Here is a 72089-nt window from a genome sequence, read left to right on the forward strand (position 1 = left end):
GGAGTTCTATCAACTGATGATGTAAATCGATTATCCGTTGATGAACTATGATCAACGGATGCTTCATTTTGTACTTCAACGGATGATGCACTGCCTCTATCAACGGATGCAGTATTTTGTGCATTATCCAAGGGCATGTTTTGAATCCCTTTTGAAGTGTCATCTCCATCAGTCTCCTCTTCACTATCATCACAATATATCTCAATGTTGTCAAATTTGAGTCTCTCATTATGTCCCTCATCTGTTAGTCCATCAATCTTTTTATCATCAAACACAACATGCACAGATTCCATAACAATGTTGGTTCTTAGATTGTAGACCCTATAAGATTTTCCAGCTGAGTAACCAACAAATATCCCTTCATCAGCCTTTGCATCAAACTTCCCTTTATGGTCAGATTGATTCCTCAGTATAAAGCATTTACATCCAAAGACATGAAGAAAGTTTAGAGTTGGTTTTCTTCTCTTGAACAACTGATAAGGAGTCATGCCTTTAGCTTGATTGATCAAAGAAATATTCTGAGTGAAGCAGGCACAATTAACAGCTTCAGCCCAGAAATATGTTGGTAACTTTGATTCTTCAAGCATTGTTCTGGCAGCTTCAATTAAAGATCTGTTCTTTCTTTCAACAACCCCATTTTGCTGAGGTGTTCTTGGAGCTGAGAATTCATGCATGATTCCATTTTCTTCACAGAACAGCCTTAATGTCAAATTCTTGAATTCAGTTCCATTGTCACTCCTGATATTTCTAACCTTCAAGTCAGGATGATTGTTGACTTTCCTGATGTGATTGATAATGATTTCACTTGCTTCATCCTTTGATCCAAGAAAATAGACCCATGAGAACTTTGAGAAATCATCTACAATCACTAAGCAATATCTTTTTCTTGCAATAGACAATACATTGACTGGTCCAAACAAATCCATATGTAGCAGCTGTGATGGTTCATCAATTGTTGTTTCAAGCTTCTTTTTGAATGATGCTTTCCTTTGTTTGCCTTTCTGACAAGCATCACACAAACCATCCCTTGAGAATTCAACTAGAGGGATTCCTCTAACTAAGTCCTTTTTGACTAGATCATTCATTGTCTTGAAATTCAAGTGAGATAGCTTCTTGTGCCATAGCCAACTTTCAACTGTGCTTGCTTTGCTGAAGAGACAAGTAATGGATTCTGCATCTGTAGAGTTGAAGTCAGCTATGTACACATTTCCTTTTCTAACTCCAGTTAGAACCACTTTGTTGTCTTTCTTACTAGTGACAACACAGGCTTCAGAGTTGAAGGAAACTGTATTCCCTCTATCACATAGTTGACTGATGCTCAGTAAATTGTGCTTGAGACCATCAACTAATGCAACTTCATTAATGATGACATTCCTTGTTGAAATCAAGCCATATCCCATAGTAAACCCTTTGCTGTCATCTCCAAAGGTTATGCTAGGGCCAGCTCTCTTCTTGAACTCTGTGAGCAGGGAGAAATCTCCTGTCATGTGTCTTGAACAACCACTGTCCAAGTACCATAGATTTCTTCCATTTCCCTGCACACCATAAAATCAATCAATTTGATTTTGGTACCCAAGTTTCCTTGGGTCCATTCTTGTTAGCCTTTCTCCTAGACTTCATTCCTCCTGCATCTTTAGACTTAGGTAAGTTTAAGTCAACCTTGGTCTTAGATGTAGTTGGTTGAGGTGTAGGGTTAGTCACAGAATCATTTAGCACATTTGTAAAATTATTAGGCATTGATTGTGCAAACATGTTATTCCATATGGGCATATTGTATGGCATTTGAGGCATACTAAATGCAGCAAGATAAGGATTGTTAAGATATGGCATGTTTACAAAATGTGCATAAGGATTGTGTTGAGACATAACAGGCATAGCATGCAGAGGTGATGCAGACATATTAGGCATAGAAGAGGGTACATTTATGGGAGTCTTCTTAATGGTTTTACAACTAGCAGATAGATGATTAACACTACTACAATGCACACAGCTTTTCCTAGGAGCATACCTATCAGGTGTGTAATTGTTGTGTTTATTAACTCCTACCTTCCCATTTCTGTTGGATTTTCTTTTAGATTCCTTTTTATCCTCAACCATCTTGAGCCTATTATTTAACTGTTCCAAGGTCATGTGCCCTACATTCACCTTACTGACATCTTTGGATGTGCTTGCTTCTTCTTTGACAAAGTTCTTTGAAGTTGAACCAAACTTTTTGTTGAGTTTCATTAGATTCTCTCTTTTAGAAACATCTGCCTGTTTTGATTGAGGAACCTTCAACGGATGCTCCTTTTCTTCCTTCAACGGATAACTTTCATCATCCGTTGATTCCACATCCGTTGACAGCCCATCAATTAATTCCAGTTTCTTTTTATTTTTATCCCAGGCAGTTTCACAGAATGATTCAATTCCTTGGACCTTAGCAATTTGAGCACTTACATCCCTAGATGTCTTCCAGGCTTTAATCACCTCTTGCTCTTTCTCTAATTGATTGGAAAGTATTTCTACTTTCTTCACAGATTCAGCTAGTTCATTTTCAACAGATATACAATGCAACTTTGTTTTCTCTAGGTCAATCATCTTATCTTCTAACAAAGCATTTCTATTACTTAAAAACAGATTGTTCTCTCTAATCCTACTATTTTCTTTAGCAAGAGATTTAAGAGACACACGCAAATGATACAATTCGGTAGACATGTCATTAAAAGCATCATTGCACTCTTCTTTAGTAAGCTGTGTTAAGTCAGTAGTGATTACCTGATTGCTTGATGAACTAACTTCATTTTCTTCAGAATCAGCCATGAGAGCAAGGTTGACATACTCCACATCTTCATCCTCTTCATCTCCATTAGCTGCCCAGTCCCTTTCTTGAGTAATGAAAGCCCTCTCCTTTTGCTTGAGTAGATCAAAATATTTCTTTTTGTAATCTACTTGTTCAAATTTCTTCGTTTCAGAAGTTGGCTTTCTGCACTCACTTGCAAAGTGTCCACTTATACCACAATTGAAACACTTGAACTTGGATTTGTCCACAGTGTTTTTGTGAGGTTTAGTGGCTCTAGTGTTTTTCTTGAATTTCATCTTTGCAAATCTTCTGGACAGAAATGCAAGATGCTCATCAATACCATCTGAGTCATCTTGGCTGGAGTTGTCTTCATTTTCAGCAACTTGCTCTTTCCCCTTGCTTGATTCCTGATTTCTTATACCATCTTTGGAGTTTGATGTAGATCTCGCAGTTTCTTGTCTGCATTTCCTCTCATCTTCAGCTACCAATGCAACTGAACTTCCTTTCTTTCTCCCCTTCTCCAATACCTCATCCTGTTCCAGCTCTAGTTCATAAGTCTTCAAGATTCCATACAATCTTTCAAGAGTGAAGTCCTTATAATCTTGAGAGTTTCTTAAGGAGACAGTCATGGGTTTCCATTCCTTTGGCAAGGATCTTAAAAATTTAAGATTTGAATCCTTCACCTGGTACACTCTTCCATACAGCTTCAGTCCATTCAACAGCTTTTGGAACCTATTGAATGTTTCATTTAAAGATTCATTTTCTTCAAAATGAAAGTATTCATACTGTTGAATGAGAAGCTGCATTTTGTTTTCTTTCACTTGTTCTGTACCTTCACACAGTAGTTGAACTGTGTCCCAAACCTCTTTGGCAGTTGTGCAATTTATCACATTATCAAACATATCCATGTTAAGACCATTAAACAAAATGTTCATAGCCTTCTTATCCTTGTGGACTTCTTCTGTGTCTTCCATTGTCCATTCTGCTCTAGGTTTTGGAATGGATTGACCAACAGCAACTGTAGCTGTAGCAACTGTTGCTACTTTGTGGGGAATGTGAGGACCATTCTCAATGCAGTTTACATAACCTTCATCTTGGGAGAGTAGATGAAGGTGCATTTTCACCTTCCAATGGTGATAACTGTCTTTGTCAAGAACTGGGATCTTTACTCCAATATCCTTCTTACTCATCTTTGTTAGATTCCAAGATCTTTAAACTCTTTGTATGTCAAGAGCCTGCTCTGATACCAATTGTTATTCCTAGTGGACTAACAATGAGATTTACAGAAGGGGGGTTGAATGTAAATCTCAAAACTTTTTCAAGTTTTGAGCAGTTTATGAAAGTTGTGTGTTCAAGAAGAACAAGTGTGTGAATTGCTTTAAGCTAATGCAGACAGATATATATTCAAGCACAAATGTAAAGAACACAACAGACCTTAAAAACTTTTCTGGTGGATTTGTTGTTCCACCAGAGATGGTATATTAGAAAATCTGTGATTAAACAATGTTGATCACAGCTGCATCCTAGTACAAACTAGATGAATTTTCTCTCAATGTTTTTCTAAACAGCTCTGGAAAATCTCTCATCTGATTACTAGCTTCTACTTGGTTTATATATTACCAAGTGTACAAGTGAAGAACAATATAAAATACAGTAATAAAATAAGATCTTCACTTGCTTCTTTTCCTGTTCACTCCAGTACTTTGTTGACTATTGCATCTTTGTACCAGAGAAGAACGGCTGCTTTTTCTGTTGTTCCTGAAATTCGGCTACCACATCTCAGTTGTCTCTATCAACCCATGTGCCTCTGTCTGTAGGTACAACTACCTCTTATCAACGGCTAATCATCAGAACATCCGTTGAAACTTTCATCCGTTGATGCACTCATCCGTTGAAGGATGTTATCCGTTGATGACTTTATCCGTTGAAGCTTTAGAGACATCCGTTGAAGCTTAGCTTCTCATCCGTTGAAGGTCTTTAAGTCATCCGTTGATACCACTTCACTTATACAAAATTACAAGGCATGAAGTATTTACAATTGGCCTTCCTATCTGCATATCATCTAGTAGTCAACATGACTCATAGTTTCTCTCAACTTCCAAGAATTACATTTTAAATACAGAGACTGAAATATGCTACAACACTAGACTTATTTCTAAGTAAAGCTACACCATCAACGGATAGCCAAAGTGGTCTTATCCGTTGAGGCTACAGACACTAAATTTCTACTTAAGTATTTTGTTAAACATATCATCAAACTAATGCACATACATTCCTAACAATGAGAATCATATTAGATACGGATTCTGAATTGGCTGCTGCAGATTTGCTGAAATCTGGGTCTGGTGTCCGATTTATGCAAACGATTACCTTATTTCATAAGTAAACGAGCTTCTGAACAAAACTGATAGCTAAAGCTATCAACGACTCGTATGTAAGGCGTTTGACGTCGTTTACTGCCCGTAAACAGTGATTCTTGTTTTTATGATTTGATTCTGATTTTTCTGATTTTTGTCATATTTTTTTTATGATTAGATCATGGATAATATGATATGTTAAGATCAGATTTTGTGTTTTAACATGATTTTATGTGTTGTATGAGCATAGTGGATGGTTATGGCCTTTCGACCTTAGTGTAATGGTTTTGGTTTTAGTTTTAAATACGACTTGCACGTCGTCAATCTTTGTAATCATAAATCTCGAATGTAACTCGAGTTATTCTTGTAAGTTCATTAGATTAGTTTTACTTTTAATCTATGTAATGTAATTGAAGACTCAAGAAGGCTATCTAATGGAGGTGATACAGAGAAGAAGACGAGGCATACATGAAGTCTAAACAAAGAAGAAGACTTATGTAATAAGTAGTTGTATTTATTTCCATCACCATATTAGATTGACCTTGATCTTTATCATGAGCTTGATAAAGATCACATAGGATGGGGCCATAACCAAACATATTTACTTTATTGCACTTTACATTTACTTGTTTATTTAATTTTATATATGCGATATATGCCTATGTTTACCATGCGATGATAGATTTAGGTGAACTTAAATCAATATAAGGCGTGCTCTAGAAAATCTAGAATATGAATCGTTTATTGCCTTAACAATAATATTTTGAATACAATCATGAGATTCTTGTGTTTATGAAACACGTAATTAAATATGAATTTTCAATATTGAGAGAAAGGATGATTCTGTCAAAAGCAGATTTCTATCTGTAAGAAAGGGGTATTAAGTGATGCCTCTTGACAATGCTCCCCCCGATCTGGGAATCATCTGATTATCGATTATTGATTTGAAATATTTAATTTAAAAGGAAGAATCTCTTTATAATATGATTATGATTGTAACATAATATAATCCCTCTAAAATTAAATAATATCAAGTAGTAATTGGCTAATGACACAACGGGCTTGTGTCGGTCATAACCTTCCAACATGGTAGAAAGTGGTTCTTATTTTTAAATCATTGTCGTTTCGTGCTATACCTGAGGGCTTTGATTTCGAAATAAGAAATAATTGTCTATTACATAGAGTTGTGTACATTGAATTAGAATCTAAAGGTCGTTACGTGCTACAGCCGTGGGCCGTTGGAGACTGATTCAATTATACGAAATGTTGGGTTAGACTTGACTTAGAATATTGAGTTTGTTGTGCTACAGCCGTGACTCAATTATTCAAGAGGCTAAAGTTTTATTAGGGAATAACATAAGATGTAATTGACAAGAGTTGTCTGCCTATTGAACATCACATGACGTTTCGTGCTACAGCCGAGGTTGTGTGATGGAATGTAGGATCCCTATTCCCACTAGCATTATGAATGCTTAATTTTCACTTAGGGGTTGTATAAATTAGATAAACTAGTGGGAGTCACTTATGAGTAAAGACCCGATTCATATAGTGTCTTGAAATGAAATTGAATATTTGCTAAGTGTTGTTATGTGTTCATCATTTACAAATTTACTATATTCGTTATGTCTTCTGTACTATCACTCCGGAGTATACTAGATGCTCACAAGTTGATTGAACCTAAATTTTGCTGACTGGCTTCGAAACTTGAGAATTGTTCTCAGGGTTGAGAAGATGGAATATGTGCTTAACTCACCTAAGCCTACTGAACCTGCTAGCGATGCACATAATGATGAACATGTTATGTATCGTAAGTGGATAAATGATGCAAATGTTGCTCAATGCATCATGCTAGTTTCCATTAACATTGAGCTACAGAAGCAAGATGAGCATATGGATGCTCACACTATCCTTATGCATCTACTAGAGTTGTATGATGTGGCAGAGGACAGCTCGATATGAGATATCGAAGGAGTTGTTCGGTTGTAGGATGTCTGAGGGACATCTATGAATGAACATGTACTTAAGATGATCAATTTGATTGAATGTCTTGGATAACTTGGTTTTGCCATGGATGGGGAGCTGAGCCAAGACTTGGTCTTGCAATCACTTCCGAGTTTGTTCTCGCAATTTGTTGTGAACTTTCACATGAATAAGCTGGATATCAGCCTGCCTGAACTCCACAACATGTTGAAGACTGCGGAATCGAATTCCCCCCTAAGAAGAGTTCCGTTCTTCTAATTGGTGAAGGTTCCAATCCTAAGAGAAGGAAGAAGAACCCTTCCAAGAAGAAGAAAGTAGGTGAGAAAAAGCCGGTTCCACCAAAAGCTGAAGATCCCAAGAGCAAAGTTGTTTGCTTTTACTGTAACAAGGTGGGGCACTGGAAGAGGAACTGCAAGGTTTACCTTGCAGAATTGAAGAAGAAGAAGGGTAGTGAGACTACCGCTTCTGATTCAGGTATGTTCATGATCGAAGTTAATATGTCACTAAGTCAAATTTCTACTTGGGTATTAGATACCGCCTGTGGTTCTCATATTTGCAATTCATTGTAGGGACTAAGGAGAAGTAGGACTCTTGAAGAAGAGGAAGTGATTCTACGGATGGGAAATGGAGCAAGAGTTGCTGCTGAAGCTGTAGGATCATTTCATTTACATATGCCTACGGGCAAGGCTATTGTTCTAAATAATTGTTATTTTGTTCCCTCGATTGTGAGGAATATTATTTCTATTCCATGTTAGACTTGGCTGTATTTTCGTTTGTTATTGAGAATAATAAATGTTCAATTCCTAGAGATAACGTTCTTTATGGAAGTGGTATTTTAAAATAATGGTCTGTATGTATGTGACGTAGAGTATAATTTACTATAAATTGAACATACTAATAAAAAAAAAGAGATGATGAAAATCTCACTTTCTTGTGGCACTGCGGACTTGGTCATATTAGTGAAAATAGACTGCAGACATTGCATAAGGAAGGGTTACTTGACCCCTTTGATTTTGAATCATATCCTACATGCGAGTCTTGTCTATTGGGTAAAATGACCAAATCTCCATTTAGTGGACATGGAGAGAGGGCTGCAGATATGCTAGGATTGGTACACACAGATGTATGTGGACCAATGTCTACGCAAGCCATGGGTGGATTTTCATACTTCATTGCTTTCATAGATGATCGATCTAGATTCAGATATCTAGATTCAGCTGAAAATTTTGCCTATAAATATACTATTATAAACCCTATTTGCCTCAACCCAAATAATTAACCCTAATTCTAAAGTAGAACAAGAGGGAGGCAACTAATTCTCTCAACCTCTTCCTCCTCCATTACATTGATCTCTTGGTGGATACCGGTGGAGTGCTTCACACTTGAGGAGCAGCTGCTAGGGATTTCCGTTCATCGTTCTTGGATCGCTATTAAAGACCTCCATCTTTCCATTAACGTAAAGCTTCTTAAGGTAAACATACTGAACTACGAATTAAATATTATTTTTCGCATGGATCCTGCGGAGGGTTTCGGTTTTTTTTAAGATTTAAATTTACATTTTCGTTGCGTTTATGTGCTAAAAACCCTTCAATTTACATAGTTCTCAGGCCTAGTACTGCACAGAGTTGAACTAAAAGCTGAAAATAGTATTTAAATCTGATGGTAAAACACATACAATTTAACATGAATTATAGTGTTTTCAGCTAATAATATGATGAACATAAGCAATAAAAGATAATTACCAGATATTATAAAGTGAGTATTTGCATATAACTTCACAATCAAATCAAATTAAAAAGAGAAGTAATCTACGGGATGATCGAATGAGATATAAAATCGACAAATTGAAGATAAAAAACCTGCTAGGAGAAGTGCATCGAATACGAATAATAGCGCCTGGCAACAAAACTTTGTTCGTGAAAGGTAGAATACCGAGTCGACTCGAAAGCTCCACCGATTCACCCATCCTATTTATGCGTGTGTATTGCATGTAATTAGAATATATCAATATTGGTAGATAGATATTGTGTGTATCATAACCATACTTTGAAGTTGTATACCTTGATTTAATTAGAAGCCTTCGTCTGTCGCAATGTATACTAAAGCAGCCGCAATTTCAAACAAAATATCAAACACTTAGAGTGCGTAAAATTGAAATTATAAATTATATAAAGTATGTAAAAAGAACTTACCCATCCTGTTCAGTAGATTCAAAAATAAAGAATATATCACCAGCAATAAAAATCACCCATTGTCTATCTTCCTCAAACATAAAAAAAATTGATTAAATCAAGATTGAGATAAATCCGAGTAACATACTAATTAAATGAGTAATGCTAATGATTTAAGAAAATACATGGCTTCTATACATATACATATACATATAATAATGAGAAGAAGATTAGAATAAAATTATGAATTCAATTTTGAAATAAATTTCAGATATTCAATAACAAAGAAATACAAAATTATTCAAGATTAATTCTGATTTTTGAATTTGATTCTGACTGATATGGCATGTAAAAAGAAAGAAGAAGAAGAAGGTAATGATTATTAGGAAAGTAGTAATGTTTTTTGAATTTGAATTGCTGATGACATGAATTGTGGATCTGTAATTAATTTGTTATAGTGACAAATCTATTAGGTATATATTTGGTTTTTACCCATGTATAGTCCATAACCCGATCCGTTAACCCATTTTAGATGCTTCATTTACATATATGCCCATATTTTTAAAAACGTTAAGTATGAGATTTTAATTTTTTTGGGTACAAAGGTAATTTCATGGAATTCTTCACTAGAAGGAATTAAGAATAGTAGATGACATGCTTTTTTTTATCCCTCTGACATATTCATATTTTGATATTAAAAAAAAATTATATAATGATTTTTACACAGAAATGAGAGGAAGAGTTGGTGTGCTTGAGTGGTTTATGTTCAAGATCTTGGCCAGTTTTATGTTTAGAAGATTTTAGTGTTATAGTGTTATAGCGGATGTTGAAGATTTTGTTCTATATAATATTTTTGGTTGATTTGTATTTGTATGGTATGATTTTATATGTAATATCTAGTTCTATTATGGCATTTTCACGTTTTTTTCTTAATCTTTTTTATACATATTCGTATGGCAGAGTTTTCTATATGTGACGACAATTTCTATTAAATTATATTTATGAATATGTTTTATATTAGAACTATGATATATACAATTATTTATTTACATTTCAAAATATTTATATAGTTTTAGAATTAAAATTATTAGTTATAATTTATTTTGGATTAAGAAATGAAATCATAAACATGCAAGGAGAAGATATCCCATCAATAATCACATTTATGACTGAGAATTGGTATTGGGTCACTTAGAGTCATGGAATGCTATATTCGGCCTCGATCCCCGAATCCAAACTCAATCCCCATCCTCAGCCCGATCCCCATCGGTGATTATTTTTCGTTCCCCGTACCCAGCCCGATCGGGATTCAGGGAGACCCGCGGTGATTCAGGAATTTTTATTTTAAACCAAAATTTATATTTAAATAATTCATAGTTAGGCTTAATTTTTTATTTTGCAAAAATACCCACTAGCGCTGTATGAAATAGTATAAATGTCTAGTAATATCAATAGGTGCACACCGATGACTAAAATTGCCTACATCACGTAAAATTGTAATAAATATATTAATAAATAATTATATTATATATTAAAATACATATAATATATTAATCAGGTCGAGGATCGGGCCAGGGAATGTGAGAAACCGTACCTGATCTGATCCCCCATTTTTTTCAAGATCATCCCCGTTCTCTGAACCGTACTCGAGAAGACCCCCGAATCCCCGCACCATTCGGTGCCGAGATCAGATCGGGATTGGGCAGGTCAGAGTTAATGATCATCACTACTTCTGAACACATTCTGTTTGCGGAGTTTTTTCTAGACCAATATTCTTCTATTTTTTCCTGCTTATTCAGGTTAGACCTTTTTCCGTATGTGTCGGTCAAGTAATAATTTCTTTCTATCAAATTTGAATATGTCTTGAATTTTTTGATCAAAATAATTTCATATTATTAATTATTTATTATTTTCAATTTTTAATTAAAATAAGTTGATAATGTTAACTATATATTATATTATATGGGGACTAAATTCGGGCTTATTAATTTTAATATTGTGCATAATATTATTTTTGTTTAGTATATTTTTTAAGAAAATATATTAGGTAAAAATAATTTGTAACGGTGCGTTTTATATGCTTCTAGAATTAAAATTGATAGTTAATATTTGTTTTGAATAAAAAAATCAAAAACATGTAAAAGGATTGTTTTGGATTAAGAAAAATAATTATAAATTTGTCACCAAATAAAGACGACAGGATACCAATGAGGCAGCCACCCCACCCACATCACAAAGTAATAAAATTCATTGGGGGGGGGGGCTCTGAAGTGTGTGGATTGACATACTCGCAAGCCACAAGAGCGGCCAGGGAAACAAACATACGGGTTGCACAAACAAGAGTTGACAGTGACAGTCTACCAGCCTTGATGTTTGATGAATCAGATAAAAGAAATATCGAGAACCACAACAGGACGGTCTCGTCATTTCACTCCCAGTCAGAAATTGCTTGATTAAAAGGATTTTTGTGGACAACGAGAGTGCTGCCAATATCATGATATTAAGTACATTGAAGCAAATGGGTTTGGCGGAAAGTGACATAATAAAAAAGATGACAACCTTAATGGGATTTAGTGGAGAGACTAAACGCACGATGGGTGAAATCACGTTGTCTATATATGCACAATGAGTTAATCTCTTGGAAAAGTTATGCATAGTTGATGTCGACTCTACTTACAACATAATCATGGAGATACCATGGATTCACAACATGAAAGCAGTCATGTCAACATATCATCAAGTACTGATATTCCCAACACTATGGGAAGCACAAGAAATTCGAGAAGACCAAGACACGGAACATGAATGTTATAAGACATGTTTGAAGCCAACTATCCAACATAGGGATGGCAATCGGGTCGGGTCGGATCGGGTATTGCAGAATCCATATCCAAACCCGAAAATTTTATCCATACCCGAACCCGACCCGAACTCGAAAAATACCCGAAAATGAATACCTGAACCCGATCCATCAGATTTCGGATCAGATTCGGGTATACCCGAAATCCAAAATTTTTTGAATTGGATATTCATACCCGAACCCGAATCCGAAATCTGAAAATTTGTATAATTATTGATACTGCAAGTGCTTGGGATCGAACATGCGATTTGTAGAGAAAGAGTTTTAACGTGTCATCTTCAACCACTACACCACATCATTAATTGTGTTATTATATGTATAGCTAATATATAAAAAATCAACTCAATCGATACCCGGTTTTTTAGATTTATTACTAAAAGATGCTTTGTTAACCTAATAAACCTTATCACCCGTTTAAATGATGGAATAATTATATTTATTTAAACTCTATAATTAGTTAATTTTTAACATAAATATAAAAATATATGTTCTAAAAATTATATAATAATATGTATAATGTATATTATTAATATATATATGTTATATTATAATATTATAATATTATAATGTGTAATATATAAAATTCTAATATTATATATATAATTAATATATATAATAATTCGGGTTTTTTTCGGATTTCGAGTTTGGATCGGGTTCGGATAGAGTTTCAGATTTCGGATCGGGTTTCGGATCGGTTTACCTAATATCTAAATCCAAATCCAAAAATTTTCGGGTTCAAAAATTAAATCCATATCCAAACCCAAAAAATCGGGTTCGGTAAATCCAAAATTTCGGATCGGGTATCCGTTGGATCGGATTATTTTGCCATCCCTAATCCAACATCATGGGAATAAAATTCCTGTAGACACAATTACAGGACCTGATGTCACGACCCCAAATTTAATACAACAAAAGCTAATATTAAAGACATACATTACAAAGGGGACATGTTACAGAAATTATCCAAGATCGCTAGGTTTAGTGTATGAACAACCCAATTACTAATATTACAAACCAAAAGTTTCTTTATTACAACGCATCTCCCACTGCTGGATCACTTAACTACCTGAGCTCGCATACGGTACATGGATTGGTTCGATGATTCTCCTCCGGTGGACTTACGATCTGTCTGCTTCACCCTAACCATTATCTCCTAGCTGAAAGATATACAGGGAAACAAGCAGTGAGCCAAATGCTCAGCAAGTTCTACTAGAAAAAGATAAACATAGGGTATAACCGTTCATAATAGCATGGGAATGGCATAATCATTTTGTATTTGAAAAAAATCTTGTAATAAAAATCTCATTTTATGACGCTATGGATTACAGCAGGTGATCAGCCGGTGATAAGCCGCGAAGTAATCCCGAACCTTGCTGGGTTCTAAACAATTTTGGTGGGATCCCGAGGAAGCTTTTAAGCCTCAAATAATAAGTGTGGAAATGACATGTGTCGTAGTCCAGATCCACTATTCTCAAGAAAATTTTTTGTCTCTTTGAAAATTCAACTTTAAAACTTTTCATTTTATAAAAATTAGATGCCAAAGGATAACACTTCAAAAGCTCTTAAAGCATGAAAGGATCATAAGGTATTTAAGGGATTCTAGGTCAACTTCAAAAATAATTGTACTAGGACAAGATTTATTGCCAAATGAATTGAATCATCAAGGCAAAGAAATCATTCTGAGGTTCTATTGCAAGGGAATGATTCACTGGTTATGAAATAATCAAGTGAAAAGGGTTGATGTCGTAAGTATATGACAAGATCAAATATACGGGCATCTAAGGTTTTAATTAGCAAAGATATAAGTATTCAATCTAAAAAGGTTTAAGAGCAAATCAATAGGTAACCAATCAAAAAGGGTTCAAGAGTAAAGCAATGAGTTCAGGGAAAGGTACATTGTAAAATGACAAGTTCGGGATTATGAATTGGTAACATTACGGTATAAGCAATTGGGTATATTAAAGGTTGCTACTTTAATTAAGGTACGATCAAGGAAATGGAATCAATCTGGATTGTATAAACATGGTGTAAATAGGTAGGGATCACTCTGGATAGATCATGAACATGGTAAGACATTATACTCCTCAATTTAAATTATAAAACTGATAACAGGGTATGGTAATTATTTAATCTCGACTTAGAATATCACCCCGCAATGATTCCTTAACAATAATACTTGCATCATTATAGAATTTAAGGAAGTAATACTTGCATAAGGAAAGAGGGGTACTTGCACTTGCATCAATTCAAATGATTTAATAACATTATATAAATGAAGAAGGTTCGAACACTTGCTATATATCAAGAAAGGTTTACGAAACTTGCATGATATAGTTTGAAGATAATATCACTTGCACGATAAGTGAGGATAGAGACACTTGCAATAATCATAAGTTGAATAAGGGAATACTTGTATCATATTTTAAGAAAGGTTCACGACATTTGCCTTAAGAAGACTTGACCAACTCTCGTCTTGATCGTGGGAGCAACCGGGAGCACTACTCGACTTTGATGTCAAACTTACTATCTTCTCCTGAGCCTACACCATAATATTAAACCTCATCAAGATATATTCTTACGAATCCCATCCTAGTTATAGAAAATTTGACCCATATCGATACTTAGGCCTATTTACACATTCGACTCTTTAGTATTCACATATTATGCTCCAAATAATCATTTAGGATCACATAACATATTTAATCACATAATATACATTATTGAAGTAATGGTGCACTATTGAGTATTGAATGATCTCGCTCCACCAACACAATGGACTCGAATGCTTAACTAGTCTAGTGCAACCCAACTAGGTCTCCAAATTTGAAGTGTCCTTATTAGCCAATCCCGATTTCACTTAGCCACACCTATGGCCTAACCTTCTACTGACCTCTGACTAACAAATAAACTCAATGATCAACTCAGGCCTCACCTCTAAGAATACAAAAACTAAGTGCAAAGACCAAGTGTTCCTCAGTGCAACACTTAGGTGACTTCTAATAGTACTAAGTGACAATGATCCCCCATTCACTCAAAGTTTGCCACTAAAATTACTACACTGGAATCTCACGTTCTAAATCTAACTTTTGCACTTGGACTGACACCAAGGCCCAACCTAGACCTCTTTGGGCCAACTCTCAAAGATGGCTCTCCCATGTCCTAGTGACACTCAAACTACCCTGATTTAAACTCACTTTATACTCTTGGTTTTAACTCTAAACCTTCAAACTATGGCTTGAAAAACCTCCCACATACTCCCTAGTATCAATGCTAAACAAGTCCTAACGAGGGCCTACCAATGACATTACTTTCTAAGCTTAAAAGTGCTCATCACTCAAACTATCTCCGTTCTGACCAGAAGTCATGATTTGACTTGTGCACCTAACTAAATGGGTTGATTTATTACATTTAAATTCTGGGATCAACTATAGGTCAAGTCCTAACTTCTGATGGCTTGGGCCTCCAAATGCCCATTAAAAACTCTCCTACAAACTAGTGCAAATTTCTGGAAAATGACAAACCTTATATTAACCCTTCCACCTTAACTCCCTCTTATAAACCAAGCATCAAATCAATAAATAAAGATGATCTACTATACTTACTCTCCTAAACTCACAATTTATCTAAAGGCCGAGATCATTCCATACCCTTATGCACCAAAAACCGAATTATATACTCAAAATAACAAAACCATTACTTAAATCACACTTTCAAGTACTTAAGCATAAACCGAGCACAAATTATAACATGCAAATATAATACCAACTATATATACTCAGTAAACATCTTAACATACTCTTGTTTATCAAAATAAAGCTTTATCTCATACATGTAAATCAAATCAAAACTCAAAATCCCAAAGATTATGACATGCATTCACTAGTTCAACTTTAACCAAGAATATACTAATAATACTTTGATTTTATTTCAAGAATATTGATATGCAACCTTATCAAGATCATACTTATATAAAATTCATAACACCCAAAGATTTTATACTAAGACAACCATCATATAATCGTGATTCAAGCATATAACAATCGAAACTCAACATGCAATATAAGTTACTACTCCATTCGGCTCCTTTGGAGTCATAGCCGAATGGATGATGGAGAAATGGCATATGCATGTGAGTAATTTTCACATTGTTTTTCCCTTTACAACCCTTATGCTAATTTAACTCTTTAGTTTGAACCTTAAGTTCATAGGAACTAAGGTTTTCCAGTTGAGTTTTCCAGTTGAGTGAAATTATACTTAAAATCTTGATTTTTGGAAATGAAAATGAAGAAGAGTGTGTGTCTGTGTGTGTTTCGGCCGAGAGTAAAGAAGGGGGAGGAAAAGAAGAGAGTGGTGGTGGTGAGTGGAGTGTGAATGACAACTTGACTCTCTTTTGGTCAATCCCATATACATAAGTTAGTGGAAAATGCAATTACCACTCTAACCTTGTTCCTACAACTCTACTACTTTTCATGCAAGGCTAGTTTAGGAAATTGGTAAGCTTTAGATGAGATATTGGGGTAGGAAATGACATAACTATCCTTGATTTGAATTGTGAGTGGAAATGCATGCAAGGGTAATTATGTAATCTAATAACTATTAATCTAATTAATTACAAATAATACATTTTATAAATAAAACTATAAATCCATAAATAACAAGAGTGACATCATAAAATAGCTTAGAATTTTAGGAATTTAATAATATACAATTCAAAATTTATTAATAAACAAATTAAAAATGATTTTTCCTAGATAATAAAATGCATTTTATAACTTATATAAATAGCAAATAATGTATTTCTTGTATTTAAAAATTTTAAGAATACCACACAATTATTTGGCATCAATCAAATCACACAAACATATATATTAACAAATTAATCCAATATACTTATATATATATATATCAATTAAGGGATAATAGATACTGGTTATGACATCCTCTCCCCCTTAAAGGATTATATCCCCAGAATCTAAGGAAAATAGGTGAGGGCACTCGACTCGCATTTCTGACTCTAATTCCCATGTCGATTCTTTGACTTTGGGATTTCTCCAAAGCACTCTTATCATCTTTACCGACTTATTTCTAAGACTATTTTCTTGCCAGTCGAGTATTTTGACAGGTTGTTCCACAAATGACAAATCTTTCTGAATTTCTAATGGCTCATACTCTATCACATGTTTAGCATCCGGATTATACTTTTTAAGCAATGACACATGGAATATGTTATGAACATGTTGATATTGAGGCGGTAGAGCTAGCTCATAGGCTACTTTTCCTACTTGATTTAGAATCTCAAAAGGACCAATATAACGAGATGCCAATTTTCCCTTTTTCCTAAATCGGGTTAAACCCTTCCAAGGCGATATTTTCAGCAATACGGCTTCACCTACTTGGAAACTCACATCCTTTCGGGAGGGATCTCATACTTCCTCTGTCTGTCTTGAGCAACAATTAGCCTTTTCCGAATTAAGGCGACCGTTTCCTTCATTTGTTGAACCAATTCAGGACCAATAACTCTTCCTTCTCCTACCTCATCCCAATTTGTCGGGGATCTACATTTTCTTCCGTATAAAGATTCATATGGAAACATTTCGATATTGGAGTGGTAACTGTTGTTGTATGAGAATTCTACAAGTGGTAGGTGATCATCCCAACTTCCTGCGAAATCAATTGCACAACGACACAACATGTCTTCGATTGCTTGAATAGTTCGCTCACTTTGACCGTCAGTTTGTGGATGATATATTGTGCTCATACTTAGCTTCGTGCCCAAACTTTCCTGAAACTATCTCCAGAATCTTGAGTTGAATCATGGATCTCGATCTGAAACTATCGATACCGGTGCGCCGTGTCGTAACACAATTTCAAGCACGTACATATGGACCAACTTATCCAATAAAGTCTTCTCGTTGATTGGTAAGAAATGTGCTGATTTTGTGAGGCGATCAACTATAACCCATGTGGTGTCATGTCCGGATTTTGTTCGAGGCAGTCCCACTATGAAATCCATGGCGATATTTTCCCATTTCCACTCAGGAATCTTCAATGGATGAATCAATCCACTTGTTCTTTGATGTTTCGCTTTTACTCTTTGACACGTGTAGCACTTAGAGACCCAATCTGCAATCTCTCTTTTCATATTTGGCAACCAAAATTTCTTTTTCAAATCCTGGTACATCTTGGTGCTTCCCGGGTGAATCAAAAATTTTGAGTTGTGTGCTTCCTGTAGTATCTCTTTCTTCAATTCAATCACTTGAGGAATTCAGATCCTTGATGAAAATCTTAATATTCCTTGCTCATCCTTTTTCGTACATGCTTATTCTCCCGTCAGTTTATTATTCTCTTGACTCATCACTTCTTCTTGACATTTCCTTATCCTCTGTAACAGTTTTGGCTGAAAAGTCATGGCATAACAAATCTCTTTTAATGTCCCACAATCACAAAGTTCCAACTTAAATCTCTCAATCTCTTCAGATAATTCCCTTGGCATCACATTTAACCTTTCCTTCCTACTCAAGGCATCGACTACTACATTAGCCTTTCCTGGATGATAATGTATCGAACAATCATAGTCCTTGATTAACTCCAACCATCTCCGTTGTCTCATATTGAGTTCCTTCTGGGTGAAAATATACTTCAAGCTTTTATGATCCGTATAGATTTCACACTTTTCTTCGTACAAGTAGTGTCTCCATATCTTGAGTGTGAACACTATGGCTGCCAATTCCAGATCATGGGTTGGATATCTTAATTCATGAGGCTTTAGCTGTCTTGAGGCATATACAATCACCTTATTGTGTTGCATTAGCACGTATCCTAAGCCCTTATGTGAGGCGTCACTATATATCACAAAATCTCCCTTGTCATCGGGTAGTACCAATACTGAAGCGGTAACCAACCTCTGCTTCAATTCTTCAAAACTTTCTTCACATTCCTCATTCCATTCAAACTTTTGATTCTTTCTTCTTAGCTTGGTTAGTGGCGTAGCGATCTTTGAAAAATCTTTCACAAATCTTCTGTAGTACCCATCCAATCCTAAAAGCTTTTTACATCTGTAGGAGTCTTTGGTCTCTCCCAACTCATAACCGCTTCAATCTTGGAAGGTTCCACTCTAATTCCTTCGCTTCCAATTATATGTCCCAAAAATTGCACTTCTTTTAACCAAAACTTGCACTTTGAAAATTTTGCATACAATCTTTTTTTGTCTAAGAATCTCCAAAATTATCCACAAGTGTTGCTCGTGAAAGGAATATGTCCTAAGTCTAATCATGTATGAGGATTTAGGAATAACTTTATATGTAATCTGTTTTGATTTCATTGATATTAATAAAAGACTTGTTTTGTTTTTATTACGGGCTCTATCTATTTAAGTGTTTAAATAAGATATACCATAGTTTAGAGTAAAGCTTTTTATGGATTATGATGAGATCATAATAGTGAGACCTAAAAAATGATAACTCTAAACTTAAATAGTTCCTGGTCGTAGGATTACTAACTGGTAATTAATAATCCGCAAAGATCGGTACATACTATGCTTGCTTCATTATGAAGGATGTCTGTTCTCATACACATTTGTGTGGTGACACTATAGCTAGTATGTAGGTGCTTATTATAGAATAAGTTCACTGAACATGACTCGCCCAGCTGAACAATTGATGGAGTTCACTCACGTGTCAGCAGTTGTTCACATAGTGATAGTTGTACAAGTATCCTTAGACTTGAGGTCATCATAGTCATCTTGTGTACACTGAACTATGCTTTGGTTTAGTTCTTAGTCTCCAGGGACAATTATTAGGGCTCTACTGGGTATAGGAATTTGTACACGAAGATAGTGTATGATCAATAAAGGATCTACCCCTTCCAGTGAAGGAAGCGAATGTTCAAGGCTGATCCACTTATGCTAGTTCAGGAATCTCTGGCCAGAGTGAATGAAATTAGAAAGGAGTTTCTAATTTGCATAGAACTACGCATAGTAAATGGTAAGCAAGTGATTGAATTAGATAGGCTTCACACAAGATCCATGCCTTGTATTTAATCGGGACATTGTAGGGTAGAAGGAGTTTATTGTATGGTAACTATTCACTGAATAGGTTCTTGGTATTCTAAGCAGTGAATTCATATTATCCGGATAGTCACGATATGCTGAGAAGTATCCCTCACGATGTAGAATAAATGTGATTAATTAATTAATCATATTTAATAAATTAGAGAATTTATATAAATAATGATAAAATAGTTTTATTATTATTTATTTCTACTACCGGCTTAATATTGAACCTACAAGGTCACACTATAAAAAGAGAATGATTTAATGGTGGAGGAATTAATTAATAATGGCTGATAATTATTTATTTATGAAATAAATAATTAGTTGGCAAATTTAATAATTGATTAAATGAGATTTAGTTGATTATAAATTAATTAAGAAAAGTTCTTAATATTATTAATTAAAGGATTTAATTTTTGGAAATTAAATCAAGAGAGAGAATTATTTCTAAAGTGTTTAGAAAAAGGATTAATAATTAAAAGGTGTTTTAATTATTAATGAGAATAATAAATGGGATAATAATAATATTATTTATGGAAAAAATTTCAGCTGAAAATTTTGCCTATAAATATACTATTATAGACCCTATTTTCATTGGAACCCAAAAAACCCAAAAAGTTTGGAAAACCCAATTCTCTCCACCTTCTTCCTCCTCCTTAACATCGTTTTCTTGGTGGATACCGGTGGAGTGCTTCATACTTGAGGAGCAACTGCTAAGGATCTCTGATCGTTGTCTCCGAATTATTTTAAAGGTTAGATTCGATCCCTATGTTTTTACCACGATTTATATGCTTTTATTTGGATTGTAAAAGTGTTTTGCCATGTCCCGCTGCGATTAAAAATCCAACAATGGTATCAGAGCTTAGGTTGTATGCATATAGATCTGTGGTAAAAATTTCAGAATTTTATGTGCTTGTATGAATTAATTATGATTTTTACAAGTTATATCATGGATTAATTTTGTCTGATGAGAAATCGTTTCTCAGAATAATTTTGAATGTTGATCTGGGTTCTACAAGTGTTGTAGATCGTCTAGGTATTTTTTTCATAATTTTATGATGTATAGATTTTTTATTATGATTTTTTTAAGTTGTTTCAATTAAATTTCGTAATTAATCATATATATATATAAATTGAAAGTATGTATATAGAATATATCTGCTCTGTTGCTTGTCTGTTTATTGCACGGAAGAAGACTCAGAAGCAGGTACGGCTGCACGACGTTCGAGGAGGAAAGCAACGGCGGCGGCTGCAAAAGGAAAAAATAAATAATGGGTGTCGCGCATTCCGGGAATGCGTTACACCCTGTGGCGCATTCACGGAATGCGTTACACCTTTTAATTAGTTAAAAGGGTTGTAACGCATCACCGGAATGCGTTACAGGGCTTGTAACGCGTTCCTGTATTGCGTTATAGCCCGACTGTTTACATTAAAATTAATTTTCTGGGAGTTTCGTAACTCCTTTTTGGGCGTGCAATATACCGTTGGATTCGTTTTTCCAAGACGGATCTAATGGAGTGATCAATTTTAGTTTATATAAAAGTTTTGAACTGTTTATATTTCTGAAAGTGTTTTAAAGCTGTTTTTAACTGTTTTTAATTGCTTTTAATTGCTTTATGTGATACATAGAGATGTATAATGCTTAGACTAATGCGCTAGATGATGTAACAAGCCTACCTTGATGTTTATTCATGTTTATATATGTGATATATGCTTAGTTTATCATGCGATGATAGATTTAGGTGAACTTAAATGAACATAATGCGTTTGTTAGACAACCTAGTATAGTGAAATTGTTTCATAACCTTAATAAAAATATTATGAATACAATCATGAGATTCTTGTGTTTGTAAAACACGTAATTGAATATGAATTTTCAATATGAGAGAAAGGATGATTCTGTCAACAACAGATTTCTATCTGTAAGAAAGGGTTATTAAGTGACGCCTCTTGACAATGCTCCACCCGATCTGGGAATCATCTGATTATTGATTATTGATTTGAAATATTTAATTTAAAAGGAAGAATCTCTTTATAATATGATTATGATTGTAACGTAATATAATCCCTCTAAAATTAAATAATATCAAGTAGTAATTGGCCAATGACACAACGGGCTTGTGTCGGTCATAGCCTTCCAACATGATAGAAAAGTAGTTCTTATTTTTGAATCATTGTCGGTTCGTACTACAGCCGAGGGCTTTGATTTCGAAATAAGAAATACTTGTCTATTACATAGAGATGTGTACATTGAATAAGAATCTAAAGGTTGGTACGTGCTACAGCTGTGGGCCTTTGGGGACTGATTCAACTGTACGGAATGTTGGGTTAGACTTGACTTAGAATATTGAGTTTGTCGTGCCACAACCGAGACTCAATTATTCAAGAGGCTAAAGTTTGATTAGGGAATAACATAAGATGTAATTGACAAGAGTTGTTTGCTATTGAACATTACATGGCGGTTCATGCTACAGCCGGGGTTGTGTAATGGAATGTAGGATCCCTATTCCCACTAGCATTATGAATGCTTAATTTTTCATGTAGGGGGTTGAATAAATTAGGTAAACTAGTGGGAGCCACTTATGAATAAAGACCCGATTCATATAGTGTTTTTAAAATGAAATCGAATATTTGCTAAGTGTTGTTATGTGTTTATCATTTACAGATTTATAATATACATTATGTCTTCTGCACTATCACTGAGGAGCATACTAGATGCTCACAAATTGACTGGTCCTAATTATGCTGACTGGCTTCGAAACTTGAGAATTGTTCTCAGGATTGAGAAGCTGGAATACGTGATTGCCTCACCTAAGCCTACTGAACCTACTAGTGATGCACATAATGATGAACATGTTATGTATCGTAAGTGGATAGATGATGCAAATGTTGCTTAATGCATCATGCTAGCTTCCATGAACATTGAGCTACAGAAGCAATATGAGCATATGGATGCTCAAACTATCCTAATGCATCTACAAGAGTTGTATGATGTGGCGGGGAGGGCAGCTCGATATGAGATATTGAAGGAGCTGTTCGGTTGTAGGATGTCTGAGGGATCATCTGTGAATGACCATGTACTTAAGATGATCAATTTGATTGAACGTCTTGGACAACTTGGTTTTGCCATGGATGGGGAGATGAGCCAAGACTTGGTCTTGCAATCGCTTCCGAGTTCATTCTCGCAGTTTGTTGTGAACTTTCACATGAATAAGTTGGATGTCAGCCTGCCTGAACTCCACAACATGTTGAAGACTGTGAAATTGAATTTTCCCCCTAAGAAGAGTTCTGTTCTTCTAATTGGTGAAAGTTCCAATCCTAAGAAAAGGAAGAGGAACCCTTCCAAGAAGAAGAAAGTAGGTGAAGAAAAGCCAGCTCCACCAAAAGCTGAAGACCCCAAGAGCAAAGTTGTTTGCTTTCACTGTAACAAGGTGGGGCACTGGAAGAGGAACTGCAAGGTTTACCTTGCAGAATTGAAGAAGAAGAAGGGTAGTGAGACTACCGCTTCTGATTCAGGTATGTTCATGATAGAAGTGAATATGTCATTAAATCAAATTTCTACTTGGGTATTAGATACCGCCTGTGGTTCTCAAATCTGCAATTTGTTGCAGGGACCAAGGAGAAGTAGGACTCTTGAGGAAGAGGAGGTGATTCTACTGATGGGAAATGGAGCAAGAGTTGCTGCTAAAGATGTAGAATCATTTCATTTACATATGCCGACGGGCAAGACTATTGTTTTAAATAATTGTTATTTTGTTCCCTCGATTGTGAGGAATATTATTCCCATGTTAGACTTGGCTGGATTTTCATTTATTATTGAGAATAATGAATGTTCTATTCTTAGAGATAATATTCTTTATAAACGTGGTACTTTAAATAATGGTCTGTATAAATGTGACATAATTTACTTCAGATTGAACAAACTAATAAAAGAAAAGGGATGATGAAAATCTCACTTCATTGTGGCACTGCAGTCTCCATTTAGTAGACATGGAGAGAGGGCTGCAAATTTGCTAGGAATGGTACACACAGATGTATGTGGACCAATGTCTATGCAAGCCATGGGTGGATTTTCATACTTCATTACTTTCATAGATGATAGATCTGGATTCGGATATGTGTTTGATGAAACACAAGTCTGAGGCCTTTGAAAAGTTCAAAGAATATAAGTATGAAGTGGAGAAACAACCAAACATAGTATTATAACTCTTCAATCAGATCGAGGTGGTGAATACTTTAATGTAGTGTTTCTAGATTATCTCAAAGTAAATGGTATAGTCTCCCAGTGGACTCCTCCAGATTGGTATCTGAAAGGAGAAATCGAACTTTGTTAGACATAGTTCGGTCCATGATGAGCTATGCAAATCTTCCAGTATTCATATGGGGTTATGCATTGGAAACCTCAACATATTTACTGAATAAGGTGCCTTCCAAATCTGTTCCTCAAACTCCGTATGAGATATGGAAAGAAAGGAAACCGAGTCTTAAACACGTTAAGATTTGGGGATGTCCAGCTTATGTCAAGTAAGTTGACCCAGATAAGCTGGAATATCAATCCGTAAAATGTAGTTTTGTGGGATATCCTAAAGAGACTTTAGGGTATTACTTTTGCACCGATCATCGGGTGTTTGTCTCCAGACATGCTACCTTCTTGGAAAAGGAGTTTATCCTTGAAGGAAACAGTGGGAGCAAAATTGAACTTGATGAAGTTCAAGAAGCACAAACTACTACAAAGCGAGTGGAAATACCTGTTCTGACTGAACAACCTTTTGTGGAACAGCCCATTCATAGATCAGGGAGAGTGTCTCGCCAACCTGAGAGGTATTATGGCCTTGTCATTGAGAATGACAATGAGTTGTCAATCATTCATGATGAAGACCCTGTAACCTATAATGAGGCTATGAGTAGTGTTGACTCAGAGAAATGGCATAGTGCCATGAAATCCGGAATGAAATCTATGTATACGGGATACAAAAGAATGATTAGAGCAGATGGCCAGGTGGAGACCTTTAAGGCCAGGCTTGTGGCAAAAGAATTCAAACAAAGGCAATGGATTGACTTTGATGAAACCTTTTACCTGTAGCCCTGTCATAATCAGTTCGGATTTTGCTTGCAATTGCTGCTTACTATGACTATGAGATCTGGCAAATAGCCAGATGGTTTTCTTTCCAAGAGAAATGAAAACATAGTGTGTAAGCTGCTACGAACCATATGTGGTTTAAAGCAAGCTTCTCGAAAGATGGAACATTCGTTTTGATGAGACAATCAAAGAGTTTGATTTTATCAAAAACGTAGATGAACCATGCGTCTACAAAAGGGTTAGTGGGAGCGCGGTAACATTTCTTGTATTGTATTGAATTAGAGTTGAAACACATAACAACATAGCAGACCCACTCACAAAGCTACTTTATGAAAGTCACTTTGATCGTCATAAAGACAAGATGGGTATTAGATACTAGAGTGATTGGCTTTAGTACAAGTGGGAGATTGAAAGGAATATGTCCTAAGTCCAATCATGTATGAGGATTTAGGAATAACTTTTTATGTAATCTGTTTTGATTTCATTGATATTAATAAAAGATTTGTTTTGTTTTTATTGCGGGCTCTATCTATTGGAGTGTTTAAATAAGATATACCATAGTTTAGAGTAAAGCTTTTTATGGATTATGATGAGATCATAATAGTGAGACCTAAAAAATGATAACTCTAAACTTAAATAGTTCCTGGTCGTAGGATTACTAACTGGTAATTAATAATCCGCAAAGATCGGTACATACTATGCTTGCTTCATTATGAAGGATGTCTGTTCTCATACACATTTGTGTGGTGACACTATAGCTAGTATGTAGGTGCTTATTATAGAATAAGTTCACTGAACATGACTCGCCCAGCTGAACAACTGATGGAGTTCACTCACGTGTCAGCAGTTGTTCACATAGTGATAGTTGTACAAGTATCCTTAGACTTGAGGTCATCATAGTCATCTTGTGTACACTGAACTATGCTTTGGTTTAGTTCTTAGTCTCCAGGGACTATTATTAGGGCTCTACTGGGTATAGGAATTTGTACACGAAGATAGTGTATGATCAATAAAGGATCTACCCCTTCCAGTGAAGGAAGCGAATGTTCAAGGCTGATCCACTTATGCTAGTTCAGGAATCTCTGGCCAGAGTGAATGAAATTAGAAAGGAGTTTCTAATTTGCATAGAACTACGCATAGTAAATGGTAAGCAAGTGATTGAATTAGATAGGCTTGACACGAGATCCATGCCTTATATTTAATCGGGACATTGTAGGGTAGAAGGAGTTTATTGTACGGTAACTATTCACTGAATAGGTTCTTGGTATTCTAAGCAGTGAATTCATATTATCCGGATAGTCGCGATATGCTGAGAAGTATCCTCACGATGTAGAATAAATGTGATTAATTAATTAATCATATTTAATAAATTAGAGAATTTATATAAATAATGATAAAATAGTTTTATTATTATTTATTTCTACTACCGGCTTAATATTGAACCTACAGGGTCACACCATAAAAAGAGAATGATTTAATGGTGGAGGAATTAATTAATAATGGCTGATAATTATTTATTTATGAAATAAATAATTAGTTGGCAAATTTAATAATTGATTAAATGAGATTTAATTGATTATAAATTAATTAAGAAAAGTTCTTAATATTATTAATTAAAGGATTTAATTTTTAGAAATTAAATCAAGAGAGAGAATTATTTCTAAAGTGTTTAGAAAAAGGATTAATAATTAAAAGGTGTTTTAATTATTAATGAGAATAATAAATGGGATAATAATAATATTATTTATGGAAAAAATTTCAGCTGAAAATTTTGCCTATAAATATACTATTATAGACCCTATTTTCATTGGAACCCAAAAAACCCAAAAAGTTTGGAAAACCCAATTCTCTCCACCTCCTTCCTCCTCCTTAACATCGTTTTCTTGGTGGATACCGGTGGAGTGCTTCATACTTGAGGAGCAACTGCTAAGGATCTTTGATCGTTGTCTCCGAATTATTTTAAAGGTTAGATTCGATCCCTATGTTTTTACCACGATTTATATGCTTTTATTTGGATTTTATATGTGTAAAAGTGTTTTGCCATGCCCCGCTGCGATTAAAAATCCAACAGCTCGTGCTCTTCTTCCATCTTCGAATATATTAGAATATCATCAATGAATACTACAACAAACTGGTCCAAGTATTTCTTGAAAACTCGATTCATTAAGTCCATAAAAGTTGCAGGAGCATTTGTTAATCCGAATGGCATTACTAAAAACTCATAATGTCCATATCTTGTCCTAAATGCCATCTTTGGGATGTCTTCTGGTTTAATCTTTAACTGATGGTATCCCGACCTTAAGTTAATCTTCGAAAAACACTTTGCTGCTTTCAGTTGGTCAAACAATCGTCTATTCTTGGCAACGGATATCGATTCTTAATCGTCATCTTGTTTAATTCTCGATAATCAATACATAGCCTCATACTTCCATCCTTTTTCCTTACAAATAGAACTGGTGCTCCCCATGGCGACATACTTGGCCTTATAGCTCCTTTATCCAAAAGTTCTTGTAACTGACTTGCTAATTCCTTCATTTCTGTTGGTGCCATCCTATAAGGTGCCTTTGAGACGAGTTCAGTGCCTGGGGCAAGATTAATTTCAAATTCAATCTGTCGATCTGGCGGTAATCCTGGTAATTCCTCTGGGAACACATCTGGGAACTCTTTCACCACTGGAATTTCTTCTAAAGATAGGAACTTCCTTTTCTGAATCTACTATATAAGCTAAATATGCTTCACATCCTTTCCTCGATAACTTATTGGCTTGCATAGCGGTGAGAAATAGTCGCTCTTGCTTCTGTCCTTAAACATCACCTTATTCCCATTCTTTGTTCTTAAATAAACCTTCTTAGACCTACAATCTATCTGAGCATCATTCTCTCCTAACCAATCCATTCCTAATATTATATCAAACTCCCCTGACTTGAAAAATATCAAATCGACTGGAAACTTATGCCCGAAGATGTCAATCTCTCATTGAGGGCAAAATTGACTTACTGGTACCTTTTCTTGATTAGCAATTACTATATTCATTACTTCACTCATCTTCTCCTTATCAAAGTTTAGTCTATTAGCAAAAGTTTCTGATATAAAAGACCTTGTAGCTCCTGAATCAATCAATACTTTAGCTTCAATATTATTTATCGAAAGCTTACCTGCTATCACTTCTAGATTCTGAACAACATCCTTCATTTTCAGGTTAAAAGTCCTTGCTGATGCTTGTGGAGTCATGGTAGGTGGTGGAGGTAACGCCAACATTTCTGGTGGTACCGCGGTGCTAGTGCTTGCTATATTCATCATGTTTTTTATTAATCTGGTTGACCTGCACTCCTTAGCGATATGTCCAACTTTTCCGCACTTATAGCATGTTACTCCAGGTTTCTGCACCTTACACTCATTGGCAAAATGTCCCTTCTGATTACATCGATAACACGTCATGTTGAGCTTGTTGCAAATTCCCGAATGCTTCTTCCCACAATGCCTACATTCAACCCTTATCTGTTTATCCTCATTTACTTGACCTTGATTATGTTGAGGGTTCCTTTTATTGTCTTTTCTCTTGTTCACATCCTTTTTCTTCTGGGCATTCCACCCTTTCTGGAATCCAATTCTCTTCACATTCTTGTCTTGCTGATATCCCGATTCTGACCTCTCCTTCTGATGGAACAATTTTCTTTTCTTGTTATCTCTTTGTTTCCTAGATTGTGCTCCATTACTCTCTATGAATGCCTCCTTCTGAACTACCCCAGCATAGGTACCAATATCAAACATCGACACTCTATCTCGAATCCAATATTCGAGCCCTTGTTGAAATCTCTGAGCCTTTTCTGCATCAGTAAACACATACTTGGTCACAAATCTTGATAATTCTGTAAAATTCTTCTCGTAGTCCAAGACTGTCATACTTCCTTGTTTCAATTCTAGGAATTTCATCTCCATCTGTTTCAACATATATCAGGGGTAACATTTTTCCAAAACTAACTCCTTAAACCTAGTCCAAGTAACCGGCTGAACTTCTTCCAAAGCTTTGACTGAATCCCACCAAAAAATCGCTTCCCCTTTTAATAAATATGTGGCATATACGGTCTTCTGTTCTTCCCAAGTCGAATTAATTCGAAAGATCTCTCCATTTCTCTTATCCAAGTGTTGGATATAACCGGGTCAGTGGTGTCATGAAATGAAGGTGGGTTCACACTCTGAAAAGTTTTGAAAGTCACAATTTGTTAAGGTGGTTCTGGTGGATCTGGTTGATGGTGTTGATCATGATTCTCTTGGTTTCGAAATTATTGTTGTTGTAATTGTTGTTGAAGAGTTTGTTGTTGTTGGGCAATTGTATTAGTTTGTTGTTGCAGAGTTTCCAATATTTGAAGGATATTGGGGTCGGTTGTAGAAGCAGTACTGGTTTGCCTTGTCTTTTTAGGAGGCATATTTATGAAAAGAAAATTGGTAACAAGCAGGTATGATTATAACAGATATTTCAAAGCTAGATTATCACAGGATTAATATGATCATATGATTTCAAATTCTTAACAAGGCTATTCAAGGTTATAAACAGAAAAGCAGAAAAAGATATGTATAATTGAAGCAACGAAAGTGCATAAATAATAGGAATAGAGTTAGGTTACATCATAGCCGAATAAAGTCAACATCATAGGTCTGAAAAGGAAACATAGAGTACATCAGGTCTGAAAAGGAACATAGAGTACAACTAATAGTTCAAAAGATTACAATGCCATCACAAATGTCAACTAGATAAGGAAATGGAATCTAATCTCCTGGAACTCATCCTCATCCTCCTTCTGAGGGTCATCCTCCTCCTGAAAGTCATCCTCCTCCTGAGGTTTAATCTCCTTGCTCTCTTCTTTGTGAAGCATGTTCACCACACTTTGAAGCTCATCAGCAATCATCTGGAAGATGTATTGGTTGGTGTGGTCTTTGTGAGGTGGCATATCTCCAAGCTTAGCGTTGACATGGTTGAGCAGAGTCTCAAGCCTCACAGTTACTAGTGACCTCGGTCTCTCTTTAAGTTTCTGGGCATCCTGAAATGTCTCCTCCAAGCGCTCCATCAACTTTCCATACTTGCCCTGAAGCCTATCCATCTCAAGTCTCAAACCAACATAAACGGAGAAAGGAATGGTATCGGGTGGCGGGGAAATCGTGGACGAATGCTCTAGTTGTTGTCAAAAGAAGTACATATATATATAAGATTATTAGCGACCGACTCGATTAAAACCTACATTCTCGATTAATATACTTATACCTATATATATCCTAAACCTATTTGGGCTTGTCCAGTGACTCTAAACCTTAGCTCAGATACCAAAAATTGTCACGACCCCAAATTTAATACAACAAAAGCTAATATTAAAGACATATATTATAAAGGTGACATGTTACAGAAATTATCCAAGATCGTTAGGTTTAGTGTATGAACAGCCCAATTACTAACTATTACATACCAAAAGTTTCTTTATTACAACGCATCTCCCACTGCTGGATCACTTAACTACCTGAGCTCGCATATGGTACGTGGATTGGTTCGATGATTCTTTTCCGGTGGACTTACGAGCTGTCTGCTTCACCCTAACCATTATCTCCTACCTGAAAGATATACAGGTAAACAAGAAGTGAGCCAAATACTCAGCAAGTTCTACTAGCAAAATATAAACATAGGGTAGAACAGTTCATAATATCATGGGAATGACATCATCATTTTATATTTGAAAACAATCTTTTAATCAAAATCTCATTTTATGACGCTACGGATTACAGCCGGTGATCAGCCGCGAAGTAATCCCGAACCTCGCTGGGTTCTAAACAATTTTGGTGGGATCCCGAGGCAGGTTTTAAGCCTCAAATAATAAGTGTGGAAATGACACGTGTCTTAGTCCAGATCCACTATTCTCAAGAAAACATTTTGTCCCTTTGACAATTCAACTTTAAAACTTTGCATTTTATAAAAATTAGATGCCAAAGAATAACACTTCAAAAGCTCTTAAAGCATGAAAGGATCATATAGGTATTTAAGGGATTCTAGGTCAACTTCAACAATAATTGTACTAGGACAAGATTTATTGCCAAATGAATTGAATCATCAAGGCAAAGAAATCATTCTGAGGTTCTATTGAAAGGGAATGATTCACTGGTTATGAAAATAATCAAGTGAAAATGGTTGATGTCGTAAGTATGTGACAAGATCAAATATACGGGCATCTAAGGTTTCAATGAGCAAAGATATAAGTATTCAATCTAAAAAGGTTCAAGAGCAAAGCGATAGGTAACCAATCAAAAAGGGTTCAAGAGTAAAGCAATGAGTTCAGGGAAAGGTACATTGTAAAATGACAAGTCTGGGATTATGAATTGGTAACATTACGGTATAAGCAATTGGGTATATTAAAGGTTGCTACTTTAATTAAGATACGATCAAGGAAATAAATTCAATCTGGATTGTATAAACATGGTGTAAATAGGTAGGGATCACTCTGGATAGATCATGAACATGGTAAGACATTATACTCCTCATTTTAGATTGCAAAACTGATAACAGGGTATGGTAATTATTTAATCTCGACTTAGAATACCAACCCGAAATGATTCCATAACAATAATACTTGCATCATTATAGAATTTAAGGAAGTAATACTTGCATAAGGAAATAGGGGTACTTGCACTTGCATCAATTAAAATGATTTAATAACATTATATAAATGAAGAAGGTTCAAACACTTGCTATATATCAAGAAAGGTTTACGAAACTTGCATGATATAGTTTGAAGAAAACATCACTTGCACGATAAGTGAGGATAGAGACACTTGCAATAATCATAAGTTGAATAAGGGAATACTTGCATCATATCTCAAGAAAGGTTCACGACACTTGCCATAAGAAGGCTTGACCAACTCTCGTCTTGATCGTGGGAGCAACCGGGAGCACTACTCGACTTTGACGGCAAGCTTACTATCTTCTCCTGAGCCTACACAATAATATTAAACCTCATCAAGATATATTCTTATGAATCCCATCCTAGTTATAGAAAATTCGACCCATATCGGTACTTAGGCCTGTTTACACATTCAACTCTTTAGTATTCACATATCATGCTCCAAATAATCATTTAGGATCACATAACACATTTAATCATATAATAAACATCATTGAAATAATGGTGCACTATTGAGTATTGAATGATCTCGCTCCACCAACACAATTGACTCGAAATGTTTATTTAGTCTAGTGCAACCCAACTAGCTCTCCAAATTTGAAGTGTCCTTATTAGCCAATCCCCATTTCACTTAGCCACACCTATGGCCTAACCTTCTACTGACCTTTTACTAACAAATAAACTCAATGATCAACTCAGGCCTTACCTCTAAGAATACAAAAGCTAAGTGCAAAGACAAAGTGTTCCTAAGTGCAACTCTTAGGTGACATCGAATGGTACTAAGTGACAATGATCCCCCTTCCACTCAAAGTTTTCCACTCAAATTACTACAGTGGAATCTCATGTCCTAAATCTAACTTGTGCACTTGGAATGACACCAAGGCCCAACCTAGGCCTCCTTGGGCCTACTCTCAAATATGGCTCCCCCCTGTCCTAGTGACACTCAAACTGCCTTGATTTGAAAATACTTTATACTCTTGGTTTTAACTCTAAACCTTCAAACTATGGCTTGAAAAACCTCCCACATACTCCCTAGTATCAATTCTAAACAAGGCCTAATGAGGGCCTACCAATGACATCACTTTCTAAGCTTAAAAGTGAGCTCAAACTGTCTCTGTTCTGACTAGAAGTCATGATTCGATTTGTGCACCTAACTAAATGGTTTGATTTCTTACATTTAATGCTTCTGGGATCAACTATAGGTCAAGTCCTAACTTCTTATGGCTTGGGCCTCCAAATTCCCAACAAATACCCATTAAAAACTCTCCTACAAACTAGTGCAAATTTCTGGAAAATGACAAATCTTATATTAACCCTTCCACCTTAACTCCCTCTTATAAACCAAGCATCAAATCAATCAATCAAGCTTATCTACTATACTTACTCTCCTAAACTCACAAGTTATCTAAAGGTTGAGTTCATTCCATACCCTTATGCACCAAAAACCGAATTATATACTCAAAATAACAAAACCATTACTTAAATCATACTTTCAAGTACTTAAGCATAAACCGAGCACAAATCATAACATGCAAAAATAATACCAACTATATATACTCAGTAAACATCTTACAATACTCTTTTATTATCAAAATGAAGCTTTATCTCTTACATGCAAATCATATCAAGACTCAAAATCCCATAGATTATGACATGCATTCACTAGTTCAACTTTAACCAAGAATATACTAATAGTACTTCGATTTTATTCCAAGAATATTGACATGCAACCTTATCAAGATCATACTTATATAAAATTTATAACATGCAAAGGTTTTATACTAAGAAAACCATCATATAATCATGATTCAAGCATATAACAATAGAAACTTAACATGCAACATAACTTACTACTCCATTCGGCTCATTTGGAGTCATAGCCGAATGGATGAGGGAGAAATGGCACATGCATGTGAGTAATTCTCAAATTATTTTTCCCTTTACAACCTTTATGCTAATTTAACTCTTTAGTTTGAACCTTAAGTTCATAGGAACTAAGGTTTTGCACTTGAGTTTGAACTACCTCTTACATGCAACACCAAATCATCCAATAAACATGTATATCTCAACACAAAAATGTATGGAAGGAGTTTATCAAATTTAAGAAAGTGAAATTACAGTTGAAATCTTGATTTTTGGAAATGAAAATGAAGAAGAGTGTGTGTGTGTGTTTCGGTCGAGAGTGAAGGAGGGAGGAAAAGAACATAGTGGTGGTGGTGAGTGGAGTGTGAATGACAACTTGACTCTTGGTTAATCCCATATACATAAGTTAGTGGAAAATGCAATTACCACTCTACCCTTGTTCCTACAACTCTACTACTTTGCATGCATGGCTAGTTTAGGAAATTGGTAAGCTTTAGATGAGATAGTGGGGTAGAAAATGACATAACTATCCTTGATTTGAAATGTGAGTGGAAATACATGCAAGGGTAATTATGTAATCTAATAATTATTATTTTATTTAATTACAAAGAATACATTTTATAAATAAAACTACAAATCCATAAATAACAAGAGTGACATCATAAAATAACTTAAAATTTTAGGAATTTAATAATATACAATTCAAAATTTATTAATAAAAAAAATAAAAACTGTTTTTTCTTAGATAATAAAATGTATTTTATAACTTATATAAATAGCAAATAATGTATTTCTTGTTTTTAAAAATTTTAATAATACCACACAATTAATTGGCGTCAATCAAATCACACAAACATTTATATTAACAAATTAATCCCATATACTTATATATATACAAATATCAATTGACACTTGAGAAGTTGGCAAAGGTCAATTTAAAGATGGGAGACAAGAAAGTTTTGATAGGAGAAGACCTCTCACCCATAATTGAAAAAAACTTGGTGGAATTCTTGACAACAAGACTGGACGCATTTGCATGGGAATATGATGACATCACAGGAATTGATCCCAATGTGATCACACATAAACAAAATGTTGATCCAACTTACACCCCTATCCAACAAAAAAAGAAGGAAATTTGCAGCGGAGATAAACAAGATAATTAATGATAAAGTAGAAAGGCTTTTGAAAGCTGGAATGATCAAAGAGGTCGACTATCCTGAGTGATTGACCAATGTTGTTATATTACAAAAGAAGAACGGAAAATGGAGGGTTTGTGTTGATTATACAAACCTGAACAAAGCTTGCCCAAAAGATCCTTATCTGTTACCCCATATTGATACCATGGTTGACTCGATGGCTGGACATGAGTTGCTTACATTCTTAGATGCGTCAAGTGGTTTTAATCAAATACAAATGGAACCATGTGATTGTGAGAATACAGTGTTTATTATAGATTAGGGGATATATTGTAATCAAGCCATACCTTTTGGGCTACGTAATGCTGGGGCAATCTTTCAGAGACTCTTCAACAAGATGTTCAAAGATCAAATAGGTCAAATAATAGAATTCTAGATACACGACATGGTGGTTAAGTCGGTGAACGCTGAGAATCACGTTCGTGATCTACGGAAATGACATCTTAAAAGCGTACAACATGAAGCTCAACCCGTCTAAATGCAATTTTGTTGTATCTTCTAGAAAGTTTCTTGGGCACATGGTGATACTGAGGGGAATTGAAGCTAGCCCAAAACAGATTAAAGCAATCTTTGAGTTAAAATCCACTACATCATATATAGCATGTAGCAACACCAAAAAAAGTGTTAAAATAACCAAAAAGTGTTACCAAAAATAAAAAATTTGGTTATGGTTACATTTTTGGAGATTTACGGGTGTTGGATTTGCCCCTGCTATAATAGGTACAATAGGGGTATAAGGTAACACTTTTTGAATATGTGGTAACACATATAAAAGTGTTATAAGAGACCACCTATGATTACTCTTTTAATATCTATGGTAAAACCATACATGTGTAACAACAGTTCTATCGTAACACCTTTAAATGTGTGGTAACACCGAAAAATATGTTGTAATAAACTTTTTTGCAACAACATATTTGCTATTGTAACACTGGATAATTAAAAAGTTCAATCTTTTGTTAACATATGTATATTTTATTGTAATATTATTTTTTAACACTTTCTATATTTATTGTAACACTTTTGTCGTGTTTTTACCAACATTTAAAATATCTATTAGTTACACTTACAACACTAAAAACTTATATACATATTTAGCTTAATAACTCAAATTTAAAATTCAAATTCAACACAATACAAAATTCCAAGTCAACAAAAATAAACAAAGTTTGCAAATTCATCCAAAAATTACAACTCCGAAAGCTACAACTGTTGAGCATATTTTTAGTTAAACCAAAATAATTTAAAGTTCTAACATTAAGGAGAACCCTCTTTATAGTATCTAGTCATGGGAACTTCCTGCCATAGACTAGTTTATTCGCCGCTTCAACATTTTCTCCGGTTTTGAGAATTTTGACCATGTCATCCTGTAGACCAATACATTTAGACATATTTTAGCACAAACTATCAAAGTGACTCCATAAATTTGACATGTTAAACACATTTCTCTATTTTTGAATGAAATGAAATGAAATGAAATGAAACACACTGTAGTCTAGAAGACATTCTTTTGTTAGTTACTGTTTAGTATCTTGACCCTAGAATATATAAAGTATTAACTTGATATTAACTAATTTTAGAGAAAATTATATAAAATATAAAAATAATCAAAACATCCCAATGATGTCTTGCTGTTAGCTAGTTTAAAGCTATTAGAACCTTATTTTTGTTTATGAATAAATAGCAAGCATATAAATTTAATTAAAATTATATATATATGCTGGATGTGACACATTCTGTTGCCATATATAGGCCAGTTAGAGACACAACATTGGGTTATTAAACAAAGTTTCCATGATACACTGAGAAGTAGTCTGTTTGGCAACATAGATGATCTCGAATAATTCATAAGCCAAGAGCCTCTTATGTAAGCACCAAGTCTAGAGTACTTGCAGGATAACTAGACAGCAACAATTGTAAAAGTATGCACCTACATTGACTTCATGGCCTCAGTTTCTTTAGATGCAGTTCTATCAGAAGATTGAGCCTGTTGTTCCATAGAATCCCTAACAAGCTGACTTAGATAAGAAATATCATCAGAATTTACATCAGGCCCTTTCAAAAGCTTAGAGCCCAGTTGCAAACTTGTCTAAATCAATATATAATATTTTGGTCAAAACACCAAGAAATTATGTTACTGACTTGTCTGCATCAATATATAATATTTTAGTCAAAACATCAAGAAATTATTAAGAAAGTTTCCTTGTAAGAGACAACAGTAAATTATAAAATTTTATTACTTGCTCATTTTCGAGAATAGCATCTTTTGCACCTGCCTCCTCCAAATCCAAGAGATGCTCAAGGTCTATAGCTCAAGCATAAATTGGGGTCTGCAAACAAATAGGTTTACCTAGTGATTTATATCACAAATCCCAGAAAATTATAAAATTAAATAGAATATTTTCGTAGAAAACTTATAAATTGTTGACATATACAATAACCTCCTTGACTCTTTAATGTAGCTTTACAATGAACTAGTCATGCATTTGAGGCAAATACAATAACCAGATGCAAGATATTAAAATTTAAACAAGTTATTTTTCTTTTAATAGCTGCTTAGGTGGCATAAAATATTATGAGTTTAGGACTTATTGAACCAATTTTTTTATCTAATTTAAAATATACAGGCTTCTTTCCCCTAGAATGTTAGAAGAACGAATAATTTGTGTTTTATGTTGGATCTAAGTAGAGTGTAATTAGTCCAAGAAAGGCTAGTCAAATCCTTTGAACAACCTCAAGAGTCCTCTCTCTTGCACTGTACAAAAAAAGGATATAGAGACATAACATATAGCTCACCAATAACCGATCAATTAAGTCTCTAGATTCACTGGAAAAGTAGTCTGGAAATTTAAAATCTCTAGCGATAATTCTCTGAAAAATGAGCCATTCACTAGCATTGTTGGAGTCGTATGCAGTTGGTACAACATATTTTTATATAAATATGTTTGTGTCACATAAAGCTAAGAAGTTTAATTACTCACGTTTATAAAATAAATACTAATAAGTCAGTAGAAGAAAAATAAATCAGGAAGCAGAGTATAGACTGCAAAACATTTCCACATACCCGGCACATTTTGAATCAAACACAAAAAAGAGCATAAATAAGAGACTAAATAAAAATAATACATAGAGATATGAGCACACAAGAAGATATACACACAAATACGAGAATAAAATAAGAGCATACCTGACACTGAACAAGAAAAAAGCTCCAAATTTGAATCAAACCTTCATCGCTGGTTCTAAAAAGTACTCTAGGATGACATCTGCAAATAAAGAAGTCTTTTACATCATGGTATAAAAAATTACTGTGATATTTAGTACCAAAACTGAAATTTCTACCATTTCGAAATTCTCCTGCCAATATGATCATTGTTTGGGATTCACAAAGTTCTACAAATGTTTCGATCAAATGTATCACTACTTCCTCACTATAAATCACATCTGGACCGAGCACTGTATAATTTTTTGACAAAAAATATATGTAAATTAGGGCCATGCAAATTCCAGCAAATGTAAGCTTAAAAACAGACTCCCTGAAGCATTTTTATAAGCGAATGAGCATTTTATGACTATCTTTTACAATAGCATTTATAAGGTACTTCAAAGTTAAAAAAGTGACAAGAAAAAGTTCATCCTTAGATATTATATTCTTTTATAATATCCTTTGTTTTGATTAGTGCAAGATAAAGTTTTGTAGCACCAACCATACACTTGTAACAGTGCATATGATGAATAAGGATATTTTCATACGACAGAAGAAACAATCTTATCACTAACAACTGACCTAGTATCTATGAATCTAGACATATATAAAATATTTTATTTGAGTAGCTTAATAGTGTTGTGCTCTATGTGGTCCGTTAGTTACTGGTTGATGGTTGCTACTATGAAACATACAATATATGGTTGCACTCTATGTTGCTCCAATGACGACATCTTTGCATTGATATTTGATAGAAAAAGAACAATTTTCTCAAAGGTAATACAAATTTGTGGGGAAAAATAACCAAAATTATGTGATATTATGTCTTGATGTCATAACATAATTGGGTACTTAATGCAGCTTCATACCATCTTTCATACAACTTAAATATATGAAAACATAAGATAGGGGACTTACTATTGGTCAATTAAAATTGTACTATTTTATCCAAAGTGTGAACAAGTAACAAGTTTATAGCAACCTACAACTCCAAAATAAAATCAACTTGTATCTCTTAATATAAACATTAAAAGCACAATTACCATAATCAGGTGATGGATTCATGAGCTTAGGATGAGGGTGATCTCCACAAGTGAGCTCAATAACAGTTGCAGAAACTTGCACATTTGCATACAAATTTTTTTGGACGTTCTTTTTAAGGAGCTTTAGCCTATCTGGAAAATCGGTTAGAAGAACGTGTTCCCTTAATAGAGCTGCAATGCCCCTGATAATAATAATAAAAAAGGGGAATTACACTAGAACAACAAAAGGTATGTCTAAAATGCATATAAGAACACGATATTTAAGTATAAGGGGGGGATATAATTACCTAACCAAACCGCAACCAGATTCCAATTCAACAACCTTTTTGTCATGAAGATGAATGAGGGTAGCATTTTTTACACATAAATTTCCACATACCCGACACACTTTTGAATCAAACACAAAAAAGAGCATAAATAAGAGACTAAATGATAATTACGCAGAGAGATATGAGCACACATGAAGATATACACACAAATCCGAGAATAAAATAAGACCATACCCGACACACTTTTGAATTGAACAATAAGAAAACTCCAAATTTTAGAATAAATAGACTACAAGAACCCTAATTTACTCCAAAAAAGCGACTACTAGAACCCCAAATACAAACTCCATTTGTTGAACCCGTTTGAGAAGAAAGCCTCAAATTTCTTAGAACCCTAATTACAATCTCCAATATCTAACCGCGACTTGCAAGAAAGCTCAATTTCTTCGAGCGAATTTAGAACCCTAATTTAGACAGAGTTTTGGATAAGAGAGTGTGTGTACATATGTGAGTCTATAACTGTGTAAATGTGAGCGTATATTCTAGTTACAATATAAAAGCGGATCAAAATTTTACAAAAAATTTTTTTTGTCAAAATTTGGCCTGCCATTTCTATGCCGTCTAAATATTTAGTCTTACTGTAACACTAAATCTAATACCAATATTAACACTATATTTTATGTTGTAAGAGAAATTTTGTCATGTCTATGCTAACATCGACTATCCCTGTACTGCAATACAAAAAATTATTATCTCATACCAAATTTTAGTGATTTATGGAAATATTTTTGCTTGTAATATCAAAAAAAAGTTTTGGTAAAGGTCATAAATGGTGTAGTGAGCCCATCTAATATTAAAGACATCCAGAAACTGACGGGAAGGGTTACAGCCTTGAACAGGTTCATTTCTCGATCATCGGATAGGTGAAAGCTCTTTTATGACGTCTTGAGAAAGAATAAGGGGTTCATATGGACGGAAAAACATGAAGCTACACTGGATGACTTGAAGAATTATCTCAGCACTCCTCCACTCTTATCAAAACCTTAAGACCTTTATGTCTAGCTATATGTTACTTATCACGCTGTGAATGGAGAGCTTGTCAAAGAACATGAAGGCGTCCAATCACCCGTCTGTTATGTAATCAAAAGCCTAGTGGATGCACAGACAATGTACACATCTCTTGAAAAACTAGTACTTGCATTGGCCATGACTTCAACGAAGCTAAGGCATTATTTTAATCTCATAGAATACATGATAACGAATTTTCCTTTGAGGACTGTCTTGAGTAAACCTGAATTGACGGAAAGGATGGAAAAACGGGCCATAAGTTTAAGCACATATGACATTATATATGATACTAGGACTGCCATAAAAGCACAATCCTTAGCTAACTTTGTGATTGATTTCAGTCCAAGCCAAATGACATCTGAGGAGGAATTTCAACAAGTCGTTTCAAGGGCAGACGCCAAACTGGATATTATACACCGATGGAGCTTCAAATATGAATGGAACAGGATTAGGGCTTGTACTAAAATCGCCATAGGGGAATATAGTAGCATATTCAATATGTTGTGAGTTCAAACCTACTAATAATGAGGCTGGGTATGAGGCATTGATCTTGGAATTAACGACTGCCAAAGACATGAAGCTTAGACACGTCGATGTAAACTGTGACTCACTGTTAATTTCCAATCATGTCAACGGTTCTTATGAAGCTAAAGACCCCAAGATGATTATGTACTTAGATGTCACTAAAAGGTTGATGAGTTGTTTTGACACGTTTAACATACAACATGTACCAAGGAAAAACAACGTTCAAGCTGATGCACTAGTTGGCCTTGGGGCTATCTTCAAAGGTCTTAGTCTGAACAACATCCCGGTTGTACACATCATGAAACCTACTGTTGAAATATTGGCTCATGAAATGGAGGTGTTGGCCCTCAATCGACACGGTGACAATGCAGATGAAGTCATAGACAGCTGGATTCAAACATATAAGGACTACTTGCAGCATAGAATCAGAATTAACAACAACAATGAAGCCAGGACCCTTAGGATGAAGATGATAAGTTTCACTGTTTTGGATGATGAGTTTTTAAAAAATTCATCTACGGGACTACTTCAAAGATGCTTGAAAATCATGAGGCTGAAATGGTTTTGAGGGATGCACATGAAGGAGAATATAGGAATCATACTAATGGGAGAAATATTTCATTAAAAATATTACTTTTGGGATATTATTGGCCAACAATAAGGCAAGACTCCTTGGAGTACACAAAGAAGTGTGACGCCTATCAAAGGCATGCTCCCATGATACATTAACCACCTGAGCACCTGAACATGTCCATTCCTTCTTGGCCCTTCATAAAGTGAGGAATGGACATTGTGGGGAAGATGCCACCTGCACATGGAAAGAAAGCTTTTATGCTAGCCATGACGGACTATTTTTCTAAATGGATTAAAGCAGAGGCGTTCAAACAAGTCATGTCGAATGAGGTGATCTCGTTCATCAAGAAGAATATCATATGTAAATTTGGTGTGCCATCTGAAATTATTTGTAAAAATGGTTCACAATTTATAAGTGATAAGATGGAAGCATTTTGTAAACAATAGAATATCAACTTGATCAAGTCGACACCAAGGTATCCCCAGGCTAATGGACAGGCTAAATCGAGTAATAAAATTATAATCAACAGCCTCAAGAAGAGATTGACATCATGCAAGGGAAAGTGGGCTGAAGAATTTCCTTGGGTATTATGGTCAGACAGGACTAATCCAAAGACGTTGACAGGACAGACGCATTATAGCTTGGTTTATGGAACTGAAGTCGTCTTGCCAACTGAGGTCATAATGCCCACTGCCAGATATGTGTTATTTACATCAGACATGAATGATAAGGAATTGGCACATGACATAGACACAGTGGATGAAATTTGAGAAATGGAAAGGATACATATGGTGTCATATAAACAAAGGGTTGCCAACACTTACTATAAATATGTTCATTTGAGAGCATTTCATGTTGGCGACATGGTTGAGGAAGATGTTCAAGAACACCATTAACGCAACAGCAAGAAAGTTAGCTGACACTTGGGATGGACCCTATCTTATAGATATTATCATCGGGCGTGGAGCTTATCGATTGTCTAGCATGGATTACGTTCAAGTATCGAGGAGTTGGAATGTTTTACACCTAAAATTTTATCACGTGTAAAGTTCTCTAAATCCCTCTTGTTATTTCTAATAATAGAGAGAATTTTATGAATAAGTCGGTAGGACATATCAATAGTTGATTATCGAGTTTCATTCATGTTTAATATGAATTTTTACTTGAAGAAGTTTCATTTCGTGTTTTTCATTCATGACATCTTGCATTATAAATTACTTGATTATGCGAACTGCTTCTATCAATTGCGCTTATCTTCTTGATTTACTCGTGTTTACATTAGTTTGCTTTATCATAATATAGTTAAAATTGCTTCTATAATAGTCATATGCACCAATTCATAACCCGCAAAATTCATAATAGACAAAATTTGCCAATTACAAGTGCAAGGGTTGATCACCCCACTACGTTGTATGGTTTCGAGTCAAAAGTAATATAAGCATATGATAATCTCAATCAACGTGAACGTCTTATGGGACCTCTTGTGATGACAAGTAACATTATATGTTTACATTACAATAAGAAATAACACAAAATTTGGTGAGTTTCTGTAATAACCCCAAAATTTTGAACTTTTTGTAACCCTTATGAATAGTGTTTTTGATGATATTTCTGAACAAGAAAACTTTTCATGCCACACTATGTAGGGGTTCTTATATGGATATTCTGAGATTTTATTGGTACTCTATATTGTATATAAGTGTATGTAAAGACCGTCAGAATCCAATTCCGAACACTTTGATTTTTCCCGGAAATCCACTAGATACAGAATGAATTGAGTATAAGGTAACAGGATAAAAAGGATTTAAATTAAAGGATTATAAGAGAGGATCATAAAAGGAATATAATGTATTGAGAAAGGTTAAGGAAACCCAAGTAATAAGATCCCGGGTATGATCTCTCAAACGAGAAACGAGAACGAAAGATAAGCGAACCGTATAACAGATCAACGGTCATTAGGCAAACAATTAGGAGTTAATCAAGAAGGTTAGGGATGATGAGGTCATCCAACCAATAAGAAGAGGGCAAGTGAGGGAGGATGACATCACAAGGTGACATAAGCATGACATAAGGGGAAGGAGGTGTGGTTGATTTAAAACCACACAAAGTTCAAGGTTAAAAAGGTAATTAATCAAAAACAAATCAAAAGCAACCAAGCTAGGCAAAACAACTCACAAACATAAAAATCATTTCACTTCTTCATCAAGAAGCTCTCGGATTTTCTCTTCATTTCAAGGAGGAAAATTCAAAATTCAAGTTCCAAGCTTCCTTAATTAGTAAGGTAATTATCTAATACTCCTTATGCATAGATATGGCTATCCTAAAAGTTTAAGCCTCCAATTCATTCTCAATCTCTTCCAAGAAATCAATGAAGAATATAATGAATAGTGATTTCAAGATTTTTAACATGATTTTCTTTGTTTTTAACATGATTTTTAACATCTCCAAACCCTAACTTTACTTTGTATATTAGGATGTTTTTTATTGTTATGGTAAAAGAGAAGCTTAATGCTTGTATGTTTAGAGTTTGGGAGGGAGTTGTAGTGAATTGGATGTTGAAATCTTGTTGATTAGTTAAAGGACTTAAGTATAGTTTTAAATTCAAGTTTAAGATTAAGTAAAAATTGTTAATGTTGAGTTGTTGGGGATGTTATGATGTAGTATGGTTGGAGTTTTGATTGGGTTGTGATTGTGGATTGATTGTGGGTTGAATTGGAGTGTTTTAAATTTGGGAAATCGCGTAAACATAGCCGTCGTAATGTCCGATTTACTTTACGCTGTTTTGTTCTTAACATTAGGACCCGAGAACTCCCTGCTAGGTTTTGACCATTGCCATGATTAGATAGTTCATGTTACGAGCTTCGTTTTGATATATGGTTCGTTTGATTCCGATGTACGGTTTAGGAGAAACGGCTGTTTTAAGTAACGACGTTTCGTGAACGAACCATTACCCCTTGCCTTACTTTGAAACATAGGTTAAAGACCTTAAAGGAATAATTGGAGTATGAAAAATTTAAGTAAAGTGTAATAGGCAGTTGGTAAGACACTTGCGAAAGAATCGCCTTAAAACTCGTAATGGTTAATTTATTAAAAATGGTGGAGCCGAGGGTACTTGAGCGACTTAAGTGAATCGTTAAGCGCAAAGCGAGCGTTAAAGTCTAAATTAGTTAAAGTATAGATTCATAAGCGACTTTGGTTTAATTCCAACTTATATGTTGTTTATAGGTTACCAGACTCGTCCCAAGCCATTTGTAACCCCCAGTCGCTCAGGCAAGTTTTCTACTCGTATAACTGTTGTTGTGATGTATATGTGTATATGCATGATCTTGTGATAAATGCATGTTTGTTATTAGCAAATTCTTGCGATATATTTCGTATTCTTTGATTTATATATCTGTTGGTACAAATGCTTATTAGTTGCATAATACCTATGCTAGAGATAAGCAGTAGTTGCGTATACCCTGAGGATAGGGGACCCAAAGGTGAACCCTTTTCTAAAACCGGGAGTAGATGTTCCCGAGTATATGATATATATATAGTTATATATATATTGATATAGTTTTCAAAACTATTAATCGAATAAGGTTTATTCGATAACTTTATTTTATTAATGAATATTATTTTGAATATTCATTCGAGGGCTTATGACCCTGTTTATTTTATTAATTAATATTATTTTGAATATTAATTCGAGGACTTATGACTCAGTTTATATTATTTAATGAATATTATTTCGAATATTCATTCGGGGATTATGACTCCGTTTATTTTATTAATGAATATTATTTTGAATATCCATTCGGGGGCTTATGACTCCGTTTATTTTATTAATGAATATTACTTTGAATATTCATTCGAGGACATATGACTCCGTTTATTTTATTAATGAATATTATTTTGAATATTCATTCGAGGACTTATGACTCCGATTATTTACTAAATAATATTCTTTATTTTATTAAGGAATAATGTTTCGATAATCAAACTTATTTTTGATTATTCAAATAAAGATAGTACTTTCAAATAAGTATATCTTTGGTTATTTAATACCCATTTCAAGTATGAGTTTTAACACTTCTACTTCGATTATTTTTATAGAGATTATCTTTTTTGGGAATATTATTTAAATAATAATATTCAGATATTTTCTAATATATTGGGACTAATTTATTTTAATAAATCAGCAGTACTCCAAACATTCTTAAAAATGTTTTCGAGTCTTCAAAATGATTTTTAAAGTTTAGAGCGGATCCCAAAACTCGTTTTCAAATTTAAGATCTTCCTTTTTGAATGGGACTTCAATACTCGCTCAAAAAATTTAAAGGATCCGGCTCTGTGGTGTATTTTATATTCGCAACGAGGTTGCCATTTTGATAAATGAATTGATTACTTACCCAACGTTCGGGAAGTAAGTCCATCTATTTGAGTCGGCATAAGCAACATGGGCTCAGTGGGCGTCCATGATAGTGTAAGTGGCTCAGTGGGAGTTCATCAAATGCGTAAGTGGCTGAGTGGCAGTCCAGCATAAGGTCCTATTGCGGCCAGGGTGATGACCAGTAGGGAATTCGTCCATCTACTAGTAGAAAATGTTACTTATTGGTATCTTTGCCTGATCAGCAAGATATCAGGTTTATGCCAAGGTTTTCTCCTTTCCAAATTCATTGGATATTGCAACTCTGTTTATAATTTTCATAACAGAGGTTTCCAAGGAGTGTATGAAATATATATATATATATAGGTGTATATATATATCGGGACTTAATGAAGTACCTCGTAACTTCATTATTTATAATGATATTCAAAAATTGAATCTATTCAAATCTTGTCTTGTAGTCTCATCAGTGTGATGAACTTTTGAAACTGATTATAACTTGAACGGTGGTAGTTCAAGTAGTATTTGGAAAAGATATAAGTATGTAGGAGTATCTTGTAACTTCATCTTTTAAATTTATATCTGGTTAACGATTATCATATGCATGACAAAGTTTTTCACAAAAACGTTGAGACAAGGTTAGATATATGAGATCACCTTGCAACGATATTTTTATACAGTTATAAACTGGAACTCTGTGTATATTAGGCATGGAAGAGGACTTCCAAGATTTTGAAAAGTATATAAGTATATATACTGAATATTTTGCGACTTCGTCGCATTAAGATATCAAACTTGGTTCATTTCTTCTTGACCAAGACTTTCATGAGTACTATGAGAATGCTCATATATTGTTAATTATTATACATATTATTTCGGTGGGCTTGTTGCTCACCCTTGCTTTCTTCTTCATCACACAACAACAGATATAAAAGATGAACAAGACCAAGCTCCCGATTCGCAAGCGATTAGGAAACGTTCCGCAGTTTCCTGTAGGCGTTGATGCCGTCATAGCCGAGGTAGGATCTACCAATAGGCTAGGCTTTCAGCTTTTGATGTACCAGACTTATGTATATTTATGAATTGTAATAATGGAAAGGAAATGTAAATTTATTCAGAAACCCTTTTAAGGTGTAATGGCATATAATTGTGGAATAAAGTGACTTGTATTATTTTTTTGGTATTCATCTCCGAGACTATAACTTGTGGTGTGTGTATATTGTGGGGTCACAGTATGTAGTAGTTGGTTGTTTATTAAGATTAAGTGTTATTAAGGGAAATGGAACTCGTGACAACCCGGATCCCCGACCCCGGATTTGGGGGTGTTACAGAAATGGTATCAGAGCTAAGCGTTATAAACCTCAGAGATGATGTGACGTTAAGATAATAAGTTCACTAAGATAATAAGAACTCTTGCCAAGTTCATAGTCGGGCTACCTAACGTAGTACTGACAGCTAAAACCCTTATGGGAACCCTTATAAATATCGTGATAGAAGCGTAGTTCGTTATCGTATATGGTAGCGGGACTCCGAACCCTGAGGTTGAGGAGCAACATCGCGATGATATTTTATTAGGTATTGGAGATCAGATTGTGGATCCGATAGAGCGTCCTAACACGGGACCGGATGATGTTCATATTGAGGATGTAGCGGTTGAGGATGTTGTCCTAGAAGGGATTATTGCTGAGAAGGATGTCGTGAAGGATCCTGACAAGAATGAATAAAGGACCACTGAGGAATTGATGACCATGGTTAGGGCGACTACCAGAGGTAGGATTGGTCGGTCACTACCGGAGGTTCATTTATTTTTGTAAAGATAGTAGCCCCTTTAATGCGGCTTACTCGTAAGACTGAGAAGTTCGAATGGACAGAGAAATGCGAGAACAGCTCTTAAGAACTGAAGCAAAGGTTGGTAACGGCCCCTCTGTTGGCGTTGCCGGATGGAAAATGAGATTTTTTTTTATTTGTAATGACGCTTAACATAAGGAATTAGGGTGCTTCTTATACAACACAACAAGGTAATCACGTACGCGTCAAGACAACTAAGGGAATATAAAATTCGATATCCCCACCCATGAGCTTGGGCTCGTGGCAATAGTTTTGCCATAAAAGTTGGAGGCATTACTTGTATGGAGAAAATTGCGAGATTTACATAAACCATAAGTTCTCTAGTACATTTTCACGCAGAAAGAGCTCAACATGCGCCAGAGGAGGTGGTTAGAGCTAATCAAGGATTTCAATTATGAGATTCTTTATCATCCAGGGAAAGCAAAATAGTGGCTAATGCCCTTAGTATAAAAGAGAGACTCAAGATGAAAATTTCTTTGGGAGAGTTGACAAGAGATTTTGAGAAATTGGAAATAGAAGTGAAGGTAACCGGAACCGGTACCGAAAAGCTGTTTGAGATTGCAATACAGCCCGAATTATTGGAGAAGATCATATTGTGCCAAGAAAAAAAAAGTGATGAATAGAGGCAGAGAACCAATGACCGGAGAAAAGATTAATACCTAGAAAGATGATGAGGGAATAATGAGGTATCCATACAGAATTTGGGTTCCAAATGTTCACGAGCTTAAGGACTGGATCTTAGATGAAAGTCATAGTTCGAGGAATAAGATTTAGGGCAAACCCTGAATGTGATAGTCAGGGAGGACGCCATCAAGATAGAAGGAACCCATAACATAATGAAGTGGAAAATGAGGATTTAAAACATGTAAGATGACCCCGATTATGGGGAGGATGAGAAAACATTTCATACTGAGAAAACAGAAGTCGAGCAAGATAGGGAGAACCAGGATGGTACTCCTATGGGGCAATTCATGGACCTGCCTAAACAAAAATTATACTTTTATTCCCAAACACCACCCTGAGGAAACAATGCAGTGGGAAATTCTTTCAGGACCTTTAAGTCACTAAGCTCTCAGAGTTCCAAGGAACAAGCTGACCTAGCCGAGGCAAGAGCCTGGACAAAGGAAATAGAGAAATGATTTTATATTCTAAATGATTGATGAAGCGCAAAAGACTGTTTTTGTCACTTACCCTCCTAAGAGAGAGACCACCCGCTGGTGAAAGACCAAGAAAGGCACGGAGCCAGAGGTTAGAATAAACTGATTAAAGTTCAATCAATTGTTTTCGGGAAAGTAATTCCCAAGGTTATGGAGATAGTGTAAAAGTTTTAGAGCCAGAACAAAGGCGGACGAGTATGATGAATTATGAAGCTAAGTTATAAAAGTTGTCAAGATTCGTTCGGATGACAAGAATCCCAGAACGATGTGATGTTTGAAGTCAATGATTAGTGGGTTCATGAAATAATGATAAGAGAAAGGAAAATAAAAAGAAACTGAAGTGGAACGGAATATAAAGGCAATAGAGTTTGAAGAATGATAAGGGAGTTGGGTATGAGGAAACCTTAAAGAATCGTAGTAATAGAAATAGAAAAGTATATGATCGTCAGAATGAGGATGATTTACCATGAGTTAAAGTTGATGGTTGAAGGCATAAGAGATATATATGTTGTACCCCTTCAAGTTGGAAGGATTCGGGGAAACCTTGAGATAGTTCGAAGGATAAATAATGAGACGCGGATAGACTGAGGAGACAAGAAAGTAAGAAATTAGGAAAATTAGATGAAGGAAGTGACCTTCAAGAAAGTGAAGTGTAAGACCGGGGGCATGATACCCAGAAAGGGAGACGCCGGGCATGAAAGATATCCCAAAATTGAGATGACTGTTGAGATAAACAACAAAAGAAAATAAGGATTTATTAAGAAGAAGTTCACGTTGAACACGACCAATATCTTCTAGAACATCCCTATTATCATTACTAAATCAGGAAAGAAAAGCGGATAACCGTTGTTATCTTTTGGAGGCCATATTGGTTGACCTCATTTTGAATAAGGATATTATTGTGAAATTTGGTATAGACTATCGAGATGGGAATGATTAAATAAGATAATCTATCAAGGATATATGACTTAATTTATCCATGGAAGGATGCATGTACTTTTTCTAAAGGTGGAATTAAGGATAGAACATCGGTAACTTAAAATGAATCCTAGGGGAATGCATAAAGGTTGGCATTTCACCCTTAATAGGGATAGTATGAGTTTGACAGTATGAATTGGAAAGGATTAAGGTAACAACAACCTTTAAGGATCAGTGGAGAAATTTTTCAGAAGTATATAGACAATGATTCTGGTATTAGTAAATGGTATTTTGATATGCCCTGTATCTAGGGAATATAGGAGGAACGATTCAAGAATAACCTAAGAGGTTTTACAAGGAAAAAAAAATAATATTCAAAGTTCTCAAGAATAGAAATTTTGATAAAGGAAATATGACATAATTATAATGATGCCAGGTGGGCACGTGTTGAACCATAAGAAAGTATAGATCGACCCAATGAAGGTCGAGATTGGTGAAAACATGTAAGACCCAAGATAAGAGACGCCCTAAGTATGATCGAGAGTCAGTTGTGACAATGTTAACCTCTAAAAGACCGAGGCAATAACTTATGGAAAAATGGTGATATATTTTTCACCAAAGCGTAAGGAAGAGCATTTTCACGCAAGTAGTGATTGGAAATGAGGTAGAAAAATTTAGTTGAAGATCATTTAAAAGACATTGATTGTCAGGAAATTTTACTATCAGGAAAGGCCAAAGAGGTGGCCGACACTTTAAGTGTAAGAGGACAATTATAGGCGCTCGTGCCAAAGGAATACAACGAAGATGGTTAAAGTCGTGAAGGTTGTATTATGGTATGAAGGATTGACATTCCTTCTGATGATTGTGCGATACTCAACCATAATAGTAGTTTGGTAAAGATTTAATTTATGCAACCGCCGTAAGAGGACTATCTATCTTAGAAGGTCATATCTTGAGATAAGCCAGGGCCATATTATGAAAGTGTTAGTGTAGGTGCCCTAGAGGCAATACATTATTCTTTTAAATCTTTATGTCAGTTGATCATTCAATAAATGTATTTATTATGACCTTAATTACTGCGATATTTTGTTAGCATAATAAATGTCCTTAGAATCATGATACAAATTGTATAGTTTAAGTACATGACTTGAACTTGAGATTATATAATATATCATATTCTTAAAGGTCCCTAGTCGAGTATTATTATATAGGACAATAATAATACATAAATAGACTAGTATGTTGTTTGACAAGATAACCACATCTCATTGGTTATAAGTATGGGGATACTAAAGTCAATACATAGGTACATGTGAGAGTACATGGTACTGGACAGACCCACAGTGAGATTCTTCATGTTTAATAAAGTCATAAGAAAGACTCACAGTGATAATGGTGTAACGATCCTTTGACTTGAAATCATTATATTTCTATACGAGGATTAATATACTTTGACTACATTAAAAGTTACTTTTAATCGGGTGATGATAAAAGTGGACATCGGGTATATCATGAGTCGTATGAGAAATATGAATGATAGATAAAGGATTTAACCCTCCTATAATTAGGAGAGATATTATTGGCCTCTTGATTGAGTGAGATTATAAAAGCATGGCCATGCTCAAATAATGATTTGTCTTGATAATCTACTCATGGATCAAGTAAACCCGGATTAAATGTTGAAGAGGATGACTAAATACATGCCTCGAGTTTAATCTATAATATGTATGGTTAAAGGGATTATATTACACGAAAAACATTAATCACGAAAGGTTTTATCTAATCACGATTTAATTATTGTTTAATTGGGTAACAATGATGTATTACTAGATACCGCTTATTGTTTATAATTTTATTAGAGAATAAAATTATTGCCAATTAAATAATAGCCTATAGGGTCGCACAAATAGAGCACTTAATGGAATAGTTAATTTAAATTATGGATTTAAATTAATTGATGATTATTTGAATTTTATTATAATTAAGTAAGACTTAATTGAGATAATATAAATTCAAATTAAAAGGAATGTTTTTGCCCATAATAATTAAGTATGACTTAGTTATTAATTAAGTAATAGAAATTCGTTTTTATTATTTAATCCAATACCTACTAGGGTTGGGCTTTGTTGTTATGGGCCTTTTTAATCAGCCATTATAAATACATAATGATAGGTTAAAGAGGCTTGTACGTTTTTGAGAAAACCCTAGCAACAAAGAGAGGCAGAGGCAATTCAGATCGTCAAGAAGGAGGCTAGTACATCCATTCCGTAGTCAAGTTCGTGAGACGTTCTTGAAGGTGCTCGTGTGGATACCATAGAGGTGTTTCTCCGAGAGGTAGACACAAAGCGTGATAGCTAGGATCTCCGTTCAGTTCGTGAAAGTTAAGCTTTTGAAAGGTATGATTCGTTATCTCCATAATCTGCCCATAATTATACATGGATCCTGTTTTGGGTTTCGAATTTTTTTGTTTTATTTACGTTTATCCGCTGCGTTTTATGCCTTCGGAACCCAACAGAAAGAACTAAATGAACCCTTGAGTTTCCAGTCTCTTATTGAGGACATATGATTAGGAATGGTATTAACCTGCTATCGTTGCTTTGATTGAAACTCTTCTGTAATTTTATCTGCTTCATGTCATGAAAGTACGTCAGGATCTGGAGTGTTCTTCATGAATTATGAATGGTGATTATGTTAACTCCTTAGAAGAATTTGATATGACAGGTATGGACTCCATATGGTTAGCTATTAAGATCCAAGGAAAACGAATGACTACAGTGGGTCAACGATGGACCATAGTAATGCAGCAATGATTCTTCGAGTAATGAGTCGATTACAACCGTAAGAGTTGTATTAGAATGGATGTTGAGATTGAGTACCACTAATCGGGTCGTGGTGAGGTATAAGTTATCATTGATAGACTAATCAAGTCGATTATCTACCTATTGAATATTTATTCCTTCTTAGGAATAGAGAGTCGTATTATTACGAAGAAGGTTGCAGTGCAAGCATAGAATTCTAGTAACGATGATGTCTAGAATGAAATCCCAGATTCGATTTTCGATGTCAAGGGAGTTTCAAAGGTGATTGTGTATAAGCTCGAGGAAGAGCATGGGTCCATAGAATGATGGACGGAATATCATAAATAATTAGGCATGTGAAATACGATGCTATAATGCTTAATGTTGATTTATATACATATATGTTTTATTCTCCTATGATAAACCTCTATAGTTCAGAGGTAGATTTCAAGCCAGATATTTTGTGGCGGTATATATTTTAATATATATACAATTCTCTTCAATTTGTTCTTTTCTCTCCTTTTCATTTCATGTAAGCTGAGAAGAACAACCCTTCCAGAAGGGGAGGTATTGCCGAATGACTATCTATCTGTGTGATAGAAGCCTAGTAGGATACCATCTATTGTTTAATTGCTTGTCAAGTACTAAAGGCTGGCCACCTTCTGTACTAACTATGCGATATAACAAGTGTTCATGATCATAGTGATCTCTCAACAAATTCCTTTACTTCTATATGATGGATCAAGCTTTCGAAGATAGAAGCAGCTAGAAAGGAAGTAGTATCAGTACGGTGGTATTCTGATTCTAACACGTTCGTGATACTAAGGTTGACGTGGTTATTAAAAGGTTATAGAACGCTAATGAGAAAAAGTGTAACCAGTATAGTATTATGTACGGAAGATAGTAACGACTACGAACTGGAAAAAAAATGGGTATTGAGAAGCAAAAGCTATAATGCTAGAAGCTATGATGAGAGTCGGTGCAATAGACTTGAAAGAATTTGGAATGATCACTTAACGCGGATTAAGTTTTCTCATGATAATCAATCGTATGTCAGTATCGAGGTATCACCTTATAAGATCCTTGAGGGAAAACAATGTCGATTTCCCTTATGATAGGATGAAGTTGGAGAGCGCAAGATGCTCAGACCAGCAGTGGTCCAAAGGACCAAGGATATAATAGATTTAATCAGAGGACGGCTGGTAGTAGCCCAAGATGGGCACACGAAGTATGTTGATTTGACACAAAAGGACAAAGTATAGGAAGTAGGGGACATAGTGCTGTTATAGGTATTCCCTTAGAAAGGATGGATAAGGTTCGGAAAGAAAGGAAAGCTAAGCCCACGAGTTGTTGGACCCTTGGATATATTAAGACGTATTGGGAAGTTAGCATACGAGCTAGCCCTACCCCCGAACCTGTAGCAAGTTCATAATGTGTTCCACGTATCAATGTTAAGGAAGTGTAATTCGGATGCCAGATAAATAGGGGCATATGAGCGCATAGACATGCAACCCGACGTAACCTATATGGAGCAACCAGGAAGGGTTATAGAGTGAAAAGGAACTAGTGCTTAGGAGAAGGGTTATCAAACTAGGCATAGTTTGGTGGTAGGACCACAATGTGGGAAAATTTACTCGAGAGTTAGAAAGCGCAATGCTAGAAAAGTACCCCCAATTGTTTTCTATTTGATTCCGGGACGGAATCCTTTTAAGGAGGGGAGACTGTAATAACCCCAAAATTTTGAACTTTTTGTAACCCTTATGAACAGTGTTTTTACTGATATTTATGAACTAGAAAACTTTTCATGCCACACTATGTAGGGGTTCTTATATGGATATTCTGAGATTTTATTGGTACTCTATATTGTATATAAGTGTATGTAAAGACCGTCAGAATCCAATTCCGAACACTTTGATTTTTCCCGGAAATCCACTAGATACAGAAAGAATTGAGTATAAGGTAACATGATAAAAAGGATTTAAATTAAAGGATTATAAGAGAGGATCATAAAAGGAATATAATGTATTGAGAAAGGTTAAGGAAACCCAAGTAATAAGATCCCGGGTATGATCCCTCAAACGAGAAACGAGAACGAAAGTTAAGCGAACCGTATAACAGATCAACGGTCATTAGGCAAACAATTAGGAGTTAATCAAGAAGGTTAGGGATGATGAGGTCATCCAACCAATAAGAAGAGGGCAAGTGAGGGAGGATGACATCACAAGGTGACATAAGCATGACATAAGGGGAAGGAGGTGTGGTTGATTTAAAACCACACAAAGTTCAAGGTTAAAAAGGTAATTAACCAAAAACAAATCAAAAGCAACCAAGCTAGGCAAAACAACTCACAAACACAAAAATCATTTCACTTCTTCATCAAGAAGCTCTCGGCTTTTCTCTTCATTTCAAGGAGGAAAATTCAAAATTCAAGTTTCAAGCTTCCTTAATTAGTAAGGTAATTATCTAATACTCCTTATGCATAGATATGGCTATCCTATAAGTTTAAGCCTCCAATTCATTCTCAATCTCTTCCAAGAAATCAATGAAGAATATAATGAATAGTGATTTCAAGATTTTTAACATGATTTTCTTTGTTTTTCCTTTAAGATCCAAGCATCCCTAAGATATCTCAAGGCTTCTTAAGGCTTCCTAGCTACTCAAATCACTTCAAGGAAGGTATAACATCTCCAAAACCTAACTTTACTTTGTATATTAGGATGGTTTTTATTATTATGGTAAAAGAGAAGCTTGATGCTTGTATGTTTAGAGTTTGGGAGGGAGTTGTAGTGAATTGGATGTTGAAATCTTGTTGATTAGTTAAAGGACTTAAGTATAGTTTTAAATTCAAGTTTAAGATTAAGTAAAAATTGTTAATGTTGAGTTGTTGGGGCTGTTATGATGTAGTATGGATGGAGTTTTGATTGGGTTGTGATTTTGGATTGATTGTGGGTTGAATTGGAGTGTTTTAAATTTGGGAAATCGCGTAAACATAGACGTCGTAATGTCCGATTTACTTTACGCTGTTTTGTTCTTAACATTAGGACCCGAGAACTCCCTGCTAGGTTTTGACCACTGCCATTATTAGATAGTTCATGTTACGAGCTTCGTTTTGATATGTGGTTCGTTTGATTCCGATGTACGGTTTAGGAGAAACGGCCGTTTTAAGTAACGACGTTTCGCGAACGAACCATTACCCCTCGCCTTACTTTGAAACATAGGTTAAAGACCTTAAAGGACTAATTGGAGTATGAAACATTTAAGTAAAGTGTAATAGGCAGTTGGTAAGACACTTGCAAAAGAATCTCCTTAAAACTCATAATGGTTAATTTATTAAAAATGGTGGAGCCGAGGGTACTCGAGCGACTTAAGTGAATCGTCAAGCGCAAAGCGAGCGTTAGAGTCTAAATTAGTTAAAGTATAGATTCATAAGCGACTTTGGTTTAATTCCAACTTATATGTTGTTTATAGGTTACCAGACTCGTCCCAAGCCATTTATAACCCCTAGTCGCTCAGGCAAGTTTTTCACCCGTATAACTGTTGTTGTGATGTATATGTGTATATGCATGATCTTGTGATAAATGCATGTTTGTTATTAGCAAATTCTTGCGATATATTGTAGCATGTGATATGGTATATATGCATACCTGTTTCGTATTCTTGATTTATATATATGTTGGTACAAATGCTTATTAGTTGCATAATACCTATGCTAGAGATAAGCAGTAGTTGCGTATACCCTGAGGATAGGGGACCCAAAGGTGAACCCTTTTCTAAAACCGGGAGTAGATGTTCCCGAGTATATGATATATATATAGTTATATATATATTGATATAGTTTTCAAAACTATTAATCGAATAAGGTTTATTCGATAACTTTATTTTATTAATGAATATTATTTTGAATATTCATTCGAGGGCTTATGACCCCGTTTATTTTATTAATGAATATTATTTTGAATATTCATTCGAGGACTTATGACTCAGTTTATATTATTTAATGAATATTATTTCGAATATTCATTCGGGGATTCTGACTCCGTTTATTTTATTAATGAATATTATTTTGAATATCCATTCGGGGGCTTATGACTCCGTTTATTTTATTAATGAATATTACTTTGAATATTAATTCGAGGACATATGACTCCGTTTATTTTATTAATGAATATTATTTTGAATATTCATTCGAGGACTTATGACTCCGATTATTTACTAAATAATATTCTTTATTTTATTAAGGAATAATGTTTCGATAATCAAACTTATTTTTGATTATTCAAATAAAGATAGTACTTTCGAATAAGTATATCTTTGGTTATTTAATACCCATTTCAAGTATGAGTTTTAACACTTCTACTTTGATTATTTTTAAAGAGATTATCCTTTTTGGGAATATTATTTAAATAATAATATTCAGATATTTTCTAATATATTGGGACTAATTTATTTTAATAAATCAGCAGTACTCCAAACATTCTTAAAAATGTTTTCGAGTCTTCAAAATGATTTTTAAAGTTTAGAGCGGATCCCAAAACTCGTTTTCAAATTTAAGATCTTCCTTTTTGAAGGGGACTTCAATACTCGCTCAAAAAATCTAAAGGATCCGGCTCTGTGGTGTATTTTATTTTCGCAACGAGGTTGCCGTTTTGATAAATGAATTGATTACTTACCCAACGTTCGGGAAGTAAGTCCATCTATTTGAGTCGGCATAAGCAACATGGGCTCAGTAGGCGTCCATGATAGTGTAAGTGGCTCAGTGGGAGTCCATCAAATGCGTAAGTGGCTGAGTGGAAGTCCAACATAAGGTCCTATTGCGGCCAGGGAGATGACCAGTGGGGAATTCGTCCATCTACTAGTAGAAAAGGTTACTTATTGGTATTTTTGCCTGATCAGCAAGATATCAGGTTTATGCCAAGGTTTTCTCCTTTCCAAATTCATTGGATATTGCAACTCTGTTTATAATTTTCATAACAGAGGTTTTCAAGGAGTGTATGAAATGTATATATATATAGGTGTATATATATATCGGGACTTAATGAAGTACCTCGTAACTTCATTATTTATAATGATATTCAAAGATTGAATTTATTCAAATCTTTTCTTGTAGTCTCATCAGTGTGATGAACTTTTGAAACTGATTATAACTTGAACGGTGGTAGTTCAAGTAGTATTTGGAAAAGATATAAGTATATTGGAGTATCTTGTAACTTCATCTTTTAAACTTATATCTGGTTAACGATTATCTTATGCATGACAAAGATTTTCACAAAAATGTTGAGACAAGGTTAGATATATGAGATCACCTTGCAATGATATTTTTATACAGTTATAAACTGGAACTCCGTGTATATTAGGCATGGAAGAGGACTTCCAAGATTTTGAAAAGTATATAAGTATATATATTGAATATTTTGCGACTTCGTCGCATTAAGATATCAAACTTGGTTCATTTCTTCTTGACCAAGACTTTCATGAGTACTATGAGAATGCTCATATATTGTTAATTATTATACATATTATTTTGGTGGGCTTGTTGCTCACCCTTGCTTTCTTCTTCATCACACAACAACAGATAGAAAAGATGAACAGGACCAAGCTCCCGATTCGCAAGCGGTTAGGAAACGTTCCGCAGTTTCCTGTAGGCGTTTCAACTTTTGATGTACCAGACTTATGTATATTTATGAATTGTAATAATGGCAAGGAAATGTAAATTTATTCAGAAACCCTTTTAAGGTGTAATGGCATATAATTATGGAATAAAGTGACTTGTATTATTTTTTTGGTATTCATCTCTGAGACTGTAACTTGTGGTGTGTGTGTATATTATGGGGTCACAGTATGTAGTAGTTGGTTGTTTATTAAGATTAAGTGTTATTAAGGGAAATGGAACTCGTAACAACCCGGATCCCCGACCCCGGATTTGGGGGTGTTACAGTTTCAAGAGGGATAAAGGCCTCTTAACCACTCTACGAGTGCATGCACCGACATATAATAATATATCAAAAAAACTCCCGTCTGACGGAAAATCACGATTAGCTACGAAAGTTAGAATCAAATTCATTGTTATCATGATAAAGTAAAGGCACGTTCATTTATCAAGGTAGTATGTCTTACAACACTACATGAAAAATTTCAATACAATGAGTAAATTAATCACAATATTTTACGATGATTTCTTGATAAATGCAAGTTTACGACTTTGGATAATAACACTTGGGTGAATTTGTTCTTACAAACTATCCAAATAACAAATGTGTGTATTAATTTACTTCATGGAGAGGGAATAACAAGAATTGATGACAAGAATTAAATCACAAATATGTCTAAAACATCCAAGTAAGACAGGGAGCATAGTAACGATGAAAATAAAGTTTCATAACGACCTCGAAGGTATGCTAAACATTTGACATGAAAACCAACAAAAAGTAAACAAATATCCCTCGCATTAAAGCGACACATGGATCTATTGTAGCAAAACCAATAAAATACTAAAATGAGACAAGTTCAAAAATTAAAACGAGTTCATAGCAAAAGAGAAAACTAATCACGAATATGAGGATCCAATTATTCGTCATTGGGATCACCATCTCTAGGGGATTTCATCTCAGTGTCGCCATCGTCGGGATTGTTGAATTCATCAAAGGGAAAAGCATCATCGGGAAAAGCTTCAATATAAATTTTCAAAGTTTCGAGTACATCTCATGAGCTTCATTCACCCCTGTGATATTCGAGCATCATGTCAACACGTGTCCTCATGATCTGCTGGTGGATGACCTTTTCGACTTCTTCACGTATCAAAGACTGAACTTTTGTAGCAAAAACCTCAATTTCTTTCTGGATGTCATATTTGGATTTAAGGTTCTGCTTTACCTGCTCCTCAACAGCTTGAATTTTTGAAGCGCACCTATTGTGTTCAACTTCAATATCCTTGAGTATCTTCAACTCATGTTCATAAACTTCACGAGCAACTAAAATACTTTGTAAAAGCTGAAGAGATGTAAGAAGATGGTAGGTATCAGTAGATCAAACATAGTACGAGAAACATAATATATCTCAGTAGACAAGTTACTTACATGAAAGGACTAACCTGCAACATAATCCATGATAGATCCAACGGTTTTGGCAGAATGGCCCTCCATTGATTGAGGGAGAATCATATCCCCTAACATATGTGCAAACCTGGAGAGTTCTTTGTAACAGAGTTCTTTGTAACAAAGTTTATTGTGTTAAATAAAATCTGTGTTTTGTTACTTGAGTTCTTATATTCGATTTGATTGTAGTAAACACTGTATTCAATCCCCTTCTACAGTGTGTGTGACCTAACAAGTGGTAACAAAGCTATCTGTTAACATACATACAGTAAAGATAAAAAAAATCATGTCTGAAGAAGCACAAACTCCAACCAAGCCCACCAAAACTTAAGAAACTCCAAAGACTCAAATCCATAATCGATATGAGACTATAAGGGTTCCCATACTGAAACCTTCTGAGTATCCCATATGAAAGGTGAGTATGTCTATGTTTCTGGAAGCTACAGATCCAGAATACCTTGACAGAATTAATGAAGGACCACATAAGCCAACCAAGCTCTCTGTTATAGTTGCAGATCAACCAGCACAGACTGTACCAAAGGAGAAAAGTGAATATACAGCTGAAGATATCTCATCTATTGCAAAGGATGCAAAGGTAAGACATTTGCTGCACAGTGCCATTGATAATGTAATGTCAAATAGGGTAATTAAATGCAAGACTGCAAAGGAGATATGGGATGCCTTGGAGACAAGATGCCAGGAAACTGATTCAATTAAGAAGAACACGAGGACTATACTCACACAAGAGTATGAGCACTTTGACTCAAAACCCGATGAATCATTAACTGGTTTATATGACAGATTTGTCAAACTCTTGAATGATCTGTCACTGGTGGATAAGGAATATGATCTTGAAGATACTAATCTCAAATTTCTTTTAGCTCTTCCTGAAAGTTGGGATTTGAAGGCCACAATTATAAGAGACAACTATGCTCTTGATGAAATTTATGGTATGCTCAAGACTCATGAACTTGAGATGGATCAAAGAAGCAAGTGGCATGGGAGAAAATTAAGAACAATTGCTCTTAACTCTGAGGAGGAATCCCCTAAAGTGGTTGTCTCAAAGAAAGGCAAAGGAAAGGCTCTCGTCACAAAGTCTGATACTGAGTCATCAAGTCCTGATAGTGATGAGGATTCAAAAACTGAAAGTCTATCTGAGATGGACCATGATGAAGAGATGATGAAGCTGTGTGCTCTTATGGTGAAAGGAATCACAAAGATTGCATATAGGAAATTCAGAAGGGGAAAGAAATTTTCAAGGAAAGGTGTAAGTTCTGATAAGAAAGGTTTCAGAAAATCTGAAGGCAAAGGAGGAAAGTCTGAAAGAGGAGATTACTCAAATGTCAAATGCTACAACTGTGGTGAGAAAGGCCACGCATCTCCTGATTGCATGAAAGTGAAGAGTGACAAAGGCAAGGCTCTTGTCACAAAGAAGAAAAGCTTGATAGACACTTCAGATTCTGAAAGTGAGGTGAACTATGCCTTGATGGCAAATGCTGATAGCAGCTCTGAAGCTGCTGAGTTAAAGGTACCTCAAACAACTTATGCTTTTTATACTGATGATATTACTGAGTTGAGAAGATATCTTAAAACCATGTTCATTAGTTATAGAGATCAAACTTTAACATGTGAAAGATTAACTTCTGAGAATCTTGCTTATAAAAAGAGGAATGATTATTTAGAAAAAGAGTTAGTTATGTTCCATCAAACTCAGAAAGATAGAGATGATGCTTTCTATGTTAGAGATGAAGTGCTTAAAATGAATGAATCTCTAAAAACTGAGTTAGAAAAGGAAAGAGATATTATCAGGACTTGGACTAACTCTGGAAGAACAACTCAGAATTTGTTAAGTAGTGGAAACTGGAAAGAGGGCTTAGGTTATGGAGATGATAAGAATGATAAAGGAACTGTAGAAATTGATCCTATAGTTGTTAAACAAAAGCCAAAGGTAAATCATGTTAAGTTTGTAGCTGTAAATTCTGATATTGATAAATCAGAAGTTAAAGAGAAATTAACTTCTGAAAAACCAAAACAGGATAAGCCAACTGAAGTTAACATAGGCTTAATAATAAAGAAGCAGCTTAAGTATAAGCTGAAAGATGTTAAGAATGTAAACAAGGTAAAGCCACCTAGGAAAAATAGGAATGGAAAGGAAGGTGTGAATAAAAGCAATGATTATAAGCCTGTTTCTAATGCTCCTAGAAAGAAATGTTATAACTGTGGAAATTCTAACTATCTAGCTTCTTTTTGCAGGAAGAATAAGAACATAAACTCATTACCTTCAAAATCAGGAGTTAAGAGTCAGTCTGTTAGATATAGGCCACAAAATTCTTGTTTTCATTGTGGTAGTTTATGGCATTCCATTTATACTTGTAAGGAATATCATAGTTTGTACTATGATTATTATCAAATAAAACCTTTTTAAAGGAAGTTAGCATTATTCCTTCTAGTGTAAGTTCTGATGCAAAGTCTGATATTGCAAACTCTGATAAGAAAACTGTTAACATAAATTCTGATGCTAAATCCGCTGCAAATGGTAACAAACTTAATAAGGCCAAAGGATCCAAGCAAGTCTGGGTCCTTATAACTAATCATTAGTGGTCTTTGTGATTGCAGGGCAACAGGAAAAACATCCTAGTTTTGGACAGTGGATGTTCAGGACATATGACTGGAAATAAAGCCCTGCTATCAGACTTTTTGAAGAAAGCTGGCCCAGGTGTTTCTTATAGAGATGGCAACATTGGAAAAACTCTGGGATATGTCAATATCAATCTTGGGAATGTCATCATTGAAAAAGTAGCTCTAGTCTCAAGACTTAAACACAATTTGCTGAGTGTTAGTCAAATCTGTGACAGAGGTTATCATGTGGATTTCTTTGAAGAACACTGTGAAGTTATAAGCAAATATACAGGCAAAGTTGTTCTGAAAGGATACATGCATGGTAATATTTATGAAGCCAAGCTTTCAACAAGTACTGATGGTTCTGCAATCTGTCTGTTAAGTAGAGCATTAATTGAAGAAAGCTGGAATTGGCACAAGAAACTCTCTCATTTAAATTTCAATAATATAAATGAACTAGTCAAGAAAGATCTTGTGAGAGGACTGCCAAAATCAATATTTGCTCCTGATGGCCTTTGTGATTCCAGTCAAAAGGCAAAACAAAGAAAATCTTCATTCAAGAGCAAGACTGAATCTTCAATTCTTGAGCCTTATCACCTACTACATGTTGATCTATTTGGTTCAGTGAATGTCATGTCTATTTCAAAAAAGAAATATGCTATGGTCATAGTGGATGAGTTCACCAGATACACATGCGTGTATTTTTTGCACACAAAAAGTGAAACTGCATCTATCTTGATTGATCATGTCAAACAACTGGATAAAGTTGTTAAAGACTATTTGAAAATCATAAGAAGTGATAATGGCACTGAGTTCAAGAATTTGATTATGGAAGAGTTCTGCAAAGACCAAGAAATCAAGCAGGAATTCTCTGCTCCTGGAATTCCATAGCAAAATGGATTTGTTGAAAGAAAGAATAGAACTCTTATTGAAGTTACACGAACTATGCTTGATGAAGCAAAGTTACTAACCTATTTTTGGGCTGAAGCTGTGCAGACTGCTTATTTTACTCAGAATGCAACACTTATCAACAAGCATGGAAAGACACCATATGAGATGGTGAAGAAAAATAAGCCAAATCTGAAGTATTTTCATGTATTTGGATGCAAGTGTTTTGTTCTTAAGACTCATCCTGAACAGCTATCCAAATTTGATCTAAAAGCTGATGAAGGAATTTTTGTTGGATATCCACTTTCCATAAAAGCCTTCAGAATCTACAATATAAGAACAAAGGTTGTCATGGAATCTATCAATGTCTCTTTTGATGATAAGAAGATTACTGGACTTGAAGATTTCAATGATCATGATCAGCTGAGATTTGAGAATGAAGTTTTAAATTCTGATTCTGTAAATCCTGATAGTCTAAATCCTGACAATCTAAATCCTGATACTGCAAACTCTGATGGGTTAAACTCTGATGTTATTGAAACTGTGGTGACTATGCCAAAGGAAAATGCACCTGTGCAGGGGGAGCATATAGAAGATCTAACCACATCTCAAGAAGCATCAGAATCTAGAACAGGCTCTTCAATTTCTGATTCATCAAGTTCTAATGAGCCAAGTTCTGATAATTCTGGAAACTCAAGTTCTGATAATTCTAGAAACTTAAATTCTGAAGGATCTAACTCAGAGAGCATAATTTCAGGGGGAGCATCAGGAAATGTTTATGGAGACAGCATGGATCATGGGGGAGCATCCGGTTCTAGAGATAACCTTCCATCTGCAAGGAAGTGGACTAAAGCACATACACCTGACTTGATTATTGGAGATCCTGAAGCAGGTATAAGAACTAGAACAGCAACATCAAATGAATGTCTCTATCACTCTTTTCTTTCTCAGACTGAACCAAAAAAAGTGGAAGAAGCTCTTCAAGATGCTGATTGGGTGCAAGCAATGCAGGAAGAGTTAAATGAATTTGAAAGAAATAAAGTTTGGACCCTAGTGCCAAGACCAAAGAACTGATCTGTTGTTGGTACAAAGTGGGTGTTCAGAAACAAAACTGATAGTGATGGCATAATTACAAGGAATAAAGCAAGGCTGGTTGCAAAAGGATATTCTCAACATGAGGGAATTGATTATGATGAAACATTTGCACCAGTTGCTAGATTGGAAGCCATAAGAATATTTTTGGCTTATGCTGCTCACAAAAAGTTTACAATCTTTCAAATGGATGTAAAAAATGCTTTTCTTAATGGAGAATTGGAAGAAGAAGTATATGTTGAACAACCATCAGGTTTTATAGATTCAAAATTTCCTAATCATGTCTACAGACTTGATAAAACACTTTATGGCCTTAAGCAAGCTCCAAGAGCATGGTATGAGACATTAGCTCAGTTTCTTCTGGAAATTGAATTTAACAGAGGGACTATTGACAAAACATTGTTTTATCTCAACCATGGAAATGACTTACTTTTGGTGCAGATATATGTTGATGATATCATTTTTGGTTCTACAAATGACAGACTTTGTAAAAGGTTTGCCAAGCTAATGCAGTCAAGATATCAAATGAGTATGATTGGAGAACTTAGCTATTTTCTGGGCCTTCAAGTCAAGCAGAATGAAGAAGGAACTTTTATTTGTCAATCAAAGTACACCAGAAATTTGTTGAAGAAGTTTGGAATGCAAGATTGTTCAAGTGCATCCACTCATATGGCCACTGCAACAAAATTGGATAAGGATACTGGTACATCAGTAGATATTACTGATTACAGAGGTATGATTGGCTCACTACTCTATCTAACTGCAAGTAGACCTGATATCATGTATGCTACCTGTCTTTGTGTAAGATTTCAAGCAGATCCAAGAGAACCTCACTTAACAGCTGTAAAAAGCATTTTCAAGTACCTTAAGGGTACAGATGATCTAGGATTGTGGTATCCTAGGGAATCAGACTTTAAGCTAATAGGTTACTCATATGCAGATTTTGTAGGATGCAAAATTGACAGGAAAAGCACAAGTGAAAGCTGCCAATTTCTTGGAGGCAGATTGGTTTCTTGGTTTAGCAAGAAACAAAAGTCAATTTCTACATCAACTGCAGAAGTAGAGTACATTGCTGTAGGAACTGTTGTGCACAGATTCTTTGGATGAAGAATCAGTTACTGGATTATGGGTTAACATATTCTAAAATCCCTATTTACTGTGATAATCAAAGTGATATTGCTATGACAGGTAATCCAGTTCAACACTCAATGACAAAGCACATCAGCATAAGGTACCAGTTCATAAGGGAACATGTGAATGAATGTACAGTGGAATTGCATTTTGTTCCAACAGATCAACAACTAGCAGATATCCTCACAAAACCACTATGTGAAGCTACTTTTACAAGATTGGTAAATGAACTTGGAATGGTTTCAGGTTCTTTCTCTAAATCTGCTTAGTTTATGTTCTGATACATCAGACTTTATGATCAGTATTTATAGATATTACTATCTTTGTGTATTCTGTGCTTAAATTGAAATTTTCTAAGTGCTGATTGTTGTCTGATGTGAATTTCTAAACTCTGATAGTGATATGAATGTTTCTGTGACTATTCAATCCAATGAGGATAATAGTGCTCGATGCTGACCTAGTAGTCTTTAATATACTAATAATCCCATGTTTGAAGTAATTGTTTATGTGGAAATCTTTTAACACAAGCAAATTCTGATATTGAGCTTGGTTAAAGTTCAGTTTGTGTATCTTATTACTAAGTCAAAAACTAGAATAGTGCTTATTATCTGTTAAGTTCTGATGTTAGTAAATCTGATGGATGTACTAAGTGCTGATAAGCCTCACTTATCAAAAGAAAAAGAAAAGAAAAGTAATAAATATCAGGTACTCCTTTGAGATCTAGAGAAAAATATATGTGGAAGGGAAGACCCAAGTGCATTGCTGGTATTAAGTAATATGCATTAGAAAAGCAAAATAAAATTTTCTTGGTAACTTTTCACATTCTCTGATTACTGGAGAAATACTCTAATAACAGCATAAATTCTGATAAGCAGTTGTGACTCACTTACACTGAGAAGACACTATAAAAAGGAATTTCAAAAGATGCATAAAATGAGCACAAAATAGTTGAGGTGGACTCATGCATGAACTCATTCTATAGTAGACTTCAGAATAATGACAGATTTTGAGCAAAGTTCTTAGTTATGCCTTATTTCTAAGATGTACCAAAGTGAATCAAACTTTACTCTTTGTCTGATATTGAGCTTGTTACACACACATACACTCCATATGAATGATGAAAATTACTGTGGTGATAAATGTTGTTTTAGATGAACAGTCTAACTGTCAGTTGCATAAATTCTGAGGACAAGTACTGATGGAAGTTCTGATGATTAAGTTCTGATGCACCCATATCAGTATTTGTGTGAAGAATTACAGGAATAAACATTCACTTTTCGAGTAAAGGAGCCATATTCTGATGACTTTTAAATTCTGATAATAATCAAGTTCTGATGCTGACGTGGCAATATTTATTTACTTGGTTTATTTTTGGTCATTACTTGAACGGTCATATTTTTACAAAATATTGGTTTATGTGAGATAAAGCAGTAATAATCATTTGTTTAGTGGGAACAGTTTTTAAAAAAAAAAAACCTAAATGTGCAATGTAATTATTACTTATTTACCGTGCCCATTAACTTTTGCCTTAACTGCTGCATGTCTGACAGGTGTAAAGGTCTGTTCCACTTCTTATTAACTGCTGTCACGTGGGGTGTCTAAGTAAAAGAGATAAAATATTTTTATTCTACTCTCTTTCTTTTCTTATTCTCTCTCACATTTTCTGACGGTTTTCTTTACAGACATTTTCTCAAACACCTTACAGGCACTCTAATTTCTCACTTATTTCAGATGGCGCCCAAGGATTTAATTGTTGATGGAGCCAACTTTGTACCAAATAACTATGCTACAATCTTGAATAAGGCTGAAGCTCCATCAGATCTACACTTTGTGCAAGATTTATTAGCCAATAGTGAGTTGGGTATGGTTTGACCCAACCCCAATCTATTTCAAGCAAACAAGTGCTGACATTTTGGCGAACTGGGCTATTTGATGATGGTGGTGCTACTGGTACTTCAAGTATCATTTTCACATCAGGAGATGTCGATCATGTGGTTACTTCTGGAGCAGTTCGTAAAGCTCTCCACTTACCTGAAGGTTGCACATTCTCAACAGTGGAGGATCCTGTCTTACAGCAGCTTATGGCCAGTCTGGGCTATGAGAAATGTTTGGGAAAGCTAGGTCAACTGAAAAGAGCAAATATCAGAAAGGAATGTAGCTTTTTCTTTGATTGTATCACTAAGGCGTTCACCAATAAATGCTCCAACTTTGATGCTATTCCCATCATGAGTCAGCAAATCGGGTATGCCCTTATTCATCAAACTCATTTTGATTTTACAAGTGCTGTGCTAGGTTTCATAGGGGATAGGATGACAGAGGATAGGAATGTAGTATACTTTGCTAGATTCTGTCAGCTTATATATACTTTTTGTTGTGCTGATGAACCCCAACTAGCCAGTACTTTAATTCCACCCTTTAAGCTTGCAAAAAGGGCTTTTAATGATTTGTTAAGTACTGACATTAAGAAACAAGTACAGAGACCCTTACAGATTCCTCAGTCAATAAAAAAAATCTTGGTAAATGCTGATCCACAAAAATACACATATGTTTACCCTGATGTTCAACCCACCAACACATCACAGCCACTGCCTATGAGTCGCCGGCTCATTCTTCAACAGGCACGCGGTCAGAGCCCCGGGCTCCTCAAACTTCTCAACCTCAACCAACTCAACCATCTATCAAGACATATTTCAAACCATCACAGTCATCTCAACCTTAACCTTCAGCACATCCAGTGAAGCCTTCATCTTCCAAACCCAAGAGGACTAAGATAGTACCTCAGTCTCAACAGAAGAGAAGGAGAATTATTCTGAGAGATGAGTCAGACAATGAGGAACAGGTTCCAATATCAGAACCTGTTGTTGTAGAAGCTGGGAAGATCTCTTCTCAGAAAGATACTGAAACTGGGACTTCTAGGCCCCTCAAAAGGCTTAGAAAGCTAAATTCTAATGATAAAGCTCCTAAAGTCTCTAATTCTGCAAAGAGACTTAAAAAGCAAAGAGCCAAGAGGGTTGTAAGTGTATCATCACACTCTGAAGCAACTCTGGAAGAAGCAGCAAAGGAAGGGGGTCAGGAATCTCTGATCCCAACAGTACCTATAGTAATTGAATTACTTCCCACAGCTGAATCAGCTCCAAAGTATAACGACTCGTGTATTTTTCTTTTTACTTTAATATTTAAAGAGTAATAAATATTTGATAATTAAATAAAGGTGTGTATTGGTTTTGACAGCAATTACTAATTTTTATTTAATTATTTATGATTTGTTGTTATGTGGGATTGAATTGTGTGATTTATTAGTGAGTTATATGATTTTATTTCGCTTGTAAAAGTGATTTTATTATAATTTTAATTCCATAAATACTTGAGTTATTTCTAAAATTGGTTTTATAATTTTATAATTTCAATAATTATTTTTAGGACTTTATAAAATTGGGAAAGCAATATTTTATTAATTATTCATTTTTAAATGATTTTCTAAGTGTGTTTAACGGTAAAATCCATATTTAATTATGGAAATCTTTAAAAATTATGAAACTTATATTTTATTAAGTTCGTATTATTCTGAGAATTTTAAAATTATTTTGGAAATTTTCAGGAATAATTTCACCCGCGCGTCGTTTCGTTATTTGTTAAAAAGCGGGTACGAAAAGCACCTTAAAAAGTATTTTAAAAATTTCAAAATTTAAATTTTGTAAACTCCGAGATATTTATGACATTTTGAAATTATTTTCGCAATTTTCTGAAATTATTTTTCGTACACCCAAATTTGTTAATTTCAGTTTCGGGACAAATTGAGCATCAAAACCTTCGTACTTATCCTATATAATACGTGTTAATTTCTTATAGCAGAGGGACACGTGTTGTTTTGTTCGTGCATCAGCTGTCAAACAAAAGAATAGTGACCCCCCCTTTTCTTTGTTCATTATCTCTCTCGGCTGTATCTCGATCATCTCTCTCTCTGTTTCTCTCATAAAACTTTCTCTCTTTTACTCTCATGTCCGCGTTTTTCTTCCTCCTCTTCTTCTCGGTGTTCCGGTCACCTCTGTTTCTGTTCTCCGGCTTGTTTTCTCCGGTGAGCCGCCGCTTTTTCTTGAGCTTGGCTGGTTCGATTCCTATATACATATCTATCATCACTATGTATATGGTTGTGTCTATGATTGATTGTGTGTTGTGTGTGTGTTCGATTGTGTGTGAGGTGTGTGTGTGTGCGGCTGCAGCCGTGTGTTTGTGGCCGTGTTTTGCTGTGCTTCTCTGTGGTTTGTTCTGTTGGGCTTGTGTTGATTTTCTGTTGGGCCGAGTTGTGGAGTGAATTTCTTGTTATAATCCTGAAATTTTATTTCCTTTTTATGCATGAATTATTGAGTAAATTTCGTGATATTATTAATTCACGTGGGAAATTATTTTTAATTAATCGGTGGAATTTATTCGGATACCCGAATATTTCGGCCACCAATAAATTTTGCCGCCGTACCGCAATGACTCATTACGAGCGGACGGTGGACGGTGATGACGATGTTCTGAGTCCTAACTTTTATAAATAAATAAAATGATTTGTATAAAATGTTTTCGAAAATAAATTATGCGTAAATAGATACGTGAATATGGAATTGACATGAGAATAAAATGTGAGTTGTTGTTATTGTGGACGTCGATTGTAATCGACGGGTTGTCTTATAAATAAAGAAGTTGCTGCCAAAATTTCCTAAAAATATATTTGTAAACGTACGTATTTATATTATACGTGTTATCCCTACTTGTGTTTGGGTAATATGATTACGTGATTACATGTATAATAACTATAAGAGTCGGGTTATCAGATTGGGTAATTAGGATTGGAGGATATCAAACATGTCGGTATAACTGATTAGGGTATTCTGTATTTGTAGATTCCGATCGAGTTTTCCCAGGATTAAAGTCAACGTGAAAGCTACTTCGGGTTTTGTAAAGCGTTGCAAGGCAAGTACCCTTGACCATTCTTTTATGGTTCAGTACGTATGAATAGCTAAATGTTTTATTCTCGTAATGGAACATAAATGTTTTAAGTTACGTATCCCCTGTTCTTGAAAATGTTGTTTACAATTATGTTTTGGGGAAAAGTAACTTCTGAAAACACCTATCTCTAAACGTGATTAAAATGAAAAGAGGATTTGAATAGTGTGCTGTGACAGAATTGATTTTAACAAGAGATATGTAAAAGTGATTTTGAAAACTGGATAAAACGATCAGATATGGGATACATTGGGGCCAGAGTAGGCCTATTGAGGTGGCATAAGAGGCTAATTCGGTTTCGCGCACTGTATAACCGATTAGTCCAGCAGGTCAGAGACCTAGCTAGTCTCTGAGTTCCGGAACAGGTAAATGGGATGGCAGTTAGAGCCGTCTGGTGTTGGTAGCCTGATCAGCTGTCTTCACATATCCGCTACGTATCTGATTTGGATTTGTGATTCCCGTAAGGGCATGAGTAGTTGATACAACGGTTTTATAAATGTGATTAGCATGCTAAAATTGGACTCTGGTATTTTTACAGCACACTGCTATGTTGTTTTGATGAAGCATGCTTGTTAGTGATATTCAGTTATCTCTGATTTTCATTATATAATGTTGATATCATGATTACAGCTCTATTCCTATTACTGTTACATTACTGTTTTATTCCGTTATTTATATTTTGGTGCTACTGAGGGATTATGCTCACCCTTGCAAACTGTTATGTATATCCCGCAGATGCCTAGAAGACCAGTCAGACAGACCCATGTTCCTGCCCCTACTGGACCCGGCTCCTCTGAGGTAGTTTGTATCAGGCCATGAGGTCTGATGAGTTGCTGAATAAAGTTAGTGTGTGTTAGATGTTGAATAAAAGGTTTGTAATAATGAGAACCTGAATTATACTTGAACCTATATCGGATCTTGGTGTGGGGTCAAGTTAGTATATTTTAATAATAATCTTGTTATTTATATTTTGGTTATTGTGTTTGGTGACGTCAACTCCTGACCCCGGGGTTGAGGTCGTCACACAAAGTCTCATATTCAAGAGCAAGAGGATATTCCAGAGCAAGTGTCTACACCTCATGTGTCTCCAATAATTGATCCAGTACATACTGAAGACCCAGGTACAAGTGCTGAAATTGATATTCATAATTTGATTGTGCCTGAGGTTCTGTACTTGGAAGCTCTACCAACTCAACTCACTCCACCAACAACACCAATTCAAGATGCTGATTTCAATGAAGATATTCCAACAACACCAATTCTGAATCTGGATGATGAAAATCAGATTTTAGATGGGCATCAACATTTGGATGTTGATCAGAACTTAGTTGCAGATCAGAATTTAGAGGATGATGTTGAAGCCTCTATAGCCTCACATACTGTTATTCTATCAGAGGATGCTGATACTGCATGCTCCATAAATTCTGATGTTGATAATGCTGAACTTACTGGTGAAGCTGCTGCAAATATAGATGCTGATGCAGCTGGTCCATCAGAA

General features: G+C 35.0%; 3 protein-coding genes across 15 annotated transcripts; 2 read left to right on the plus strand and 1 right to left on the minus strand.

Moving 5' to 3' along the window:
• Positions 1-36112: 36112 nt before the first annotated feature.
• LOC141724924 (uncharacterized) lies at positions 36113-40049 on the minus strand. Of its 13 annotated transcripts, none has more exons than XR_012576937.1 (7): positions 39537-40049; positions 39250-39431; positions 38344-38457; positions 38189-38267; positions 37242-37331; positions 36932-37015; positions 36113-36368 (listed from the first exon to the last, which is right to left on the minus strand). XR_012576937.1 is itself a non-coding variant. In XM_074527237.1 (5 exons), exons 1-4 carry the CDS (start codon positions 39662-39664, stop codon positions 38224-38226), a joined length of 456 nt encoding a protein of 151 aa, XP_074383338.1. In that variant the 5' UTR covers positions 39665-40049; the 3' UTR covers positions 36377-37331; positions 38189-38223. The 13 variants fall into 13 exon arrangements, 2 of the variants coding, with proteins under 2 accessions (XP_074383338.1, XP_074383337.1); XR_012576938.1 differs by having other exon boundaries at positions 36932-37019; XR_012576935.1 differs by having other exon boundaries at positions 36114-36368; positions 36936-37015.
• A 1111-nt stretch (positions 40050-41160) lies between these two features.
• On the plus strand, positions 41161-41679 carry LOC141660781 (uncharacterized). Its single transcript, XM_074467765.1, has one exon. The coding sequence runs from the start codon at positions 41161-41163 to the stop codon at positions 41677-41679; it is 519 nt and encodes a 172-aa protein (XP_074323866.1).
• Positions 41680-41894: 215 nt separating this feature from the next.
• LOC141660782 (uncharacterized) lies at positions 41895-42455 on the plus strand. Its single transcript, XM_074467766.1, has 2 exons — positions 41895-42014; positions 42132-42455. The coding sequence occupies exons 1-2, from the start codon at positions 41895-41897 to the stop codon at positions 42453-42455; spliced, it is 444 nt and encodes a 147-aa protein (XP_074323867.1).
• Positions 42456-72089: the final 29634 nt, after the last annotated feature.

This window comes from Apium graveolens, chromosome 5 (assembly GCF_009905375.1).
Source record: "Apium graveolens cultivar Ventura chromosome 5, ASM990537v1, whole genome shotgun sequence".
In the NCBI taxonomy this organism is placed as follows: domain Eukaryota; kingdom Viridiplantae; phylum Streptophyta; class Magnoliopsida; order Apiales; family Apiaceae; genus Apium; species Apium graveolens.

Bases quoted from the DNA above. Each gene is read 5' to 3' on its own strand.
- LOC141724924 (XM_074527236.1), bottom strand. From the start codon at position 39,664: ATGCTCTTTTTTGTGTTTGATTCAAAAGTGTGTCGGGTATGTGGAAAT. The intron at 39,432-39,536 runs GTAATTATATCC...TATTATTATCAG, and splicing joins TCTGGTTGCGGTTTGGTTAG to GGGCATTGCAGCTCTATTAA. The intron at 38,268-38,343 runs GTAGAAATTTCA...CTTTATTTGCAG, and splicing joins GGCAGGAGAATTTCGAAATG to ATGTCATCCTAGAGTACTTT.
- LOC141660781 (XM_074467765.1), top strand. From the start codon at position 41,161: ATGAAGCTTAGACACGTCGATGTAAACTGTGACTCACTGTTAATTTCC.
- LOC141660782 (XM_074467766.1), top strand. From the start codon at position 41,895: ATGGACATTGTGGGGAAGATGCCACCTGCACATGGAAAGAAAGCTTTT. The intron at 42,015-42,131 runs GTGATCTCGTTC...TGTAAACAATAG, and splicing joins AACAAGTCATGTCGAATGAG to AATATCAACTTGATCAAGTC.